We start from the raw sequence: 55,000 nt of genomic DNA, 5'->3' as shown, positions 1-55,000 counted from the left end.
GCTTTTATGAGCGCTTTCTCCTACTCTAATAGATTCTTCAGATTTAAATTGTGTGAAGGAATTTGTCTTTTTTTTATAGTATTAGTGAATGGGTTGGGGTGGAGAGAGTGAGGGGAAAAGAAGAGTAATGTGGAGTGTATAGGGTAGGAAAGGAGGGAGAGGAATGGGAAGATAGTGGAGGGAGAAATTGAGAGGGAGTGTGTGTGTGTGTGTGTGTATCTGAAAGGAAGCGTTTTGAACAAGAGGAAAAGAAAAAGAATATATATTTTTAAGTAGGTGGCTAGATCAGATGGGGGTCTGAAAGAAAAATATTTTCAAAGTGAAAAAATTGTGCTTTTTCTTAATGTCAATGGAAAAGAGAAGGAACGAAAGGAAGGAAGAAAGAAGAAAAAAATGTGTTTATATCTATACAGTTGGTCAGTTCTTTCAATAGAAAATGACAAGTTGATTCTTGGCCTGTGAAAATGGCAAGACCAGGTGGTTACTCTAAGTGGGGTTCTCTGTTTTGAAGAGGAATAATGAAAGTTATTTTTCCAAAAATTCTCTGGGTGTATTATCATCATCATCATCATTGACCAATGCATGATTCCCATGCCGGTGTGGGTTGGAAAATCTGGATGCAAGAATGTCTCTATTTATGTATACACATGCACACACACTCTTTTACTCTTTTACTTGTTTCAGTCATTTGACTGCGGCCATGCTGGAACACCGCCTTTAGTGGAGCAAATCGACCCCAGGACTTATTCTTTGGAAGCCTAGTACTTATTCTACCGGTCTCTTTTGCCGAACTGCTATGTTACGGGGACATAAACACACCACTATCGGTTGTCAAGCGATCTTGGGGGGTACAAGCACTGACACACAAACATATACTCGCACAAACATATATATATATATATATACATGTATATGATGGGCTTCTTTCAGTTTCCGTCTACCAAATCCACTCACAAGGCTTTGGTAGGCCCGATGCTATAGTAGAAGACACTTGCCCAAGGTGCCACGTAATGGGAATGAACCCGGAACCATGTGGTTGGTAAGCAAGCTACTTACCACACAGCCACTCCTACGCCTATACTTCAGTACAGCAGGGTTCGACACACACCCCTGCCGGAGCCTCGTAGAGCTTTAGGTGTTTTCGCTCAATAAACACCCACAACGCCCGGTCTGGGAATCAAAACTGCGATCCTACGATCGCGTATTCGCTGCCCTAACCACTGGGCCATTGCATATATCTTAGGGTTCCAGACAGGTTTATAAGGAAGTTGATGTGATTGTCATATTTTCAGCCATTCAGTTTGGGGAAGAATTTTGCTATGAAGTGTTGTTCCATGTTTTTTTCTGAAGGTGTCATTCCTTGAGCATTTATAGAAGGGAAAGATCTTGAATCTTCCTTCTCCACATGTTTCTAAGTGTTTACTTAGTGGAATTTTTTGTAGCTCTCCCTGTCGGATATGTTGTCGGTGAATTCTGGCTCGTTGGCATAAAGAATTTCCAGTTTCACCTATATAGTTCTCCTTGCTTGTGGGACAGGTTATGCAATATATTCAGTTTAGTGCCTTGCAATTCATGTTTTCATTTGCTTTGAATGTGTGTCCACTCTTAAATTTTATTTGGTTGTTTTCCTCTATATATTTGTAGATAGGGTTACTGCAGATCCCATACCTACTATTTCCACATTCTTTCACAAAGAATTTGGTTTCATTCGCTGATGCAAATTTTGCTCTTGTCAGTTGTTTTTTCAGGTTTTTCTCTTGGCGTTTACTGTTTCTTATGCAGTATCTGTTTAATAGATATCCCATTTTGGACTTTGTAGGACTATTGGTAAGTTTAAGTGCATAATTTGAAACATGTTGGTAACTCCAGGGTTGTGTGTGTTTATGAATGGGATGATGTTTCTTTTACTTTTCTATTTTGGAGTTCTGAGTTGTGTGATGTCCAGTTTCATTGCTCTTGAGATTCCGTTTTCTATTAATTTGAATGGGTATTTATGTTCTAGTAGGAAGTTTTTAAGTTCATTTAGTCTTATTTGGCGTGTTTGTGAGTCGATCACTATGCTGCATATGCGTCTTGCCATACTATATGGAATGTTTCTTTTTATGTGGGATGGGTGGCAGGAGTAGAAATTTAAATATTGGTATGTGTCGGTTTTTTTGTAGTAGATATCTGTCGTTGTGTATCTTGATGTTGATGTCTAGGAAGGGAAGTTCGTTATAGCTGGTTTCTGTCGTAAAGTTGATAGATGGGTGCAGTGTGTTGAGGATGTTGTGGAATGTTCTTAGATCTTCTTCTGATCTGTTCCAAAAGATGAAACAGTCATCGAGGTAGCGTTTCCACTTTCTCTTGATGTTTTCTCTGCAGTTGTGTTCGAAGATTTTCCCTATTTCCTCGTATAGTTTGTTCTCAAGGAAACCCATAACCAAGTTGGCATATGAAGGTGCAAATTTCGTACTCATAGCCGCGCCCTTTATCTGTCGGTATGCCTTGTTGTTAAATGTGAATGTGTTTTCTTCAAGTATTAATTGGGTGGCTTTAGTGATTAATCTGTTTTGAAGCGTTTATCTATGAATTCCCTGTAGTTTTCTACCCAGTGTTTTATCGCCTCCAGACCCAAGGCGTGTGGTATGTTCGTGTATAAGTTTGTGACATCGAAGCTTGCAAGTATGGTTTTTTTCCGGAACCGTATTTGGAATATGTGTGAGAAAGTCTATGTAGAAAGTCTTGTGTAGCTTGGTATCAGTTAGCATAAAGGTTTGAGGAGTACATCTATGAGTGGCTTAGTCGCTGTGTTGGTGCTTGGGGCCCTGCAACTATTGGTCTCATTATGAGGTCTGTGGGCCTTTGTATTCATATATAATGGCTCCTCTGTTCCTTGTATTTCAGAGCTTTTATGAACTTTAGGTAGTCCATAAAAATTGCTTTCTTTGGTTCTTTCTCCTTTTCTGTAAAGGAGTCCTGGTATTCATTGACTAATGTTCCGATTTTTTTTTAATGTTGCTTTCTCCAGTTGTGTTGATTCCTCTTTATAGTATGCCTGGTTGTTAAGAATTTCTAGTATCTTTTCTTTGTAGTAATATGTATCCATAATTTCTATTGCTCCACCTTTGTTAGTTTCTTTGAAGACGATCAACTTGTTATTTCTTAGTATTTGTAAGGCTTGTTTTTCTCCTCTGTGGAGGTTCCGTTTGTATTTATGTGTGTTAAGAGGGAATTTGGAGATTGTCTCTATGTATGTGTCTAGGTGTCTGTCACTCCCCTTGTAAGAGGTAAATTGGATTTTTTTCTTATGATTGAGTCATCTTCTGTTCCCTTATTTTCAAAGAATTCCATAAGGCGGAAGCGGCGGCTAAAGTTGTCTATATTAGTTTTTAGTTCTATGAGATTTGGAGTGGGTGTGGGTGTAAATTTGAGGCCTTTTAGTAGTAAGTTCATTTCATTTTCGCTCAGTTCTCTTTTAGGTAGGTTTATTATTTTGGAGTCTATGTGTTTTATGTTGGGTTTGGATTATGGTTGAAGTATCCTTTCCCTAAAAAGGGGGTTGTGTTGTTGCGTCTCCAAATTCCATCTTCAGATTTTAGGTTTTCTTGTAGAGGTAGGAGTGGTCTATATGGTCTGTGTGTGTTGTTTTCTGTGTGGCAGTAGTTTTCTTCCCATCTTCTGTGTTTGTTGGGCCTATTTCCATTCCTGGGGTTCAGGCTTCCTTGTAGATGGGTGAATGGTTCATATTTTATGTTTGTATTGTTTTGATAGTGGTGGTTGTTTTCTATCCATCTCTTAAAGACACAAAACTTAATATATTGCATAACCTGTTCCACATGCAAGGAGAACTATATAGGTGAAACTGGCAATTCTTTATGCCAATGAGCCAGAATTCACCGACAACATATCCGACAGGGAGAGCTACAAAAAATTCCACTAAGTAAACATTTAGAAACATGTGGTGAAGGAAGATTCAAGATCTCTGGTGAGCTGGCTGAACCAAAGTAAGCACTTGTTCTAGCCACCTACTTAAAATATATATATTCTTTTTCTTTGTCACTTGTTCAAAACACTTCGTTTCAGATGCACAAGCACACACATACGCACACGCATGCATACACGCACGCACGCACGCACGCACGCACGCACGCACGCACACACACACACACACACACACACACACACACACACACACACACACACACACACAAACACACACTCTCTCTCAATTTCTCCCTCCACTATCTCCCCATTCCTCTCCCATTTTCCTACCCTATACACTCCACATTACTCTGCTTTTCCCCCGCTCTCTCTCTCTCTCTCTTCAACCCAAACCATTCACTAATACTATAAAAAGAGACAAATCCATTCCCACAATGTAAATCTGAAAAATCTATTAGAGTCGATGAAAGCGTTTATATGTGATTTGTAAAAACATATGACATGTTAATGAATTTTTGTATATGTACAACCATCCAGATCTCTGAATACCCTATTTTTTCTAATATATAATATCTGTACATCACCTCCAGACCTTCTAATATATATATGCATATACATATACATACATATATATATATATAATTTCATACATACATACATACATACATACATATATACATACATACTTACATACATACATACATACATATACTAGCTGAGGTACCCGGTAATTCCCCAGAAAGCGGGGCTTATCGCTTGGTTCGTTCTCATAATTGTTTCGCCAATCTATTAACAACAATACAAAGTATGTAGCCCTTGAAACTGTTTTTGTGCATTTATAGAAGGTACTGAACTGTCTTACACAGGATCTTGTTTTAGGAACTCTCAATAAGTTATGAATACCCAAATTGTGAAGTCAGTTATATCATAACATGAAATTAGTTACCCGATAGTCAGAATTCAAATAAAATAATCCCGAAAAGGGTTTTCATGCATTCCCAGAGTATATAGAACTTAGGAGAAACTACTAATAAGGTATGTATACTAAAATTGTGAAGCATAATAACAGGCTAATCAGATATGAGATAATAACTATTCAAAGTAATAAATCTGAAAAGGGCATTTGTGCGTTCCCACAGAATATTAACCTCAGGGGCGCTAGTGTTGGTATATTCGTGAATAACTCACTAATCGAAAACGTGCAACTATTGTTTAGGAAAATATCATTTACTTGTTTAAGGGTGTTACTGCATAAATTGCGAAAATAGTTCAAATACTAAGAAATAAGTATACTCAATTTCATTTTTACCAAATAATTTAGGAAAATGAATGGGTTATGTCCCTTGTATTTTGAAATAAAATATATTAGATATATATGAGGATCCCTATTTTCTAGAATTATCCAAAAATCTGAGTATGCCATGAGGTTTCCAGAAATGAATTCTACTCACGTGTCAAGTGTCATTAAAATCGATAAAATCGATGAAACGTTATATATATATATAATATAGGATAAAATCGCATTGGTGGATATATAATTTCTTTTTTATGAATTAAGGCTACCATTGGTTTCATATTAGGAAGAGAAGAAAATTATCTTAATATCCTAATAATTTTTCAACCTTATGACACAAAGAAAGGTGTTCGCTTCTATTTTTGAAGACAGTCGCGTTTCGTTCACGGGATTTCTCGTAAATTCGCGTAAATGAAATAGTGAATCAAGGTATGTTATTCTAGAAGGCATTTTTGAGTTTGTCTCCTTTGGATTTGTCTTTCAGCTAAATTTCGTAAATTCTTTGCATTAATGTGTTTACTTTTGTTCTGGTGAAGGTGTTTTTTGTACTTGTATGCTGAGGTGGTACGTCATTGGAACTTATTTCTTTTTTGCATTGAGTTTGGGATTTATTTCTTTGCTGTGTGAAGTTTGTGTGCTATGTGTGTTCATGTTTATGAAGGCTCTATCATAGTAGGGTTACTCTCATTCATACCTATCCTTGTTTTTAGGGATTCTTCTTAAAAGTATTTGTGTGTAAAATATTGCTTATGTATGCAGGGAGAGAAGGTCTCATCCGTAATGTTTAAGATATTGTCTGTTGATTGTATAATATTTAATTTTTCAGTAATTCAGAGTTTTGTACTCCGTCAACTGTTTTTCTTGATTTTAGCAATAATATTCCATTCTGTTCGGGAGTTGCTTCTTCCACCTTCTTTCAATGTCCATATCTATATTTGATGCTTTTTGTTTTTTGTCTCTGAATGATGCAAGGTGTTGCGTATACCTTTCTTTGAACGAGTCTCCCATCATTCTGATATACGTCTTTGGTATTCAGTTAGAGTCCGTGACTTGGATTTGTATACGAGTTCTTTCTCGAGACAGCTGTTGTTTAGATGGCAGCAGTTTGAGGATCTGAAGTTGCAGTCTTTCTGGGGTATTTCTGGTGTCTTTATGTTTATTGTGATTAAGTATTATTGTTCTAACATTGGGGAAGCAACGATAGCTAATTCAACAGTGTTTCTGTTGAAGATTTTGTGGTATTTGTGTGAAGTTGTTGTCTATCAGTTTTAATAAATTCGGTGCTATGTCACTAGCTATAAATATGACACAAGCTTCACAAAACAAGGAAGAAATAAGTCGCAAACTCTACACAAAGAAGAAATAAGTTCCAAAGATGTACAACCTCAGTATACAAGTACAAAAACACTATGTCCAGAACAAAAGCAAAAAAATAATGCACGAAATTTTTTAAATGATCGATGAAACAAATCCAAGGGAGACAAACTCAAAAAGTGCCTCTTGATTCATTGCTTCATTGTTTCGTTTACGCGAATTTACGAGATATCCCGTGAACGAAACGAAACTGTTTCCCAAAATGGAGGCAAATACCTTTCTCCATGTGATCGGCTTGAACAGTTGTTAAGATACTAGGATATTTTCCTATTCTTCTTAACATGAAACCAATGGTAGCTTTGATTCACAAATAAATAAATAAATATATATATATATATATATATATATATATATATATATATGTTTTTATAACATACTTACATACATACATACATACATACATACATACATACGTACGTACGTACATACCCCCCACACACACATATATGCACCTACCTTTGATGTTGTCAGATGTTCTAGGTCCTCCTCAGAAAAAACTGACTTCTTAGTTCCTTAGCTTGCACATCTCTTCATGAGCTTACTCTTATTCAGAACAGACTCCTGGTTCTGTAGTCACAACTGCAAAGTTAGTTGCTAAGGTATCTTTGGGACGGATTAATCTAAACAGCTGGTCCTCACAATATTCCCGTTGTTGTCTTAAAACAGTGTGTTACTGAGATGTCTTCCTTTCTCTCAAAGTTATTTAATTTTTGTCTTGCTAAATCTTGCTTTTCATTTTGCTGGAATGTATCTAATTCTCAATTCTGAAGAATGACAGTGATCTAAACAAATATCATCCAGTTCATCTCCTCTCTGTTGCTAGCAAGTTGTTTGAAAGGCTCATTAGCATTAGGTTGGTTGAGCTTCTTGGAAACGTAGGGCTTCTTGTTGGAGTACAGTATTCTTTCGTAGCTCTAGTTCAACTGCTGATCTTCTGACTCTTATTACAACTCACATCTTCCGGTTATTTATTCCTTTCTGATCACTGTGTGCTTGTAACTAATCAATGCCAGTGTTTCTCAAACTCTATTCTTGGTCCAACTCTGTTTCTCCTCTTCATCAACGACTTTCCTGCTAATGTTCCTCAATTCATCACTGTTTATGCTGATAATACTACTTTTTTTTTTCTCTTTTTCTCTGGCATTCTTTCATCCTTGAAACGGTTAGAATTCGATGCTAAACTTGCGGTGAATCTGTAGGCTGTTAAGAAATGGGACAAGAAGTGGCTAGTAGCTTGTCAAAGCACTAAAGAAAGGCTCTTCTCTGAAATTGCTTGGACTTAATTTTCTCACCCAATCTTTTTGGGAGTTCCTATATACAGTCAGTTGGCAGGTCTGCTTCCGTAAGGTGGAGGTCATTGTATAGGTCATAAGACTATCCCATATGGGAGGCACGTGTGTATCTTTACAAGCGCAGATATCGCCATTATATGGAAAACTGTTGTCATACTTGGGCAAATGTACCATCTTGTGACTTAGATTTTTTCAATCGGGTTCAGAAATCAGTGTATTGAAATCTCCATAGATTTCGATATGGGACGAAGCGTATGTCATACTCCAACTATTAAACCTTTTTATGCTATACTAGAAACTACCAGAATAGTAGTTGTATACGAATGCACACAGACACACAGACAGATACACACACACACACACACACACACACACACACACACACACACACACACACACACACACACACACACACACACACACATACACACGCACGTATCTATAATTTCAAATCCAACTGCATATTATATATGGAAAGTACAACATGCCTGGATTTAAATACAATATTTATTGGAAAATAAAATAATTCTTCGGTTATTTCCGGTTAATCTCGTTTTTTAACGCTGTTTTTGAAATACCTGTGTGTGTGTATGTTTATGCGTGTGTGCTGTGTGCGCACGTGTGTGAGTGTATGAGAGAGAGAGAGAGAGAAAGGACGATGCATTCACTTGTATATATACATATATATATACACGTGTATATAGAAATATATTATATATACATACACACACATAAATATGCAAACATACATAAATGTATAATAAATACACACACACGCATACATATATATATATATATATATATATATATATATATATATATATATATATATATATATATATATATATATATATATATATATATATATATATATATATATATATATATATATATATATATATATATATATATATATATATATATATATATATATATATATATATACAATCAATATAAGCAACACGGATTTTAAAGATGGTTGCAGTACGCACGTTTCATGCTACTCCATTTATTTAAGTAATGCTAGCATTACATTAAATGCAATATGTAGAGCAATCTTCAGCAGCACGAAAATGCAGAAAATTACAGTAGAATAGACATATTATAATTGTGGCAACATTTCAAATCCAAGTGGGAGGAAGAATACATAAAAATCCATCTTGATTTGAAATGTTGCCACAATTATAATATGTCTATTTTACTGTAATTTTCTGCATTTTCGTGCAGCTGAAGATTGTTCTACATATTGCATTTAATGTAATGCTCACATTACTTAAATAAATGGAGTAGCATGAAACGTGCATACTGCAACCATCTTTAAAATCCGTGTTGCTTATTTTGATTTTTTGATCACCTAGTTTTTGGAATGGTTTTTATATAATACCATACCATACTATATTCTGGTGCCTAAACATAAGTACCATATTCAATTTTTGAATCTAAATCTAAACCTTATATATATATATATATATATATATATATATATATATATAAATTTCACACGGGCGATTCTTTCATGTCTTCGGATTCACGGTCAAACCGCTGAGTGGAATTGCACGAAAAATTACATGGATGTGTAGAATGACCGGTGGTGGGTTTTGTATTCTATTCATAGCTCCCATGGTTACTGAGATAGTCCAATATAATAGTGTATGTGTGCGCAATGGAAGTGGGATGGTTCATGTTTGTTCGCTTAGTATTTGAGTTTATGTTTTGATTTGGTTGAATTTTAGTTGTTCATCTGAATAGTTTTAATCAACAATGTAATCACCGTTGTTTTCAACTACAACCCAACGGGAAAGTAACTTTTTTATGCCACGGTCAAAGAAATCAATTGCTGTTTCTGAAAACAGTCTGAATGACTCTTTTCCATTCTTCTCAGTTTCTGAATGTTTTGCCTCTAATGATCTGAACAGATGGAAATCTGTAGAGTGTATGGAGGATGTGGCAGTATTTCCTATCCTAACAATTTTATTATGAAGGGTGTGGCCGTGCATTATCTTGTGGGAGAATAACACCTTTTCTATTTCGAAATAGTTTCTCATTTACACGATCAAGTTGCTGGCAATAGACATCTGCATTGTTGTTCCTTCCATTTCAAGTAGGTCGTAATGGAGAATACCTTGCATGTTCCACCAAGCACAAAGTAAGGATCTTTGTGGATGGGGCTCTGGTTTTTGTTGTTGGCACTGGCTTCTTATTACGTGATAACCATTGTCTTACTCGTTTTCTGTCGAGTTCCAATTCCCTCTTTGCGTATTTTCCCAATTTGCTTCAGTTTTTCGTGGCTAGTTGAACATGACATTCAATTTTTGCACCAAATTTCTGGTGCTTTGACATAGACCCTATACAATAGTCTCATTCAAAAGGTTGGCATTCAGAGTGGGTCGTCTTCCAGAGTGAGGCTTATCGAATATATCACAATCGCCATCTTAAAACATTTTAAACCACAGCTGACATATACTAGCTTTCACTGCATCGGATACACTTCACAAATGCTTTTTATTGCTTTTGTAGTGGTACCTTTCTTTCGAAACTCATACAGAGGTGTCAGAGATAGTGCAGGAAAAGTGGGGGGGCAGGAGGAAAAGATTTGACAAAAGAGATGGAGGAGTCTAGACTGTATGTATATATACATATACATACATACATACATATATATATATATATATATATATATATATATATATATATATATATATATATATATATATATATATATATATATATATATATATATATATTGCATTGCCCAAACGACCTGAACATTAGTTTCAAGGTTCATCCAAGGCTGAGACCAAGAGCCATACGTCCCCTGCCCAATTCAGAATCACAACGTATAGGTAGATTGCGGTATAATTTCTTTCTTCAACATGCCCTGCCCTGTTTAACATTGTCCTGAAGCAGATAAACGAGGAAAAGGATACTATCAGCTCTAAACCGAGTCTAGACAGCTTTCTTCAAAGAATGCCAGACAAGCCACCCATACCTGGATACAACTCACTCAATAAGAACTCATTACTTGAATGGACCATAGACAAAACTTGACTGTAAAAAGGATTTAGATAATCATATCAGGTGGTGCTATTAAGTTAGACATGGCCTGGACCGATCTTTGGTCGAAACAAATCTACGTTTTATCTAAGTTTTAAGTTTTTATATATAAGATTTGACAAAAGAGATGGATGAGTCTAGACTGTATATATATATATGTGTGTGTGTGTGTGTGTGTGTGTGTGTGTGTGTGTGTGTGTGTGTGTGTGTGTGTGTGTGTGTGTGTGTGCGTGCCTATGTTCCTTATGCATTCGAAAACTGAGTTGCCGATTCAGTAATCTCTCGACTACCAAATAAACTTTATTTTTATTTACATATTTTCTACGTTATTTCAAAAACTAGCTATAGCTATTTAAAAGACACTGCTCTACAGCAACCAGGTGGCATTAGAAAATGAAAATAATCTCACACTTTCAATTTGAAGCACAATTGCAAGTGTTGCATTACAAGAGGGACGATGTGTGAATAATGTATGTAATACAGTTGTATATCCGTCAAATGTAAATAATGTAAATAAATGAAAGTAAAGTTTCTCCGAATTAGTCACTCATTAAAAGACATCCATTTCTCTATGTTATGAGGAAGTACAGTCATTCAATCCCTCACTCTCTTCACACACACACACCTGTACACGCACACGCAAAAATACATGCAAAAAATATGTATGCATATGTGTACATGTACGTGTACATGAAAGATAATGTGTGTGTGTGTGTGTGTGTGTGTGTGTGTGTGTGTGTGTGTGAGAGAGAGAGAGAGAGAGAGAGCGATTGACTGCCACTTACACATACATGCGAAAAATACATACATGACAACATACACCTTCACTCACTCTCTCTCTCACACACGCACACACACACACACACACACACACACACACACACACAAATGCGCGCGTGCATAGAGGCACATACGCTTGGTAAAACTTCTCTACGAATTATGTTATTTCTTACAGTGTGCACGCGCAAAATTACAGCTCAATTCAAATTGAGATAATCGTTTTCTATTCTGTAATTCGTGTTTGTGATGAGCGTATTTAAGAACCTGATCTTCGATATAAAGTACTAACCTTTAAAATTTTTCGTCTTAAAGAAACACTAAAATCTCCGTCCCAAACGTTCAACCATCGCGTTACAAAGCTTTCAAAAAGTTACAAACTCCCCATATTTCACTTTTAACTTTTTGGAAATCTGTATTTTAGGTTTCTGGTGGTTGGTGGTCTAGTATTTTTTACGTCACCTATTTCAGTACAATTCTACGCATGCGTGAAACATCAGAGAAAGTAAAACATTGGGAAGTTTTAGCTTTTTGAAAGCGGGTAGGTGACGTGTTGGTGACTGCTAGAAGGAGCATTGAGTTTTTCATTGGGAAAAAATTAAACTTTAAAAACTATTTCCCAGATTCGTAATCTCTATTTTTCTACTCGGATAAAAAAAATCAAAAAAAAAAAGTTTACAGATTGAAAAATTGCGACGGGGACGGTGTGGGAAAGGATGGGGGTAATTCAAATTTTGAAAATGTGATTTCTGGGTAAAAGAGTAATGACCAACTTTTACACGATGTTACAATACATAGTTTGTGATCCTTCTTAAGAAAAGAAAGCACGTTGCTGCAAACCCATGTAAATTGTACCCTCCCCGCCTTCACTTTTAAACAAACAATAACTTCCATTGCACTACTATATATCAGCTGTGCTGATTCTGCCCATAAGAAAGGAACAAATAATACAATGTGGCTGTAGGTCATAACACCCGGGTAACGTCGGGATGCATTGCTAGTGTATGTGTGTATATACATATGTATGTACACACACACACACACATATGTATTGATCGTAAGTACACTAGAACATGTGCATGCCTTCACTCACACATGTGTGCGTCGATAAACACAATGAGCATAAATATAATTTGTAGCAATAGATACATGTAGGCATGGGATTCACGCGTGCGTGCTTTTGCATTCATGAGTGTGTGCGCATATGTGTGTGTGCATATGTGTGTGTGTGCATATATGTGTGTGTGCATATGTGTGTGCATATGTATGTGTGTGTGATTTCATCTGCAGGGAAGGTGATGGACTTAATATTTTAGGTTGCAAATAAAATTGTGCTTATTGACTGCCTTCAGAAGGATCACACCATCAGTGGAGAGTACCATGCTAACTTGCCGAGGCAGTAATGAAAGACTATCAAGACCAAACGGCCAAGAAAACTGACGAAATGGGTTTTGTTCGATCAGGACAATACTCCAGCGCACGCGCCGTTGGTTTCAGTGGCTGCCGTGTGTGACTGTGGCTTTCAACAGGTTGATCAGCTCCCCTATTCTCCTTATTTGATCCAATCTGTCTATCATCTGTCTCCCAACAGAAAAAAAAGGCTTTTTTAAAAAGCACTAGGCTGGGAACCAACATCGCAGTGATGATGACGTCATATCTGCTGTTGATGACGCTTTTGACCAACGGAATGAAAGTTTCTTCGCCAACGGAATCCAATTCTGCAACATCGTTGGAAGACGTATGAGGATCGCAAGGGTGACTGTTTTGAAACATAAGCTTCATTTGCTCACATTCCATGAGAGTATCTAATTCAACCTATGAAATTTTCAGCCACCCCTCATAGGTCTCTAGCAGTGGGGTGAGGGAGCTGATTGAACAATACGTTAGATTTTTGTTTTTAGATGAGTCCTTGAAGTTATTGTAATGTGTAAGTTGTCATAAGATTTCTGGTTTAAAATATGGTGACTAATTTTAAATTTGGTATGCTAACTAGTGTTAGTATGTTTCAGTGATTGCAACGAGAACGTCTACATCATCGGTCAAGCTGTAAGAAATAGTAGTCAAATCTCCTTCAAATTTCACCATACAGTCTTAAAAACGAAGTACATATTGGAAATTTTAGTTCTTCATATTCCATTTCTGTAAAACAGAATTGGGCTAAACAACAAACGAAGCAATAAATTCTTTCTCTGAATTTATTTTACGATGCAAGTAAATAATGGTCAAGAATAATTGCTGATTTGGAGGCTAACAGACTGAGAATTTGTCTTTATTAAATGGTGTCAAAGTATATGGGACTGATTACTCAATTGTAAATCTGATGAGAATCTGATATATAAGACATATTTATCAGGCAATTGAATAAGTTTTATCCTTTTACATAATACTATATTCTTACAGTGTCACAACACAAGATGACACTTCTAAATTTGTTCCAAATTCATTTTCCAAATATATATAAGTAAACCACAATATGTCTTTGCTTTATGCTTTTAAAGAAAGTAATTTTAGTGAATTCCGAGGATGAACTAGTACTCACACACACGCACACACACACACACACACACACACACGCACGCACACACACACACACACACACACACATGCATACACATGCATACACGCGAAAGACACACGCACGCACATACACACACAAATATATGCGTGTATGTATATATGTGTGTGTGATGGGGGGTATCTATATATATGCATGTGTGTGATGGATTCCAGAGATTCTCAGTAGAGTAGACACTCAAATGATACGAACTTTAGTTTGACTACGATGGCTTTTCGCACAACCAATTCCGCGAGCTCTTCGAATTCTAACACTTTTTCACTTCCTCCGTTTTTATTTTTTGTGTCGCTTGTTCTCTGTGCAAGTCAGATATATTAATATAAATATCTACATATTTATACTTAAATATGCATTGTCATTAAGAATATGGAGGACAGAAATTTATATATCCAGTTTTATTCTGCTGTCTATCACGTCTTTTCAATTCTGCACCTACATATGCTTCTACTGAAAAGGATAGCCAGTATTTTTGAGTGGTGAAAGTGAATGCGGTGGCCGCTAGGATTATATATCCCTATCAAACTAATTTGGAAATTCACATCTATGTGTGTGTGTGTTTTTGTGTGCTTGCGCGTGTGTGGTGTGTGTGTGTTTACATGTATTTATATATATGTATGTAGAAACAAGAATGAAAACAACATCAGGATTATGTTTAGATATTTATTCGGCAGATATTCCAAATATATTTTCAGTAATAAATACATATATTAACATACATGTTTATGTGTATATGATTTAACATTTCTACTTAGAATATAGGCGTGCTTGTTGGTTTCAAATGCTCCAGGCGTTTGTGGATATCATTGACCAATGTAGTCCAGGTGGAACCCAATAAAGCTGCCCAAGGTTTGAAGAATTCCAAAGCTTGCTTAGCAACTCTAGCGTTGACGTCGTTGATGTGGGCAATAAACTGAAAGTATAAACAATATGCAATTTCATAAGTATTTTCACAGTTGTTAAAGTTAATCTCAAACAAGATATTACTTCCTCTCCTGCTTTTATGACGGTCAATTCCATCGGAGGAGGTCATTTAAGATAAAAGCAAATATTTTTACTCGCGATCTGACCTGGAATTTGTCATTTGATTGTTAGCCCCGTTTCAGTAAACGAATAGCAGTTAATCAGCGTTACCATTGAACCTTCTTGTTTGCTTTTGACAAAACAATGTCTAAGTATCAGCAGTATATCTTATCAAATCTTTAGAAACTTATAACTGGGAGTTATTTCATCATTCCCAAACTGGGGTTAGGAAAATATATAATTCGAAATTCACATCTATATGATAGATTCTTCTATTTGACATCACAATACGAAAATTAGACGCAAATTTGAAATATGCAAATTATAATCAAATTTCATTCTTATTTAAACCTAAAGAAATTAATAATGATGGCCATTATCCACTTCCATTGAAAGTAATTGGATATTTCTCGCAATTTTAACCAAGTTGTACGATCATTGTAGAGAAAGAAATGGCTTCACGTAGTGCACAATCTCTGATTTAATTTTTATTTCATGTCATTGAGAGTTGGCTATAAAAATAAGGAGAAAAGTGTCCGACGAAAACATTATTACATAATAGATTTTCAGTACATTTGTAAAACTTCCATATTTCAAAAAACGATCACTTACAGTCTTTGCCAAAGTTTTGATATTTTCTATGTGAGGTTTCAGCTTGTCTTTTCCATGGGAAATAGCTTGGTGCAAGAAATCATGCAAATCATGGAACTTTCCGTGAAGGCGGCCGACAATACGACGAAGTGTGTCATTGATTTTATCGAAGATATCGATTAAGTCACGTTTTTGGTGAACGTCGTAGATGACCTGCAAAAATGAAAGGAATTAGTTAAAATGTTACAGCAAGTTATAGGCGCCGGGATGGTTCTGTTTATAAGAAGCTGCTTTGCTACCGTTACAATATGTACGAGAGTTGAAAGAATACTAGGGTCGATTCGTTCGACTAAAATTCTTCAGAATTGTGCCCCAGTATGGCCGTAGTCAAACGACTGAATCAAGTAAGTGATAAAAGACAAAGGAGTATTTGATCGATATTGTAATTATGGGTTCAATAACAAAAACTAAATTGAATGTCAGAAATTTTGATGTTGCCATTTTCAAAAATGACCACATCCATATTGCTGTCATTAGTTGATCCCACGTCAGCTCTGTTCTACCGACATGTAATCAGAATTGTTTCATCCGGGTCCGTAACGTCTTCACCTTGACACATGATATACAATGTTATGTCAGTCTTTGATTTGACACAGATTTGGCTTCTATTGACACTAGAAGTGGTACTAACTAGTCGTTTGCTGTCCTTATATTCAACATATGTTTAATGTAAAGAAGACCACAGATAATATAAAATACTAATACGATGCAAAAAATTGCCAGCAACAATTCGGAAGAACTACATCCATGAGATTACACTTCTCTTCGTGGATAAGCATTCATTATGTTCTGATTCGTTATTGACTCATTCTAACAAAACGAGAAACACTGCTGTCGTTCATAATTCTCAGATTGTCTATCTAGCGATTCATATTACGTGATCAAAACATTTGGACATACTCTCATAAACTTCAAAGGATATTGACAATGTAGTTATCACATACTGCACGCTTTCATGTGTTTTTAACAAATTCTTGATTATGAACAAATCAGCTCAACAAAAATATAATTGGATCAATAGCCAAATAGTCAATAGTAAATTAGGAGGCTTTGCAAAAGCTGTATTGTAGGCATCACTCATACGACGTATTGTAAGCCGTATTGTAAGCATCACTCATCACTCAAACACAAGGCTATAAACATTTCACATCAAAAGTTAATAAAACATTTTTCATAATTTGTTACTTACAGTTGCCAAAGCCTTTTCAAAGATACTTTCAAACATTTGTTCGATGTCAGTAATGAAATGCCCGCTCTCTGTAAATAACAATATATATATATATACATTAAAGTAAATAATTTTCAAGATGTTGATGTAAATATGTATGTTTCTATTTTTTGCGTGAGTGCGTGCATGTGTGTGTGTGTATAAAATGACATGCATATATTTACAAAATATGGAAAATAGTACAGTCGATGAAATGGTTTCAACCCCGGCAAGTGCTGCTCGAACAACCCTATGGTCAAAGACATTTCATCTGTAATCATCTCGTGTGTTTGTATACTAATTCTGTCCAATGTGTCAGTCTCTCTCACATCATTGCGTGTATCATTTGGGGAGATTGGTACCATGACCAGCTAGAACCACCTACGAAAGATCTTTTTCTCAAACAAAAGACAAATCCAGATAGCAAAAAAAAAAAAATACAAAAAAATGAAAAATACAAACAAATCAAAATTCGCTTCCTTACTTTCCATGGCATCAATATCTGCCAACAATTCATGGATGAATTTCTGGGTAACTTCGGGTCCCTTTTCAATACCATCTGCAATCTTCTGGGCAGACACACGAAGGTTCTCATAAATCTTCTGGGCAAACTACAGAGATAATATATGCATATATGATTCAATAGAGGGAGAATCAACAAACAAAGTACTCCAGGGACAGATAAATATCAATTTAAATACAAAACCGAAGAGCTACAAATAATTTCATGTTATTTTGATACTTGAATAGTCATATTTATAAAATATGCCATGTATCTTTCAGACGCTGTTTATGCGTTATATATATGTATGTATATTAAATACAAGCCCACTGGACAGTAAGAAAATAAGGAAAAAACGTGGGAAAAAACAGGAAGAAGATTGGTGCAAAAAATGGAACGGTACAAAAAAATAAAACAAGAAAACTAAGATCCTCGTCTTCTTTCCTTGCTGAAAGCTCATTCAATACAACTGGTTCAGAATAAAAGATTACAGAAAACATGCCAAAGAGTATTAGACAACAATTCAGTCCGGAACGGCTGGTGCCCTCCAATTCGAAAGAAGTTTTCTTGGTAACGTTTCTTCTTTCTCGTTCCATTTTTTGCACCCACCATCTTCCCTTTCTACGACTTTTTTCTAATGTACGTTAATATACTTACTTTGGTCTTGAGGTCAGCGAAAGTGTGAACATGAGAGATAACGCTGGTCACTTCTTCGCGGAGAGCCTCACCAAATTTGGCTGCTAGTTTCTGGATCAAACTGTATAAATGATATACGGATGCATGTATATATATATATATATATATATATATATTCTCTTTTACTCTTTTACTCTTTTACTTGTTTCAGTCATTTGACTGCGGCCATGCTGGAGCACCGCCTTTAGTCGAGCAAATCGACCCCAGAACTTATTCTTTGGAAGCCTAGTACTCATTCTATCGGTCTCTTTTGCCGAACCGCTAAGTTACAGGGACGTAAACACACTACCATTGGTTGTCAAGCAATGGTGGGGGGACAAACACAAACACGCAAACTAACATACATATATATATATATATATATATATATATATATATATATATATACATATATACGACGGGCTTCTTTCAGTTTCCGTCTACCAAATCCACTCACAAGGCTTTGGTCGGCCCGAGGCTATAGTAGAAGACACTTGCCCAAGGTGCCACGCAGTGGGACTGAACCCGGAACCATGTAGTTGGTAAGCAAGCTACTTACCACACAGCCACTCCTACGCCTAAAGTGTTGGATGCTTACAGCACCTACGTTTCCCAAGCGTTCACCCATCTAAGTACTCACTAGGCTCAACGCTGCTTAACTTCGGTGATCGGACGAGAACCGGTGCTCTCAGCGTGATATGGCCGTATATATACATATATATATATATATATATATATATATATATATATATATATATATATATATATATATATATATATATATATATATATATATATATATATATATATACATATGTATATATATATGTATATGTATATATATATATATATATATATATATATATATATATATATATGTATATATATATGTATATGTATATATATATATATATATATATATATATATATATATATATATATATATATATTAAGCACAGATTAATGTGATAAGAAGCTTGCTTTCCAACCACATCGTTCCGAGTACAGTCCCAGTGTATGGAACCTTGGGCAAGTGTCTTCTACAATAGCCTCGCTCCAACCAGAGCTTTTTGACTGCATTTAGTAGACGGAAATTGCATTTAGTGAAAGAAGACCGTCGTATATATATATATATGTTTTTATATATATATATATATATATATATATATATATATATATACATATATCTATATATCTATGTGTGTCTGTGTATGTGTGTGTGTGTGTCTTTGAGTCTGTGTTTCTCCCCTTCATTACCGCTTGAAAACCGCTGTTGGTGTGCTTATACACCAATAGAATAAGTACTTGGCTCAAAAAAAAAAGTCATGGGGTCAATAGGTTAAACTAAATCACTTCAAGGCAGTGCTCCAGCACGGCAGCAGTCAAGTGACGGTAGGAAGTAAAAGGAAAAAAGAATATATATGTATTTACTCACACGCAGACAAACTTATACATATATACACAATTTTATATGCATGTATGTAGATATGTATTATCTAATTAAAAGCAATTTCTGATTCTTAAATGATTTGAGTGAAAGTACGGTTGACGGCCAGTGCTGGTCTGTTTATATCATCGTCTCTTAGCGTTTTGCCCAAAGAAACGGACAAAATAAGTAGCAAGCATAAGAAAGTACGTAGCCGCAGTCTAATGACTGAAATTAGTAAACGCAGAAATGAACGATATATATATATATATATATATATATATATAGACGCACACCCGCACACCCGCATGCACGCATACACACACACACACATACATGCATGCATGCATACATACATACATACATACATACATACGTATGTGACGAATGTATGTATGTACGTATGTATCTATGTATACATACGTATGTATAACTAAAAAGAAGATGGCTTTAGTATTTCCCTACTTTTCTGTGACCTCACCTCAATTCAGATGGTGTAATGTGAATGCCCTCAGCGGTCAGAGTTCTCTCGATTTCTGTCCCGGCAAGTTGCTCCAGTTCCTGTGTAGCTTCTTTGATAAGGAGGTCGAATGCTGGAATGTATGCAGAAAGTTAGATCCCATGAAAGCACATACGAATAAAAACATTCACTCAAAGTCAAAGCATAACCCACAGCTCCTCACATTGTTTTGAATTCTACAAGTCTGTATCAGCCGAAAAAAAATCTAAAGAAACGTCTATAATCATAAATAGTTTAGATGTAAATAATTGAAGCTAAAAATGCTGCAAAAAATTTTCATTATACGCACACGATACGTGCGCACACGATACGTCCGCACACGATACGTGCGCACACGATACGTGCGCACACGCACGCACACATACATGCACAGACACACACAAACACACAGAGATACACAAACACACACACACAGAGTCACACATTCACACATACCACACGCATCGATACGTCAGACGTACATACATTTACATACAGGTACACTTAAACTACACATCCATTACTAGATGATCGTTGAAGACTTACCTTCTTTCTCAATCATAGATGTGATTGAGAAAGCCTGACAGGCAGCTACGAAAAGGATGGCAAGGTAGAACTTCATCTTTGTCACTGAAAAAAAATAATACGAAAATTATATTTATGAATATATCTTCTAAATCTAGCAATGAAAGCAGAATAGCCAACTTAGTTGACCCTTCGTTCATCCCAGTTCTCCCCTGTTTATCCCTGTGAATGAAGAGATATGCAACAATTGCATAAAAGCAACCAGCAGATGCTGGTAACATTACGAAACAGACAGCAAGATCGCAACCACCCAGTTCAAGGATAAGAACTAGCCATAAACTTAATGTTTACATTCTAAGCTGGGATGCTTTATAAGAAGATAAGACTGGTCCTAGAATCTGACGAGAACTTCATTTTATTACATGTAGAAAGACAAAGTTGACCTCTGCATGATTACAACTATGCAAATGGAGTACTGCACTTGGACAGATTGGACGTACTGCACTTGGTCAGATTTCATCATCACAGTACAAATCCGTAGAAGAGAAACAAAGTCCAATGACTTTAGTTCCACCAGTTTACTGAATAGCAATGCATTGCAAAACTTATCGGTGAATACGAAGGGCCAGCGTCAAAATGTGAGCATACACATGCATATAAGCACACATTCACGCATACACACACGCATACATTACTCACACACACACACAATACATATATTTACATACATGTACAAACAACGGTAGTGCCCGAGCATGATCGCAGAGTTAAAGTATTTTATATACATACATATGTGTGTGCAAGCGCATGTGTGTTATATGAAGGATAAAGTGTTAGTGCATGATGGTGGATTAGGCGATATATTAGTGTTGGACGAATTGCCTTATAACTGAATTTGCCTTCAACTGTTCTTAGTTTTTCCAATGGAGGACAACACGGTGTGGAAAGAGAATGGACAGCTACTTTGGTAAATATGTATGTATGTATGTATGTATGTGTGTGTGTGTGTGTGTTTGTGTGTGTGTGTGTGTGTGTGTGTGTGTGTGTGTATATGTAAGCAGGTATGTGGCCGAGTGTATTCAAAACATTTCTTACCTGAGAGTAAGTGAATTTGATGGGACTGATTTGTCTGCCGGCGATATTTATACTATTCCAATCACGTGTATGTGTAACTCATTGTATATGATTCGAGATCTGTCTATCAACTTCGACGAAAACATGCAAAGGCGCATACATACGTATAGATAAGTTCAACCCTCACACACATAATTTTGCGTTCGAATACATATACGACTAAGTATATTTACGAATGTATCTTATCAGTATAAATTGATGCATATGTACGCATATACATACATACGTACACCCACACACAGACATACACACACATTCACACACACACACATACAGTATATGTATCTATTTCTGCATGTGTGTATGTGTGTTTATAGATATATATATGTATATGTATGCATATATGTATGTATATATGTCTGTATGTACGTATGTATGTGTGTAAGCGCGTGTTTATATCTATATCTATATCTATATCTATCTATCTATCTCTCTCTCTCTCTCTATATATATATATATATATATATAAACGTTAGCGTGGGAGTACCCGCGCACGTGTAGTAGGATTACCTACGCATAAGGTACATTCCCACGGTTCTTTATCTTCACTGATTAGACACTTTCCTCATCAGCAAATTCTTCACGACATGGCGCGACTGTTTTAACCCTATCCTTCTTTAATTCATTTATCTTCAGTCTTAAAAGATGGAATTTCAAGATGATCCAGTCGCTTGAGTCCAGTCTCTATACTTAAAAATCCTCTATATCACTGAGATTGCTTTCACAAAAATGTCATTCTTAATACTCATTGCATACAATATGCAAATACTAGCTTAATTATTAGTTGATAATCCCGTTGTTTATATAGTGTCACTGGCATCCTTCTATGACCATTGGATATCCATTTCATGTCGCTCTGTCTACCGCAATATAAACAGGTACTATAAAGAACCTCAATTCATTCTTGTTGTTAGTTCAGCTAAATATTGTTTTCAAAGGCTCATTATATCATTGAAGTGTCTCGTGGGCTGCTGTTGTGTTATAAATCTTCTCTCAATCTCTTGTCTTTGTCCATGAATTTATTTCTTTTCCCGTTACGAAGCCAGATTAACTTAATTGGGAAGCTTCAAAAATAGAAAAGAAGAAAATTAAAACGAAAGCTTCAAAAATAAAAAAAAGAAGAAAAAGAAAATGAACCTGGTTCAGTCATATCTCCATCTCTTATAAATTTGTGTGAGATTGGTCCTATGTAAATATTAATATATGTGAACGATTGATGTTCCAATTTTTAACCTCTTCAGATTTTTTACATAGCTAATGATCTTCGGAAGATCTTAAAGACCCATAGTTCTCATTGCTTATTATCTAGAATCTTTGTCTCCACGTGTTCAACCAGATAATGAAGAAGAATCACTAAAAACAGTCATCATGGCATCCTGTGCAGCTCACTTGCTCTTGAACCTCTCAGGCCTTGGGATAGACGTCTGACGCCATTCCATAAACTGAGACTTAGCATAAGGAATCGGTTGTGCTTCAATCCCTCAGACAAGATCCGAAAAATATGTTTTCATTGGCTTCAAGAGCTTCCATTGGATCAGAATAGACTTCTATCTTTCTCTGTTTTATTTCAACTATCAACTACTGAATTACCGACTTTGCACACTGCTTAGGATACCCAAAGTCTTCCTCCATCTATTGTAATGCATCATAATCACAGTCTAGTCGTGTAGCGAGTTCATGCATTATGACACGTCGGGCTGCGTGAATCAGTTCATCCGTTTATATATCTGATATGCTACGTCTAATTTCTCTTTTGTTCGCCTAACAACACTTTCTCGTTCAATAAACTAGATTGTGCATGTAGTATTGGGAAAGGAATCATATTGAAAAATTTTCTGTTGTTTCGAATATATATGACAGTATAACCATTTCGTCTGCATTACTTTTCAGTTGGTGAATATATATATATATATATATATATATATATATATATATACACACGTACACACACACACACACGGACGCACATACACACACACAGATACGCACGCACAAACTCACAAACACAAACACACATGTATATATATATATATATATATATATATAATGTTCCAGAGGATGTAGCAACCGTTACCAATGTAGCATAAGAACTTACCTTAGGGGATCATTAACTAGATTCCTTAAGGGTCGTTCTCACAGTTTATATTTATATTATAAGGTTTTTAACTTTTAAATTCTTCTTAAAAGTATTTGTGTGTAAAATATTGCTTATGTATGCAGGGAGAGAAGGTTTCATCCGTAATGTTTAAGATATTGTCTGTTGATTGTATAATATTTAATTTTTCAGTAATTCAGAGTTTTGTACTCCGTCAACTGTTTTTCTTGATTTTAGCAATAATATTCCATTCTATTCGGGAGTTGCTTCTTCCACCTTCTTTCAATGTCCATATCTATATTTGATGCTTTTTGTTTTTTGTCTCTGAATGATGCAAGGTGTTGCGTATACCTTTCTTTGAACGAGTCTCCCATCATTCTGATATACGTCTTTGGTATTCAGTTAGAGTCCGTGACTTGGATTTGTATACGAGTTCTTTCTCGAGACAGCTGTTGTTTAGATGGCAGCAGTTTGAGGATCTGAAGTTGCAGTCTTTCTGGGGTATTTCTGGTGTCTTTATGTTTATTGTGATTAAGTATTATTGTTCTAACATTGGGGAAGCAACGATAGCTAATTCAACAGTGTTTCTGTTGAAGATTTTGTGGTATTTGTGTGAAGTTGTTGTCTATCAGTTTTAATAAATTCGGTGCTATGTCACTAGCTATAAATATGACACAAGCTTCACAAAACAAGGAAGAAATAAGTCGCAAACTCTACACAAAGAAGAAATAAGTTCCAAAGATGTACAACTTCAGTATACAAGTACAAAAACACTATGTCCAGAACAAAAGCAAACAAATAATGCACGAAATTTTTTAAATGATCGAAAAAACAAATCCAAGGGAGACAAACTCAAAAAATGCCTCTTGATTCATTGCTTCATTGTTTCGTTTACGCGAATTTACGATATATCCCGTGAACGAAACGAAACTGTTTCCCAAAATGGAGGCGAATACCTTTCTCCATGTGATCGGCTTGAACAGTTGTTAAGATACTAGGATATTTTCCTATTCTTCTTAACATGAAACCAATGGTAGCTTTGATTCACAAATAAATAAATATATATATATATATATATATATATATGTTTTTATAACATACTTACATACATACATACATACATACATACGTACGTACGTACATACCCCCCCACACACACATATATGCACCTACCTTTGATGTTGTCAGATGTTCTAGGTCCTCCTCAGAAAAACTGACTTCTTAGTTCCTTAGCTTGCACATCTCTTCATGAGCTTACTCTTATTCAGAACAGACTCCTGGTTCTGTAGTCACAACTGCAAAGTTAGTTGCTAAGGTATCTTTGGGACGGATTAATCTAAACAGCTGGTCCTCACAATATTCCCGTTGTTGTCTTAAAACAGTGTGTTACTGAGATGTCTTCCTTTCTCTCAAAGTTATTTAATTTTTGTCTTGCTAAATCTTGCTTTTCATTATGCTGGAATGTATCAAATTCTCAATTCTGAAGAATGACGGTGATCTAAACAAATATCATCCAGTTCATCTCCTCTCTGTTGCTAGCAAGTTGTTTGAAAGGCTCATTAGCATTAGGTTGGTTAAGCTTCTTGGAAACGTAGGGCTTCTTGTTGGAGTACAGTATTCTTTCGTAGCTCTAGTCCAACTGCTGATCTTCTGACTCTTATTACAATTCACATCTTCCGGTTATTTATTCCTTTCTGGTCACTGTGTGCTTGTAACTAATCAATGCCAGTGTTTCTCAAACTCTATTCTTGGTCCAACTCTGTTTCTCCTCTTCATCAACGACTTTCCTGCTAATGTTCCTCAATTCATCACTGTTTATGCTGATAATACTACTTCTTTTTTTTGTCTCTTTCTCTGGCATTCTTTCATCCTTGAAACGGTTAGAATTCGATGCTAAACTTGCGGTGAATCTGTAGGCTATTAAGAAATGGGACAAGAAGTGGCTAGTAACTTGTCAAAGCACTAAAGAAAGGCTCTTCTCTGAAATTGCTTGGACTTAATTTTCTCACCCAATCTTTTTGGGAGTTCCTATATACAGTCAGTTGGCAGGTCTGCTTCCGTAAGGTGGAGGTCATTGTATAGGTCATAAGACTATCCCATATGGGAGGCACGTGTGTATCTTTACAAGCGCAGATATCGCCATTATATGGAAAACTGTTGTCATACTTGGGCAAATGCACCATCTTGTGACTTAGATTTTTTCAATCGGGTTCAGAAATCAGTGTATTGAAATCTCCATAGATTTCGATATGGGACGAAGCGTATGTCATACTCCAACTATTAAACCTTTTTATGCTATACTAGAAACTACCAGAATAGTAGTTGTATACGAATGCACACAGACACACAGACAGATACACACACACACACACACACACACACACACACACACACACACACACACACACACACACACACACACACACACACACACACACACACACACAACACACGCACGTATCTATAATTTCAAATCCAACTGCATATTATATATGGAAAGTACAACATGCCTGGATTTAAATACAATATTTATTGGAAAATAAAATAATTCTTCGGTTATTTCCGGTTAATCTCGTTTTTTAACGCTGTTTTTGAAATACCTGTGTGTGTGTATGTTTATGCGTGTGTGCTGTGTGCGCACGTGTGTGAGTGTATGAGAGAGAGAGAGAGAGAGAAAGGACAATGCATTCACTTGTATATATGCATATATATATACACGTGTATATAGAAATATATTATATATACATACACACACATAAATATGCAAACATACATAAATGTATAATAAATACACACACACACGCACACACACACGCATACATATATATATATATATATATATATATATATATATATATATATATATATACAATCAAAATAAGCAACACGGATTTTAAAGATGGTTGCAGTACGCACGTTTCATGCTACTCCATTTATTTAAGTAATGCGAGCATTACATTAAATGCCATATGTAGAGCAATCTTCAGCAGCACGAAAATGCAGAAAATTACAGTAGAATAGACATATTATAATTGTGGAAACATTTCAAATCCAAGTGGGTGGAAGAATACATAAAAATCCATCTTGATTTGAAATGTTGCCACAATTAAAATATGTCTATTCTACTGTAATTTTCTGCATTTTCGTGCAGCTGAAGATTGTTCTACATATTGCATTTAATGTAATGCTCGCATTACTTAAATAAATGGAGTAGCATGAAACGTGCGTACTGCAACCATCTTTAAAATCCGTGTTGCTTATTTTGATTTTTTGATCACTTAGTTTTTGGAATGGTTTTTATATAATACCATACCATACTATATTCTGTTGCCTAAACATAAGTACCATATTCAATTTTTGAATCTAAATCTAAACTTTATATATATATATATATATATATATATATATATATATATATATATAAATTTCACACGGGCGATTCTTTCATGTCTTCGGATTCACGGTCAAACCGCTGAGTGGAATTGCACGAAAAATTACATGGATGTGTAGAATGACCGGTGGTGGGTTTTGTATTCTATTCATAGCTCCCATGGTTACTGAGATAGTCCACTATAATAATACTCTTGTGTTTATGAATGAGAAAGGAAGGGGTGATAAATTAATAAGGAAGGAAGGGGTGATGTCATACTTGGTAGTGGGATAATGAACATTTTACGCTTAAAAAAATAAATCAAACAGTGTTTCAAATCTGTGTGTATATGTAAAAGCGGGTATGTGAATATGTGTGTGTTTGTTAGTGTGTGTGTGCGCAATGGAAGTGGGATGGTTCATCTTTGTTCGCTTAGTATTTGAGTTTATGTTTTGATTTGGTTGAATTTTAGTTGGTTTTTTTTTTTTTTGCTAGTCAATTGTGTTTAGCGTTTTGAAAAAAAAAAGTCAGTCATTCTAAACTTGTTTTCTAACATAAATGTGCCAAAACAAGTCGAATGCTTACACATAGTAGGTTTTACATCATCCAAACCGACAGGGTGAAACCGGGCTTAGCTGCTAGTATATATATATATATATATATATATATATATATATATATATATATATATATATATATATATATATATATATATATATATATATATATATATATTCTCCTTCACTCCACACATTTACATACTTGAAATGACCAAGTACAAAGTTTTTCAGTCGAGAAAGTTTATTGGAACGCTAAAATCTTTCTAGGACTAGTTGAGCGAGAAGGAGGGAGAAGTAACTATATTAGACTGACAGATTGACATTTACTGATAAACTGACATGTTAGTTTTATCAAATCAATTTCAATAATAGAGAAGGTATATAAATCTAATGATACATCCTTGACTGCTTTATTTTAGGAGTAAAAGATAAATATATGAAATATACACTTTCTTAGTCTATTGTTAGAAATGATACTCCCTATAAATCAGGTTATAAATTTTGCAATTTATGTTTATTAGAATGTATGGGAATTTTAAATTGTACAAACAAACGTATTAACGAACAAAAAGAATCACTTAACCGATACGTATATAAAGAATATTACGCATTTCAATACTTCAGAATTTCACAATAAATTTATTACAATATTATAGAACTTCCTTTACTAAATGTATATTGTTAGAGCCGCTGCTTTAGCAGATATTATTTATATTATTAATATAAGGACAAGTATGCTATGTATACGAGTATGTACGTCTAAGCAGGGTGTATGTATGCCACGGTCAAAGAAATCAATTGCTGTTTCTGAAAACAGTCTGAATGACTCTTTTCCATTCTTCTCAGTTTCTGAATGTTTTGCCTCTAATGATCTGAACAGATGGAAATCTGTAGAGTGTATGGAGGATGTGGCAGTATTTCCTATCCTAACAATTTTATTATGAAGGGTGTGGCCGTGCATTATCTTGTGGGAGAATAACACCTTTTCTATTTCGAAATAGTTTCTCATTTACACGATCAAGTTGCTGGCAATAGACATCTGCATTGTTGTTCCTTCCATTTCAAGTAGGTCGTAATGGAGAATACCTTGCATGTTCCACCAAGCACAAAGTAAGGATCTTTGTGGATGGGGCTCTGGTTTTTGTTGTTGGCACTGGCTTCTTATTACGTGATAACCATTGTCTTACTCGTTTTCTGTCGAGTTCCAATTCCCTCTTTGCGTATTTTCCCAATTTGCTTCAGTTTTTCGTGGCTAGTTGAACATGACATTCAATTTTTGCACCAAATTTCTGGTGCTTTGACATAGACCCTATACAATAGTCTCATTCAAAAGGTTGGCATTCAGAGTGGGTCGTCTTCCAGAGTGAGGCTTATCGAATATATCACAATCGCCATCTTAAAACATTTTAAACCACAGCTGACATATACTAGCTTTCACTGCATCGGATACACTTCACAAATGCTTTTTATTGCTTTTGTAGTGGTACCTTTCTTTCGAAACTCATACAGAGGTGTCAGAGATAGTGCAGGAAAAGTGGGGGGCAGGAGGAAAAGATTTGACAAAAGAGATGGAGGAGTCTAGACTGTATGTATATATTATACATATACATACATACATACATATATATATATATATATATATATATATATATATATATATATATATATATATTGCATTGCCCAAACGACCTGAACATTAGTTTCAAGGTTCATCCAAGGCTGAGACCAAGAGCCATACGTCCCCTGCCCAATTCAGAATCACAACGTATAGGTAGATTGCGGTATAATTTCTTTCTTCAACATGCCCTGCCCTTTTTAACATTGTCCTGAAACAGATAAACGAGGAAAAGGATACTATCAGCTCTAAACCGAGTCTAGACAGCTTTCTTCAAAGAATGCCAGACAAGCCACCGATACCTGGATACAACTCACTCAATAAGAACTCATTACTTGAATGGACCATAGACCAAACTTGACTGTAAAAAGGATTTAGATAATCATATCAGGTGGTGCTATTAAGTTAGACATGGCCTGGACCGATCTTTGGTCGAAACAAATCTAAGTTTTATCTAAGTTTTACGTTTTTATATATAAGATTTGACAAAAGAGATGGATGAGTCTAGACTGTATATACATATATATATATATATATATATATATATATGTGTGTGTGTGTGTGTGTGTGTGTGTGTGTGTGTGTGTGTGTGTGTGTGTGCGTGCCTATGTTCCTTATGCATTCGAAAACTGAGTTGCCGATTCAGTAATCTCTCGACTACCAAATAAACTTTATTTTTATTTACATATTTTCTACGTTATTTCAAAAACTAGCTATAGCTATTTAAAAGACACTGCTCTACAGCAACCAGGTGGCATTAGAAAATGAAAATAATCTCACACTTTCAATTTGAAGCACAATTGCAAGTGTTGCATTACAAGAGGGACGATGTGTGAATAATGTATGTAATACAGTTGTATATCCGTCAAATGTAAATAATGTAAATAAATGAAAGTAAAGTTTCTCCGAATTAGTCACTCATTAAAAGACATCCATTTCTCTATGTTATGAGGAAGTACAGTCATTCAATCCCTCGCTCTCTTCACACACACACACCTGCACACGCACACGCAAAAATACATGCAAAAAATATGTATGCATATGTGTACATGTACGTGTACATGAAAGATGTGTGTGTGTGTGTGTGAGAGAGAGAGAGAGAGAGAGCGATTGGCTGCCACTTACATGCGAAAAATACATACATGACAACATACACCTTCACTCACTCTCTCTCTCACACACGCACACACACACACACACACACACACACACACAAATGCGCGCGGCGTGCATAGAGGCACATACGCTTGGTAAAACTTCTCTACGAATTATGTTATTTCTTACAGTGTGCACGCGCAAAATTACAGCTCAATTCAAATTGAGATAATCGTTTTCTATTCTGTAATTCGTGTTTGTGATGAGCGTATTTAAGAACCTGATCTTCGATATAAAGTACTAACCTTTAAAATTTTTCGTCTTAAAGAAACACTAAAATCTCCGTCCCAAACGTTCAACCATCGCGTTACAAAGCTTTCAAAAAGTTACAAACTCCCCATATTTCACTTTTAACTTTTTGGAAATCTGCATTTTAGGTTTTCTGGTGGTTGGTGGTCTAGTATTTTTTACGTCACCTATTTCAGTACAATTCTACGCATGCGTGAAACATCAGAGAAAGTAAAACATTGGGAAGTTTTAGCTTTTTGAAAGCGGGTAGGTGACGTGTTGGTGACTGCTAGAAGGAGCATTGAGTTTTTCATTGGGAAAAAATTAAACTTTAAAAACTATATGTATTTCCCAGATTCGTAATCTCTATTTTTCTACTCGGATAAAAAAAATCAAAAAAAAAAAAAGTTTACATATTGAAAAATTGCGACGGGGACGGTGTGGGAAAGGATGGGGGTAATTCAAATTTTGAAAATGTGATTTCTGGGTAAAAGAGTAATGACCAACTTTTACATGATGTTACAATACATAGTTTGTGATCCTTCTTAGGAAAAGAAAGCACGTTGCTGCAGACCCATGTAAATTGTACCCTCCCCGCCTTCACTTTTAAACAAACAATAACTTCCATTGCGCTACTATATATCAGCTGTGCTGATTCTGCCCATAAGAAAGGAACAAATAATACAATGTGGCTGTAGGTCATAACACCCGGGTAACGTCGGGATGCATTGCTAGTGTATGTGTGTATATACATATGTATGTACACACACACACACATATGTATTGATCGTAAGTACACTAGAACATGTGCATGCCTTCACTCACACATGTGTGCGTCGATAAACACAATGAGCATAAATATAATTTGTAGCAATAGATACATGTAGGCATGGGATTCACGCGTGCGTGCTTTTGCATTCATGAGTGTGTGCGCATATGTGTGTGTGCATATGTGTATGTGTGCATATGTGTGTGCATATGTGTGTGCATATGTATGTGTGTGTGATTTCATCTGCAGGGAAGGTGATGGACTTAATATTTTAGGATGCAAATAAAATTGTGCTTATTGACTGCCTTCAGAAGGATCACACCATCAGTGGAGAGTACCATGCTAACTTGCCGAGGCAGTAATGAAAGACTATCAAGACCAAACGCCCAAGAAAACTGACGAAATGGGTTTTGTTCGATCAGGACAATACTCCAGCGCACGCGCCGTTGGTTTCAGTGGCTGCCGTGTGTGACTGTGGCTTTCAACAGGTTGATCAGCTCCCCTATTCTCCTTATTTGATCCAATCTGTCTATCATCTGTCTCCCAACAGAAAAAAAAGGTTTTTTTAAAAAGCACTAGGCTGGGAACCAACATCGCAGTGATGATGACGTCATATCTGCTGTTGATGACGCTTTTGACCAACGGAATGAAAGTTTCTTCGCCAACGGAATCCAATTCTGCAACATCGTTGGAAGACGTATGAGGATCGCAAGGGTGACTGTTTTGAAACATAAGCTTCATTTGCTCACATTCCATGAGAGTATCTAATTCAACCTATGAAATTTTCAGCCACCCCTCATAGGTCTCTAGCAGTGGGGTGAGGGAGCTGATTGAACAATACGTTAGATTTTTGTTTTTAGATGAGTCCTTGAAGTTATTGTAATGTGTAAGTTGTCATAAGATTTCTGGTTTAAAATATGGTGACTAATTTTAAATTTGGTATGCTAACTAGTGTTAGTATGTTTCAGTGATTGCATCGAGAACGTCTACATCATCGGTCAAGCTGTAAGAAATAGTAGTCAAATCTCCTTCAAATTTCACCATACAGTCTTAAAAACGAAGTACATATTGGAAATTTTAGTTCTTCATATTCCATTTCTGTAAAACAGAATTGGGCTAAACAACAAACGAAGCAATAAATTCTTTCTCTGAATTTATTTTACGATGCAAGTAAATAATGGTCAAGAATAATTGCTGATTTGGAGGCTAACAGACTGAGAATTTGTCTTTATTAAATGGTGTCAAAGTATATGGGACTGATTACTCAATTGTAAATCTGATGAGAATCTGATATATAAGACATATTTATCAGGCAATTGAATAAGTTTTATCCTTTTACATAATACTATATTCTTACAGTGTCACAACACAAGATGACACTTCTAAATTTGTTCCAAATTCATTTTCCAAATATATATAAGTAAACCACAATATGTCTTTGCTTTATGCTTTTAAAGAAAGTAATTTTAGTGAATTCCGAGGATGAACTAGTACTCACACACACGCACACACACACACACACACACACACACACGCACACACACACACACACACACACACACACACATGCATACACATGCATACACGCGAAAAACACACGCACGCACATACACACACAAATATATGCGTGTATGTATATATGTGTGTGTGATGGGGGGTATCTATATATATGCATGTGTGTGATGGATTCCAGAGATTCTCAGTAGAGTAGACACTCAAATGATACGAACTTTAGTTTGACTACGATGGCTTTTCGCACAACCAATTCCGCGAGCTCTTCGAATTCTAACACTTTTTCACTTCCTCCGTTTTTATTTTTTGTGTCGCTTGTTCTCTGTGCAAGTCAGATATATTAATATAAATATCTACATATTTATACTTAAATATGCATTGTCATTAAGAATATGGAGGACAGAAATTTATATATCCAGTTTTATTCTGCTGTCTATCACGTCTTTTCAATTCTGCACCTACATATGCTTCTACTGAAAAGGATAGCCAGTATTTTTGAGTGGTGAAAGTGAATGCGGTGGCCGCTAGGATTATATATCCCTATCAAACTAATTTGGAAATTCACATCTATGTGTGTGTGTGTTTTTGTGTGCTTGCGCGTGTGTGGTGTGTGTGTGTTTACATGTATTTATATATATGTATGTAGAAACAAGAATGAAAACAACATCAGGATTATGTTTAGATATTTATTCGGCAGATATTCCAAATATATTTTCAGTAATAAATACATATATTAACATACATGTTTATGTGTATATGATTTAACATTTCTACTTAGAATATAGGCGTGCTTGTTGGTTTCAAATGCTCCAGGCGTTTGTGGATATCATTGACCAATGTAGTCCAGGTGGAACCCAATAAAGCTGCCCAAGGTTTGAAGAATTCCAAAGCTTGCTTAGCAACTCTAGCGTTGACGTCGTTGATGTGGGTAATAAACTGAAAGTATAAACAATATGCAATTTCATAAGTATTTTCACAGTTGTTAAAGTTAATCTCAAACAAGATATTACTTCCTCTCCTGCTTTTATGACGGTCAATTCCATCGGAGGAGGTCATTTAAGATAAAAGCAAATATTTTTACTCGCGATCTGACCTGGAATTTGTCATTTGATTGTTAGCCCCGTTTCAGTAAACGAATAGCAGTTAATCAGCGTTACCATTGAACCTTCTTGTTTGCTTTTGACAAAACAATGTCTAAGTATCAGCAGTATATCTTATCAAATCTTTAGAAACTTATAACTGGGAGTTATTTCATCATTCCCAAACTGGGGTTAGGAAAATATATAATTCGAAATTCACATCTATATGATAGATTCTTCTATTTGACATCACAATACGAAAATTAGACGCAAATTTGAAATATGCAAATTATAATCAAATTTCATTCTTATTTAAACCTAAAGAAATTAATAATGATGGCCATTATCCACTTCCATTGAAACTAATTGGATATTTCTCGCAATTTTAACCAAGTTGTACGATCATTGTAGAGAAAGAAATGGCTTCACGTAGTGCACAATCTCTGATTTAATTTTTATTTCATTTCATTGAGAGTTGGCTATAAAAATAAGGAGAAAAGTGTCCGACGAAAACATTATTACATAATAGATTTTCAGTACATTTGTAAAACTTCCATATTTCAAAAAACGATCACTTACAGTCTTTGCCAAAGTTTTGATATTTTCTATGTGAGGTTTCAGCTTGTCTTTTCCATGGGAAATAGCTTGGTGCAAGAAATCATGCAAATCATGGAACTTTCCGTGAAGGCGGCCGACAATACGACGAAGTGTGTCATTGATTTTATCGAAGATATCGATTAAGTCACGTTTTTGGTGAACGTCGTAGATGACCTGCAAAAATGAAAGGAATTAGTTAAAATGTTACAGCAAGTTATAGGCGCCGGGATGGTTCTGTTTATAAGAAGCTGCTTTGCTACCGTTACAATATGTACGAGAGTTGAAAGAATACTAGGGTCGATTCGTTCGACTAAAATTCTTCAGAATTGTGCCCCAGTATGGCCGTAGTCAAACGACTGAATCAAGTAAGTGATAAAAGACAAAGGAGTATTTGATCGATATTGTAATTATGGGTTCAATAACAAAAACTAAATTGAATGTCAGAAATTTTGATGTTGCCATTTTCAAAAATGACCACATCCATATTGCTGTCATTAGTTGATCCCACGTCAGCTCTGTTCTACCGACATGTAATCAGAATTGTTTCATCCGGGTCCGTAACGTCTTCACCTTGACACATGATATACAATGTTATGTCAGTCTTTGATTTGACACAGATTTGGCTTCTATTGACAGTAGAAGTGGTACTAACTAGTCGTTTGCTGTCCTTATATTCAACATATGTTTAATGTAAAGAAGACCACAGATAATATAAAATACTAATACGATGCAAAAAATTGCCAGCAACATTTCGGAAGAACTACATCCATGAGATTACACTTCTCTTCTTGGATAAGCATTCATTATGTTCTGATTCGTTATTGACTCATTCTAACAAAACGAGAAACACTGCTGTCGTTCATAATTCTCAGATTGTCTATCTAGCGATTCATATTACGTGATCAAAACATTTGGACATACTCTCATAAACTTCAAAGGATATTGACAATGTAGTTATCACATACTGCACGCTTTCATGTGTTTTTAACAAATTCTTGATTATGAACAAATCAGCTCAACAAAAATATAATTGGATCAATAGCCAAATAGTCAATAGTAAATTAGGAGGCTTTGCAAAAGCTGTATTGTAGGCATCACTCATACGACGTATTGTAAGCCGTATTGTAACCATCACTCATCACTCAAACACAAGGCTATAAACATTTCTCATCAAAAGTTAATAAAACATTTTTCATAATTTGTTACTTACAGTTGCCAAAGCCTTTTCAAAGATACTTTCAAACATTTGTTCGATGTCAGTAATGAAATGCCCGCTCTCTGTAAATAACAATATATATATATATATATACATTAAAGTAAATAATTTTCAAGATGTTGATGTAAATATGTATGTTTCTATTTTTTGCGTGAGTGCGTGCGTGTGTGTGTGTGTGCGTAAAAAATGACGTGCATATATTTACAAAATATGGAAAATAGTACAGTCGATGAAATGGTTTCAACCCCGGCAAGTGCTGCTCGAACAACCCTATGGTCAAAGACATTTCATCTGTAATCATCTCGTGTGTTTGTATACTAATTCTGTCCAATGTGTCAGTCTCTCTCACATCATTGCGTGTATCATTTGGGGAGATTGGTACCATGACCAGCTAGAACCACCTACGAAAGATCTTTTTCTCAAACAAAAGACAAATCCAGATAGCAAAAAAAAAAAAAATACAAAAAAATGAAAAATACAAACAAATCAAAATTCGCTTCCTTACTTTCCATGGCATCAATATCTGCCAACAATTCATGGATGAATTTCTGGGTAACTTCGGGTCCCTTTTCAATACCATCTGCAATCTTCTGGGCAGACACACGAAGGTTCTCATAAATCTTCTGGGCAAACTACAGAGATAATATATGTATATATGATTCAATAGAGGGAGAATCAACAAACAAAGTACTCCAGGGACAGATAAATATCAATTTAAATACAAAACCGAAGAGCTACAAATAATTTCATGTTATTGTGATACTTGAATAGTCATATTTATAAAATATGCCATGTATCTTTCAGACGCTGTTTATGCGTTATATATATGTATGTATATTAAATACAAGCCCACTGGACAGTAAGAAAATAAGGAAAAAACGTGGGAAAAAACAGGAAGAAGATTGGTGCAAAAAATGGAACGGTACAAAAAAATAAAACAAGAAAACTAAGATCCTCGTCTTCTTTCCTTGCTGAAAGCTCATTGAATACAACTGGTTCAGAATAAAAGATTACAGAAAACATGCCAAAGAGTATTAGACAACAATTCAGTCCGGAGCGGCTGGTGCCCTCCAATTCGAAAGAAGTTTTCTTGATAACGTTTCTTCTTTCTCGTTCCATTTTCTGCACCCACCATCTTCCCTTTCTTCGACTTTTTTCTAATGTACATTAATATACTTACTTTGGTCTTGAGGTCAGCGAAAGTGTGAACATGAGAGATAACGCTGGTCACTTCTTCGCGGAGAGCCTCACCAAATTTGGCTGCTAGTTTCTGGATCAAACTGTATAAATGATATACGGCTGCATGTATATATATATATATATATATATATATATATATATATATTCTCTTTTACTCTTTTACTTGTTTCAGTCATTTGACTGCGGCCATGCTGGAGCACCGCCTTTAGTCGAGCAAATCGACCCCAGAACTTATTCTTTGGAAACCTAGTACTCATTCTATCGGTCTCTTTTGCCGAACCGCTAGGTTACAGGGACGTAAACACACTACCATTGGTTGTCAAGCAATGGTGGGGGGACAAACACAGACACGCAAACTAACATACATATATATATATATATATATATATATATATACATATATACGACGGGCTTCTTTCAGTTTCCGTGTACCAAATCCACTCACAAGGCTTTGGTCGGCCCGAGGCTATAGTAGAAGACACTTGCCCAAGGTGCCACGCAGTGGGACTGAACCCGGAACCATGTAGTTGGTAAGCAAGCTACTTACCACACAGCCACTCCTACGCCTAAAGTGTTGGATGCTTACAGCACCTACGTTTCCCAAGCGTTCACCCATCTAAGTACTCACTAGGCTCAACGCTGCTTAACTTCGGTGATCGGACGAGAACCGGTGCTCTCAGCGTGATATGGCCGTATATATACATACATATATATATATATATATATATATATATATATATATATATATATATATATATATATATATATATATATATATATATATATATATATATATATATATATATATATATATATATATATATATATATATATATATATATGTATATATATATATATATATATATATATATATATATATATATAGTATATATATACATATGTATATATATATGTATATGTATATATATATATATATATATATATATATATATATATATATATATATATATATATATGTATATATATATGTATATGTATATATATATATATATATATATATATATATATATATATATATATTAAGCACAGATTAATGTGATAAGAAGCTTGCTTTCCAACCACATCGTTCCGAGTACAGTCCCAGTGTATGGAACCTTGGGCAAGTGTCTTCTACAATAGCCTCGCTCCAACCAGAGCTTTTTGACTGCATTTAGTAGACGGAAACTGCATTTAGTGAAAGAAGACCGTCGTATATATATATATATATATATATATATATATATATATATATATATATATATATATATATACATATATCTATATATCTATGTGTGTCTGTGTATGTGTGTGTGTGTGTCTTTGAGTCTGTGTTTCTCCCCTTCATTACCGCTTGAAAACCGCTGTTGGTGTGCTTATACACCAATAGAATAAGTACTTGGCTCAAAAAAAAAAGTCATGGGGTCAATAGGTTAAACTAAATCACTTCAAGGCAGTGCTCCAGCACGGCAGCAGTCAAGTGACGGTAGGAAGTAAAAGGAAAAAAGAATATATATATATTTACTCACACGCAGACAAACTTATACATATATACACAATTTTATATGCATGTATGTAGATATGTATTATCTAATTAAAAGCAATTTCTGATTCTTAAATGATTTGAGTGAAAGTACGGTTGACGGCCAGTGCTGGTCTGTTTATATCATCGTCTCTTAGCGTTTTGCCCAAAGAAACGGACAAAATAAGTAGCAAGCATAAGAAAGTACGTAGCCGCAGTCTAATGACTGAAATTAGTAAACGCAGAAATGAACGATATATATATATATATATATATATATATAGACGCACACCCGCACACCCGCACACCCGCATGCACGCATACACACACACACATACATGCATGCATGCATACATACATACATACATACGTATGTGACGAATGTATATATGTACGTATGTATGTATGTATACATACGTATGTATAACTAAAAAGAAGATGGCTTTAGTATTTCCCTACTTTTCTGTGACCTCACCTCAATTCAGATGGTGTAATGTGAATGCCCTCAGCGGTCAGAGTTCTCTCGATTTCTGTCCCGGCAAGTTGCTCCAGTTCCTGTGTAGCTTCTTTGATAAGGAGGTCGAATGCTGGAATGTATGCAGAAAGTTAGATCCCATGAAAGCACATACGAATAAAAACATTCACTCAAAGTCAAAGCATAACCCACAGCTCCTCACATTGTTTTGAATTCTACAAGTCTGTATCAGCCGAAAAAAAATCTAAAGAAACGTCTATAATCATAAATAGTTTAGATGTAAATAATTGAAGCTAAAAATGCTGCAAAAAATTTTCATTATACGCACACGATACGTGCGCACACGATACGTGCGCACACGATACGTGCGCACACGATACGTGCGCACACGCACGCACACATACATGCACAGACACACACAAACACACAGAGATACACAAACACACACACACAGAGTCACACATTCACACATACCACACGCATCGATACGTCAGACGTACATACATTTACATACAGGTACACTTAAACTACACATCCATTACTAGATGATCGTTGAAGACTTACCTTCTTTCTCAATCATAGATGTGATTGAGAAAGCCTGACAGGCAGCTACGAAAAGGATGGCAAGGTAGAACTTCATCTTTGTCACTGAAAAAAAATAATACGAAAATTATATTTATGAATATATCTTCTAAATCTAGCAATGAAAGCAGAATAGCCAACTTAGTTGACCCTTCGTTCATCCCAGTTCTCCCCTGTTTATCCCTGTGAATGAAGAGATATGCAACAATTGCATAAAAGCAACCAGCAGATGCTGGTAACATTACGAAACAGCCAGCAAGATCGCAACCACTCAGTTCAAGGATAAGAACTAGCCATAAACTTAACGTTTACATTCTAAGCTGGGATGCTTTATAAGAAGATAAGACTGGTCCTAGAATCTGACGAGAACTTCATTTTATTACATGTAGAAAGACAAAGTTGACCTCTGCATGATTACAACCATGCAAATGGAGTACTGCACTTGGACAGATTGGACGTACTGCACTTGGACAGATTTCATCATCACAGTACAAATCCGTAGAAGAGAAACAAAGTCCAATGACTTTAGTTCCACCAGTTTACTGAATAGCAATGCATTGCAAAACTTATCGGTGAATACGAAGGGCCAGTGTCAAAATGTGAGCATACACATGCATATAAGCACACATTCACGCATACACACACGCATACATTACTCACACACACACACAATACATATATTTACATACATGTACAAACAACGGTAGTGCCCGAGCATGATCGCAGAGTTAAAGTATTTTATATACATACATATGTGTGTGCAAGCGCATGTGTGTTATATGAAGAATAAAGTGCTAGTGCATGATGGTGGATTAGGCGATATATAGGTGTTGGACGAATTGCCTTATAACTGAATTTGCCTTCAACTGTTCTTAGTTTTTCCAATGGACGACAACACGGTGTGCAAAGAGAATGGACAGCTACTTTGGTAAATATGTATGTATGTATGTATGTATGTATGTATGTATGTATGTATGTATGTATGTATGTATGTATGTGTGTGTGTGTGTATGTATATATGTAAGCATGTATGTTGCCGAGTGTATTCAAAACAGTTCTTACCTGAGAGTAAGTGAATTTGATGGGACTGATTTGTCTGCCGGCGATATTTATACTATTCCAATCACGTGTATGTGTAACTCATTGTATATGATTCGAGCTCTGTCTATCAACTTCGACGAAAACATGCGTATACACAAAGGCACATACATACGTATAGATAAATGCAACCCTCACACACATAATTTTGCGTTCGAATACATATACGACTAAGTATATTTACGAATGTATCTTATCAGTATAAATTGATGCATATGTACGCATATACATACATACGTACACCCACACACAGACATACACACACATTCACACACACACACATACAGTATATGTATCTATTTCTGCATGTGTGTATGTGTGTTTATAGATATATATATGTATATGTATGCATATATGTATGTATATATGTCTGTCTGTAGGTATGTATGTGTGTAAGCGCGTGTTTATATCTATATCTATATCTATCTATCTATCTATCTATCTATCTATCTATCTATATATATATATATATATATATATATATATATATATATATATATATATATATATATAAACGTTAGCGTGGGAGTACCCGCGCATGTGTAGTAGGATTACCTACGCATAAGGTACATTCCCACGGTTCTTTATCTTCACTGATTAGACACTTTCCTCATCAGCAAATTCTTCACGACATGGCGCGACTGTTTTAACCCTATCCTTCTTTAATTCATTTATCTTCAGTCTTAAAAGATGGAATTTCAAGATGATCCAGTCGCTTGAGTCCAGTCTCTATACTTAAAAATCCTCTATATCACTGAGATTGCTTTCACAAAAATGTCATTCTTATAATTGAATTTGCCTTCAACTGTTCTTAGTTCTCAAATGGACGACAACACGATGTGGAAAGAGAATGGACTGCTGCTTTGGTAAATATGTATGTATGTATGTATGTATGTGTGTGTGTGTATGTATGTATGTATGTATGTATGTGTGTGTGTGTGTGTGTGTGTGTGTGTGTGTGTGTGTGTGTATGTATATATGTAAGCAGGTATGTGGCCGAGTGTATTCAAAACATTTCTTACCTGAGAGTAAGTGAATTTGATGGGACTGATTTGTCTGCCGACGATATTTATACTCTTCCAATCACGTGTATGTGTAACTCATTGTATATGATTCGAGCTCTGTCTCTCAACTTCGACGAAAACATGCGTATACACAAAGGCACATACATGCGTATAGATAAATGCAACCCTCACACACATAATTTTGCGGTCGAATACATATACGACTAAGTATATTTACGAATGTATTTTATTAGTATATATTGATGCATATGTGCGAAAATACATACATGCGTACACACACAGACACAGACACACACACATATACATACATATATAAATACATACATACATGTACATATATATGTGTGTGTATATATCTATGTATCTATGTATATATATGTATGTATGCATGTGTGTATGTGTGTGCTTATATATATATATATATATATATATATATATATATATATATATATATATATATATATATATAAGTATGTGTGTGTGTAAGCGCGTGTATATATATATTTATATATATGTGTATACACATTAGCGTGGGAGTACCCGCGCATGTTTAGTAAGATTACCTACGCATAAGGTACTTTATCTTCACTGATTAGACACTTTCCTCATCAGCAAATTCCTCACGACATGGCGCGACTGTTTTAACCCTATCCTTCTTTAATTCATTTATCTTCAGTCTTAAAAGATGGAATTTCAAGATGATCCAGTCGCTTGAGTCCAGTCTCTATACAGTCTGTTAAAGTCCGTCATACCGGCCATGACGAAGGGAAATAGCCCTGAAACTCGAGTCGCCTTTATATATTTATATTTATATATTTATATATTTGATCGTTTATATTGAACACTCAATATTTCATCTACATTCAATACTTTCTTTCATGGTGCCATCCATTTTTATTTTATTTTATTTTATATCATATATTGTATATTATATTATATATTGTATATTCCATATTCTATACCCCACATTGGTTCTGCAGGAATATAAATAAAACATAAAAAACAGACAGTGTTGGAACTCTTTTAAACAAAATAATATATTCCTCTATACACAATCATACAAAAAAACCAACCTTTTTGTATTTATTTTTACTCGCACATATATATATATATATATATATATATATATATATATATATATATATATATATATACTAGCAGAAATACCCGGCGTTGCCCAGGTTAAAGAGAATAATGAAATCTAAAAACGCCGTCTAGGCTACGCAACCCTCAACTGTTAGTAGCTACGATACCATATTTCTACATTAATAACTCTCCAATCCATGCCAGCATGGAACATAGATATTAAGTGGAATGCTAGAAGAAAGTTTTCAACTCATATGTATATAAAGTAAATACACGTAATTCAGAAACACGTTTTGTGTATTTTATTTCGTAACCAAATAAACAGGTACAGATTATAAATAATGAAAGGTCAATTTTGGTGATTCATTTGACAGAGGTAGTAGAGAGACAATGCGATGATAAATCTGAGGTTGGATCTTGAAAGTTTGGATGAATGCTGCCTCAGTTAAATCTCTTGTGGTTCCAAATGATGTCATCTGTAGTACAGCGTCGTATTGTCTAATTTTGTTTTGCAAATGCTAGGAATCTTGGTCAGTTGATGATAACAGTTTCTTCAATAGCTCTGGAGGTTGGGGATTGTGGAATTGTTGGGAATGTTTTTAAGTTTGGTGTTATATGTATTGCTTGAATTTCTTTGACATATGAAATATATGTATTTTCACTGGGTTTGTAAAAGAGAGTTGTGTAGTTCTCGAATTTTAGGGATTCACACAGACACACAGACAGACAGACACACATTCTCATCTTTATATATAGAGATATATATATACACACACACGCACCCAAACACACGTATATATATGTATATCAATATAAATATATGAAAGTCAATGAAGTTTCGTAAAAGAAGGTGATCATGTACATACTTTCTTGCTGTTGTGATTATAACACCTCGTTGTAAACAATGTTCATTGTTTTCCCTTGTGGAGCATATGCAAATAGGTTTTTTTTTTTGCTGCCCACTCTTGAGCAGCCAACATACAGTTGTCCATGTGAGAAGCGGGGCTCTTCCAAGAGAAGACCAGCTACAGACAGTGCTCATCTGTTATGTTCGGGTTAAAATTTCATCAACATCAAAAATATATGAATTTTCGTGGGAGTTATGGCCGTTATACATAGAATATAATTTCCAAATTGCAGACAAAATTTACAATCGATAAATGCCTTAGAACAACCAGTCTCTCATCTAGGAAGGCCTTGAAATCAATGTTACCAACTGGGGACTATGTGTGTCGCAGTGATAATAAAAAGGCTCAAAGGAGGTCTGCAACGAAATAATTTTACTCAACACTTTGCAAGTGAATCAGTGGAGGCAAAGATGCGTCTCATTTACTTGACAATTTATGCACCACATTGCAGAAATCACAATGTAAGTATATCTGAAAGGGTAGTCTTACACTGTTGTACCGTTGAATTACAAATAATGCTCATCTGTTATGTTCAGGTTTAAATTTCATCAACATCAAAAATATATGAATTTTCATGGGAGTTATGGCCGTTATGCATAGAATGTAATTTCCAAATTTCATAAAGATCCATTCAGTACTTTTGACGTAGTTTGGGATAAGAAAACAAATGATTAATGTGTGTTTGTGTGCATGTGTATGTGTGTGTGATGGGTGTATATATGTATAGATATCTGTATGCATGTGTATATGTATATATGTGTACATATTACATGTACATCTATATATATATATATATACATACACATATGTATACATATACATGTACATGTATGCATATAGATCTCTCGCTCTCTATATATATCTATACATATACGTGTACATATACATCTATATATATACATATACATCTCTCTCTCTCTCTCTCTCTCTCTCTCTCTCTCTCTCTCTCTCTCTCTCTCTTTCTCTCTCTCTGAAAGTATCTGTCATTACAGTATCGAAATGTGATTGTTTCAATTAGAGGAATAATGACGTGTACATATACATCTATATGTATACATATACATCTCTCTCTCTCTCTTTCTCTCTTTCTCTTTCTCTCTTTCTCTCTTTCTCTTTCTCTCTTTCTCTCTCTCTCTGAAAGTATCTGTCATTACAGTATCGAAATGTGATTGTTTCAGTTAGTGGAATAGTTTCATTTTTAAAGTGAAAGTATTTGACATGAGTGTTTTTGTTTCACTTTTGACACGTAATACTTAAATAGTGGAGGAGATATTATGTTGCCGTGGGCTCGAACTCTGCAAGAATTAAAAAAAAAATTTTGACTAAAACACAACTGGACCCCTAAGTAAGGCATCTGTAAAATTTGAATGAAATTGGTTGCGTAGTTCTCGAGCTTTAGGGATTCACACAGACAGACAGACAGACAGACAGACAGACAGACAGACATTCTCATTTTTATATATATAGATATACATATGTGTGTGTGTGTGTGTGTGTGTGTGTGTGTGTGTGTGTGTGTGTGTGCCTATCTATAAATATACCTATATAAATAAACATACATACATACACTCACATATGTGTGTGTGTGTGTGTGTGTGTACACCACAGATCGTCTTGGGTATACAGGTCGATTAACATATATATACGTTAATCCGTATGTACTATTAACTTGTCAAGTGTGAATAAATATTTATTTTATGTATAAGTGCACTCTTGATGCACTTATATATTTATGCTTATGGTACAAATAAATGTATTATTATTTGCATAAAAATAAAGATGGCGAGCTGCCAGAATTGTAGCACGCCGGGTGAAATGCTGAGCGGTATTTCGTCTGTGTGACACCGGTTGAAATACTTAGCGGTATAACGACTCCGTGAATTTGGATTATTACTTATTATTTGAGTGCGTCTGTACAGTAAGTGCAAGTTTCCATTGACTGTTTTTGTGTGTTCTTGTTATAACTATTGTGTGATAGTCTTCGTTCGAAAATTATCGTGTATTTCCCCTATTGGGGAAACAGTAATTGCTGGTAAGATGCCGAATAGTGTATCTTCGTCTGGCGAAGAGGCGTCAACCGAGGGAAAAAATATAGAAAATTTATTGTTTGGAGAAGTTTCGGATTCTTCTGAAGAGGAGTTTCCAAATCTATCAAATTGTACCGTTACAAGGAGGAACATAAATGTGAAAAGCATACAAACGGAAGAAAAACAAAAAAGAAGTTTTGCGTCGGCGGCTGGAGGTGGAACCCGCCAGCTGTCGACAAACAAAAGCGACATATTAAAATATAAAGACATGTTAAAAATTGAAAACGGTGTTGTCAAAGAATTTTTATTAACAGAAAAAAAAACAATTATTTTTAAAGTTTACTGCAAAAAAGAACGGAAAATTGAGCGAGTGAGCGAAGAAAGAATTGAACAATGTCTAAAGCCCATTTGGCAGGACATTACTTATCTAGCAAGAGGCAAAAAACTCGGTACCATTGAGGTACATTTAAAAAACATTGAAACTGCACAAGTGCACTCTGTAAAATCCTTTGAAACCGAGGATATAATTTTAATACCGATTTACATGGGGATGAGGACATCCAATGTAAAAATAACAAGGGTCCCACCTCAAATTGACCCAATGTGGTTGATGGCGGCGGTCCTGGCAAAGAAGGTAGATGAGGTAAATATACTTCAAGCTATCGTCACCGAAAAACCATATTGGATAGGCCACACGGTCCACTTATTAATTGAATGAGAACAGGCTGTAATTGAACAACTTCCAGAAAAAATAGAAGTTGGGGAGGAGTTGTTCCTCAAGGTTTTTGTCGAGGGTCGAAAGCCCCGGTGTTTTTTGTGCGGAAAATTAGGCCACATTCGAAAGAACGGCATGGAAAATGAGGAAGACGAAGAAGAGGAGAAAGAAGAAAAAGAGGAAGAAAAAGAAGAAAAAGACGAGAGCAAAACAACAAACAAAAGAAAAATACAATCAGCAGCTCAACCGAGAGTGGCGACTACTACAGAACAACGACCAAAAAAGACTGCAAGAAGAGAAAAAGAGGAGAAAGGCATAATAGCCGTATACAGTACATATACTGAACTAATGAGAGACATTCAATTAATTAAGACTGCAAAAAAAATAGATAACCTTTCGGAGAAATACAACAACTATGACGTGTATGAAGTCTCAAATAAGACTCATAGAATTTTACAAAACAAACAACGTAAGTCAGTATCATCTATGAGACTGGACTTTAATAAGTCTATATTTAATGGACTACCAGCGCCGATAACGCGAGAAAAAGAAAAGGTGGAGACCCCACCTCCACCTGATAATTCTGTAATTCTGTAATGAAACGGGATTTTAACAAACCTATTTCCCTAGACCTGCACCTCCGACCCTGTATCATGAAAAGGTGGAGAGTCCCTCTCCACCGGACAAGCCCTGATTAACAGGTAAGACATGTCTGTTCACATTGGTTGTTTAAATGTTCGTGGCCTGTTGTCTAGCTGGAAGCAAGGACGCTTCCTAAATGACATCAAGTCAAGAAAATTGGATGTGATTGTTGCAACGGAAATCCGAGTAAAAGGACCAAGAGATCTGTCTCCCCTCCTGAACGGCTACGAGAAATACGTTTCTCCGAGTCGGGTGGGAGAACTACGTAACCAATTTCATTCAACTTTTACACATGCCTTACTTAGGGTTCCAGTTGTGTTTTAGTCAAAAAAATTTTTTGGTCCTACTAAAAAGAAACCGGGTAACCGAGAAAAAGTTGGTTTTTTTCTGATCCAAAAGGCAGGCTGGTCGTTCTTGACCTGACATTCAGTTGTGGCAAGATAATCAGGCTAGTTGCTATTTATGATATTATGTTGGCGTGTGCTCGAACTCTGCAAGAATTAAAAAAAAAATTTTGACTAAAACACAACTGGAACCCTAAGTAAGGCATGTGTAAAATTTGAATGAAATTGGTTGCGTAGTTCTCGAGTTTTACGGATTCATACAGACAGACAGACAGACAGACACATTCTCATTTTTATATATATAGATAAACTCTTATATAGGAATTAACTTTATTATATATCAATTGAAAAATTATTATAATTAATAATCTATATATATAAAAATGAGAATGTGTGTCTGTCTGTCTGTCTGTCTGTCTGTGTGAATCCCTAAAACTCGAGAACTACGTAACCAATTTCATTCAACTTTTACACATGCCTTACTTAGGGTTCCAGTTGTGTTTTAGTCAAAAAAAATTTTTAACTTCTTGCAGAGTTCGAGCACACGCCAACATAATATCTCCTCCAATATTTAAGTATTACGTGTCAAAAGTGAAACAAAAACACTCATGTCAAATACTTTCACTTTAAAAATGAAACTATTCCACTAACTGAAACAATCACATTTCGATACTGTAATGACAGATACTTTCACAGAGAGAGAAAGAGAGAAAGAGAGAGACAGAAAGAGAGAAAGAGAGAGACAGAAAGAGAGAAAGAGAGAGACAGAAAGAGAGAAAGAGAGAGACAGAAAGAGAGAAAGAGAGAGATGTATATGTATACATATACATGTATATGTACACCATTTCGATACTGTAATGACAGATACTTTCAGAGAAAGAGAGAAAGAGAGACAGAGAAAGAAAGAGAGAGAGAGAGAGAGAGAGAGAGAGAGAGAGATGTATATGTATACATATAGATGTATATGTATCGAAATGGTGTACATATACATCTATATGTATACTTATACATCTCTCTCTCTCTCTCTCTCTCTCTCTCTCTCTCTCTCTCTCTCTTTCTCTCTTTCTCTCTCTCTCTGAAAGTATCTGTCATTACAGTATCGAAATGTGTAATGACAGATACTTTCAGAGAGAGAGAAAGAGAGAAAGAGAGAAAGAGAGAGAGAGAAAGAGAGAAAGAGAGAGAGAAAGAGAGAAAGAGAGAGAGAAAGAGAGAGAGATGTATATGTATACATATAGATGCATATGTACTCGTATATGTATATATATATATATATATATATATATATATATATATATATATATATATATATATATATATATATATATATGTATATAGATCTATATGCATACATGTATATGTATACATATGTGTAGATGTATATATATATATATATATATATAGATGTACATGTAATATGTACACATATATACATATACACATGCATACAGATATCTATACATATATACACCCATCACACACACATACACATGCACACAAACACACACATTAATCATTTGTTTTCTTATCCAAAACTACGTCAAAAGTACTGAATGGATCTATATGAAATTTGGAAATTATATTCTTTGCATAACGGCTATAACTCCCATGAAAATTCATATATTTTTGATGTTGATGAAATTTTAACCCGAACATAACAGATGAGCATTATTTTTAATTCAACGGTACAACAGTGTAAGACTACCCTTTCAGATATACTTACATTGTGATTTCTGCAATGTGGTGCATAAATTGTTAAGTAAATGAGACGCATCTTTGCCTCCACTGATTCACTTGCAAAGTGTTGAGTAAAATTATTTCGTTGCAGACCTCCTTTGAGTCTTTTTATTATCACTGCAACACACATAGTCCCCAGTTGGTAACATTGATTTCAAGGCCTTCCCAGATGAGTGACTGGTTGTTCTAAGACATTTATCGATTGTAAATTTTGTCTGCATAATTACCTATCGCTATAGTGGTCATTTGCAAACTCCAGAGGCGACACTTTCATTTCCCTTTACTCCAAACGTCACACGTTGTTATTTCAATTGGGTCATGCCCTTCCAATTGCTATAGATCCGTAATGCATCTTACAGCTGTGCCTGTCTGGGATTGCAGCTACTTTGTTACCCGGTGGCAGGACAGCACACTCGACTTTTAAACTCCCTTTAAATTTAGCAGCATCCGAGATGCCTTCATGCAACATCACCAAAAGCTCAGATCAGGGGCAGGTACTTAAAAGGTGTCATCTAATTGTCTGGGATGAATGCACCATGGCTCACAAGAGAGCTTTGGCAGCATTAGATTGAGCCCTGAAAGACATCCGAGACTGTCACGCTCCAATGGGAGGTGTTACGCTTCTGTTGTCAGGTGATTTCAGGCAAACTCTTCCTGTCATTCCAAAAGGCACTAGAGCAGATGAGGTCCAAGCATGCCTAAAGTCCTCTACCCTGTGGCATCATGTTGCTATCCTCACTCTTAACACTAACATGAGAGCTCAGCTACACGGCGACCAAATGTCCAAAAAATTCGCACAGGACATTTTGACAATTGGTGATGGCAAGGTGCCTCTCGATGCTGCAGAAGAAATAGAAGTATGGCCATTTTGTTCTGTTGTTAATTCTGTAGATAACCTCAAACACAAAGTCTTTCCCAACTTTAAACAAAACTACCAAAACCACAATTGGCTATGTGAAAGAGCAATATTAGCTCCAAAAAACGTAGCTGTTACAAAAATTAATCAACACCTGATGCATTCTCTTCCCGGCAATCTTCAAACTTACAAGTCTGTTGATACAGTTCCAGATACAAATGAAGTGGTGAACTATCCTCCTGAATTTCTCAATTCGTTGGAGCCTCCAGGACTACCTCCCTACATATTATCACTTAAAGTTGGAACGCCTGTTATGCTGCTCCGCAATCTGGAACCACCAAGACTTTGCAATGGAACACGACTCGTGATAAAGAAAATGATGTCACACGTTATCGAGGCTACCATTCTTTCTGGATGTGCAAAAGGGGATGACGTCTTTATTCCAAGAATTCCTCTTACTCCATCAGGAGCAGACATTCCTTTTGCATTCAGAAGACTACAATTCCCCCTTCGTGTGACTTTTGCCATGTCCATAAACAAATCTCAGGGTCAAACACTGTCTGTAGCTGGTCTTCTCTTGGAAGAGCCCTGCTTCTCACATGGACAGCTGTATGTTGGCTGCTCAAGAGTGGGCAGCAAGAAAAGCCTATTTGTATATGCTCCACAAGGGAAAACAAGGAACATTGTTTACAACGAGGTGTTATAATCACAACAGCAAGAAAGTATGTACATGATCACCTTCTTTTACGAAACTTCATTGACTTTCATATATTTATATTGATATACATATATATACGTGTGTTTGGGTGCGTGTGTGTATATACATCTCTATATATAAAGATGATGCGTAGTCTAGACGGCGTTTTTAGATTTCATTATTCTCTTTAACCCGGGCAACGCCGGGTATTTCTGCTAGTAATATATATAATTGTTGATGACTATGCTAGATAACTAAAGAATAAGTATAATAAATAAGATATTTAAATACCGATTTATTTTTATATCATTCCCTTTTATAGGAATTAACATTATTAAATCATAATTGAAAAATTACTATAATTAATGATATACAAAATTTTTGATAATCTCGGTGGATAATTAAAAGAATAAAATTTATCGATTAAAATTCTACGTTATGCATAATCAAAGTTTAGATACTTTTCTCATTATATTAAGAACTTTAATTGAAATTAGCCTTATTATATAAAAATTAATTAAAAGATTATTATAATTAATAATTGAAACATTTAAATGACTTTCTAAATTTATGGCAACATCTTAAACTTAAGAGCCCATTAAAATTCAATAAAATTAATTTAGAAATAATTATAAAATATAATTCTTCGAGGCAAAGATTACAAGTAGAATTACCAGTATTATACTATGGTGCATAACTGATAATGGACCACTTTAAATTATATTTAATATTCTTATCCTTTAAATTCCAAATGCATTTACTAAGTTTAGTAGAATTACACTTTCTTCTATATCAAAAGGAATTAAAATGATTATAAAATGTAGATAACCTACTAGAACCAATATACCAATACTTATAACGTCTAGTTATTGCTTCACACTGATATACTATATACTTCTTTAAACACTGATTTCCTAAAGGCTATTGAGTTTTGTTTACACAATTACACATAGATTTGTTCACTTGTAAATTGCCCTCATAGTTATATGAATTTCTATTATTACCTGTCTATAAAATAGGTGTTACGGTGGGATAATAATAATAATAATAATAATAATAATAATAATAATAATAATAATAATAATAATAACAATTACTATCATCATCATCATCATCATCATCATCATCATCATCATCATCATTATTATTATTATTATTATTATTATTATTAGAATTAGAATTAACATTTTGATCAAGTCTAGAATCTAAACCTTGTTCCGAATGATTATCAATAACGTTAATTTCACTATACATATCAGTACTACAATTATTTATAAATTTAAAATTTAGATTTTCTCTAATTCTTTGTTTATTTTGTACTGCAGTAATTCTCAGCTAAATTTCTAGTGGTTGAATACGAAACCTTAACACTATGTCTATTAAATAATTTCCACATCTACTTGAAGGTGGGAAAAACCTAACTAGATCTGCAAGTAAATATGGAAAATTATTTGGCGTTTGTGTACAAATACCTAAATACATACATATGGATAAAATATATCATTATTTGTATAAAAATAGTTTTGCTTGTATGTGTGTACGTTTGTGTGTTTGTTAAATTTCTTAAAGGTTTTGGTATGTTTATGTTAGCATTTCAGGGTCTGTTCCAGCCTGCAACTAAGTAATTTATGTCTCGAAGCAATGATTCGATAGTTCTATAAATAACTCACATATATTTCTCCGTATTCCATGCTATTTCCCCTTATTCCGTACATATTATCTCACACTCTATGGCAAAGCTCTGGTTCTTGTCTTAAAGGAACCATATTAATAAGGGACCATATTAATTAGGGACCATATTATAAGGGACCATATTATAAGGGACCATATGCCTAAACTCATGCTGTTCATCTTCTAACTCTAAATGAATTTAAATGATTAGCTAGTCATTTTTTGTTTTAAATTTGGCGAGCTGGCCCCCATATAGAAGTACGTCCTTCCCTCAGAAATGATCTTGCATTCATATATTAGGTTCTTCGTCAAATATCTAGAGTTAAAGGGGCATGCTTTATTCCTAGCACAATTACAGAGATCTAATTGCCTGTTCCCATTATCTGCTGCCCTCATTTCTACAGATCTACTTTTTTTCCCTAAGCTTTCTATCCATGGGTGTTTTGGGGTTGTCATTTCTAGCGGTTCTCGCGTCCTGTTTTGTGGATGTAGAGGTTTGTGTTGGAGTTGTCTTCCCTCGACTGCTGACCCTTACTATACTACCATCCCCTACTACATTGTAAGTTATGTTAGTGTTAATGTTCGTGTCTCTTCTGCTATCAGCTATTCCTGTCCTGTTACCCGGTTTAACATTATCAATATTCCCGATAACGAGGCCATTTTTCTTGTCTAGTCTACTATTTTCATCGGATCTTTAGATAGTCTTCTCGCGTTGTGTGCTGCTATGATCTGCGCAGGGTTATAGTTGGTAAATAAAGTGAGCCGGATATTGTATTGAATATTCTATGCTATTTTCTAGACTTGTGAAAGTGTTTCTTGATCGTGGTGTAAAACTGCTTCAGAATGTTGGAAAATGTTTGTTTCCCGAATCTAGCATTGTACCAAAAGGTAAACCTGGAATTTCTATTACTTTGAGCATTATTGTGTATTGTGTGATTATTAATATTATGGCCCTTCCTTCTTCCGTAGTGACTGTCTGTATGTCCGCGGCTCTTGCTATCGTATTTCTTTGTAATGTTTTGTGTGTTTGTACGCTTGGACTAGTTTACTTTACTTCTAAGGTTCAGAGCACTATCGCTTCTGCCGTTATTTCTACTAGGTAGTCCGCCCCGAGATTCCCTTGTATTTGTTTATTTTTTATAACCGCCCGAGTTGCATATTTTTTCGGTTGCATTCTATGTATTTGTCCCTTTTTTCTTATTGTTTTCTCTATCCTCTTATGGGAGTTTATTTGGTTGTTATTTTGGGGGCATAATTTGTTATTCTATGGAATGCCTTATTATACTTATCTATTTTGGTTTAGTTCACTGGGCTATACACTAAATTATCTTTATGTTCTGCTTCCTCTCCCGTGTAGATTAAATACATCCTCCTGAGCCAACAATCTAGATTTATGGGTGGAAATGTTTTTGACTATGGATTGGGTTATGCACTTGGGGTGATTACTTTTGCAGTTTACATATTTAAGGTTTTCCTTGGGTTTGTAGTAGGGTTTGACTATGCCGGTACTTAGATCTAATGTAACATGATCTGCGGTGTGTTCCTCCTCTATTGAGACGGATAGTCATATGGTTTTGAAGAACTAAAATATTTTTTCCAGTATATTTCTATCTCAACGTTGGAATGGTTATGCAAGCTGAACAGAGCGTCATCCCTGTATAGAACTCTCTCTATCTCTGGAAATTGTTTAATGATGCAGAATAAAATATATATCCATCCCAGGTCAGTTACCTGGACGGAGTCGCTTTACCACAAGGTGGGAGATAATTAGTACGTTAAACCGTATGAAATAGGGGAAAATAGATGCGAATCATGTGTAGAAGAACTGTGTCAAATCTTTGCATCGAGACACAAATTACGGAATAGCAGGCTGGAACAGACCCTAAGACGCTTACATAAATATTATACCAAACTTTTGAGAAATTTAACACACGTTCCAGTTAACTCAATATCCCACCCACAGATGGGTGGTAAAGAAAAGTTAGAAGCACATGTTCTAACTTCCCCAAATACATAGCATTTTCTTAACCAATCTAGTATATATTCCTTTTCCTTTCTACTACCCAGCGTAGCTAATACTACAACCACGAACATATTTGAATAGCTAAGAACATAACATAGAACTGAACTACTCTAAAATAAAATACATGACAAGAACTGTACTTGAAAGTAACTTATTAAGTACCCATCTACAACAATACGCAAAGACGCCTGCCAAAACAGTAAAATAAACTCGGACTTAATTAGATAGAAACTTGACTTCGGCCAGCAACCGGTGTGAAACCGAAGTCAA

The 55,000-nt window shown here is 35.3% G+C and overlaps 2 protein-coding genes and 2 pseudogenes across 2 annotated transcripts; all 4 read right to left on the bottom strand.

The window, feature by feature from the left end:
• Positions 1-14,936: 14,936 nt before the first annotated feature.
• Positions 14,937-20,903, bottom strand: LOC149131635 (uncharacterized). Its single transcript, XM_089337848.1, has 7 exons — positions 20,817-20,903; positions 20,253-20,364; positions 18,328-18,427; positions 17,653-17,779; positions 17,151-17,218; positions 15,923-16,114; positions 14,937-15,200 (listed from the first exon to the last, which is right to left on the bottom strand). Exons 1-7 carry the CDS (start codon positions 20,890-20,892, stop codon positions 15,039-15,041), a joined length of 837 nt encoding a protein of 278 aa, XP_089193974.1. The 5' UTR covers positions 20,893-20,903; the 3' UTR covers positions 14,937-15,038.
• On the bottom strand, positions 18,937-19,055 carry LOC149131636 (5S ribosomal RNA; annotated as a pseudogene).
• A 13,002-nt stretch (positions 20,904-33,905) lies between the features above and the next one.
• On the bottom strand, positions 33,906-39,970 carry LOC106883889 (uncharacterized). The gene is made up of 7 exons (XM_089337847.1): positions 39,884-39,970; positions 39,320-39,431; positions 37,306-37,405; positions 36,631-36,757; positions 36,120-36,187; positions 34,892-35,083; positions 33,906-34,169 (listed from the first exon to the last, which is right to left on the bottom strand). The coding sequence occupies exons 1-7, from the start codon at positions 39,957-39,959 to the stop codon at positions 34,008-34,010; spliced, it is 837 nt and encodes a 278-aa protein (XP_089193973.1). The 5' UTR covers positions 39,960-39,970; the 3' UTR covers positions 33,906-34,007.
• On the bottom strand, positions 37,905-38,023 carry LOC149131634 (5S ribosomal RNA; annotated as a pseudogene).
• Positions 39,971-55,000: the final 15,030 nt, after the last annotated feature.

Source organism: Octopus bimaculoides, chromosome 20 (genome assembly GCF_046866305.1).
Source record: "Octopus bimaculoides isolate indiv1 chromosome 20, ASM4686630v1, whole genome shotgun sequence".
Lineage (NCBI taxonomy): Eukaryota > Metazoa > Mollusca > Cephalopoda > Octopoda > Octopodidae > Octopus > Octopus bimaculoides.
The sequence above is the reverse complement of the archived record's forward strand: the minus strand, read 5'-3'. Positions and strand labels throughout refer to the sequence as shown.

Excerpts from the sequence above, each read along its gene's own strand:
- LOC149131635 (XM_089337848.1), bottom strand. The coding sequence starts at position 20,892 with ATGAAGTTCTACCTTGCCATCCTTTTCGTAGCTGCCTGTCAGGCTTTC. Across the intron at positions 18,428-20,252 it reads ATTACACCATCTGAATTGAG|TTTGATCCAGAAACTAGCAG; the intron begins GTGAGGTCACAG and ends TCATTTATACAG. Across the intron at positions 17,219-17,652 it reads AGATATTGATGCCATGGAAA|AGAGCGGGCATTTCATTACT; the intron begins GTAAGGAAGCGA and ends TGTTATTTACAG.
- LOC106883889 (XM_089337847.1), bottom strand. The coding sequence starts at position 39,959 with ATGAAGTTCTACCTTGCCATCCTTTTCGTAGCTGCCTGTCAGGCTTTC. Across the intron at positions 37,406-39,319 it reads ATTACACCATCTGAATTGAG|TTTGATCCAGAAACTAGCAG; the intron begins GTGAGGTCACAG and ends TCATTTATACAG. Across the intron at positions 36,758-37,305 it reads TCGCTGACCTCAAGACCAAA|TTTGCCCAGAAGATTTATGA; the intron begins GTAAGTATATTA and ends TTATCTCTGTAG.